Below are 72,089 nucleotides of genomic sequence, written 5' to 3' on the forward strand. Positions count from 1 at the left end.
CACTTTAGATCATGCCAAAAGAAAGAAGAAAGTGCCTTAACATACCTTAAACCTGTTGAGTCCTTAATACCTTCCAAGTAACTCTTCAAACAAGTCAACTCAATCTATCATAGTATAAGGAGATTCAAAATCAGTGTTCAACAAAGGCTAAGTCTGTAACATAAGCTAGTAGCTCATTTACGTAAATTCGAGCAGCATCTCCCCAACAACAAGGGCCTCCTCCAATACCGTATACCAACAATAACAACCAGAGAAATACACCAACATATAAATATCAATAACAAGACACCATATAACAACAACAAGTCACAACTACTTCACGACGAGCGACAAGCTCTGATTGGAATCCGTATAACTCATATCACCCCTTATAGACTTCTTACATTAATTTAACAGTATTATTAACAAGATAATGAAGTCATTCATCAATGATTCCATCATTATACCATATATTTATAATAAAGGAAACAATCCTCAACTCCAACTATCTTCAATTAGTAACTTTATTCACTAGTTCATGTGTACTCCATCCATTTAACTTAATCAATATCAAGATAACCTTAAGCACATGCAAGAACACAATACACATACCTCCTACAGTAACTTCAAGTCGTAATACAAGTTATATTCAGCTCACAACAACCCTCAATGGCAATAAAATACCATATAAGTGACTTAAGTTAATCCAAGTACTATCTTGTAGTTTATCATCCTAACAACTTAACCAACATACAAGCAAGCTTAAGCACAATTAGTAGGCTATTATACTCACCTTAGCAAGTAGAAACAACTAGTAATTTCAGCAAAACATAGCCCACAACAATCCTCAATGACAACACAACCTCAATAGTTCTTCACTAGAACTAAGTTTTGATGTTGAAATATGGTGTAATCACTTTGGAATCACTTCAAATCCATGTGGTATCTGTTTAGAAGGGTTAGGAGAAGTTTGGAGACAAAGTTGAGTTGAAAATGAGTTAAAAATAGGCGTCCAAATCATTTATAAAGTGAAGTAGGTCGACCACCGCCTAAGTGGGTCCCATTGGGAGCTACTTGCACGATCTTGCAAAAACGTGAATATCTCTCTACTCCGATGTCGTATCGATGAAGGGTTTAATGCGTTAGAAACTAGACTCATGAATATTCAATTTGGTAGGTAGATCACACCATAATTCCAAGTATATTTGGAGAAAAGCTCAGCTACATATGACCTAATTTTCAGCAAATTTATGAATGTAACTTGTGATGACCTTTGCCAACTCCTGTTCCACAACTTGCTTGCCTTCAAAATGTAGCAAATGACTATCATACGACTAAAATAACTCACAGCATAACCTCCTTATCATGTTAAGAACCCTAGTCTCACCCCAAAGTACATGTTATAGCATCCCAAACTTGTCGACTTTCGACAAAACTTATTTTCTTCAATTGGTTTAGCTTCTAAGCTTTCCAACCATCTAGGTACTCGTTATTTATAATATTTAATATTTTTAATCTCCAAGGTAACATGAATAACTTACTTTATTTGTTTCCAAATATAATCTTATTTTCGAGCTTACATCAATGTCTTACGACGTACTCTCACGTATGAAAATGTGGGACGTAACAAAAATATTACAAGATGGATTGTGGTTGTTGTATGGGTCCAAATTTGACCGACCACGACCGAAGACGAGTACGACGATTGACGAGGCCTCCTTAAAGTGACGCCCTAAAGAGGACAACCTTGAAATAGACCAGAGTCTGGACGACCCTTGTAACAATACATAGCCATTAGGGGACATCAGAAATATTCCTTAAAATATTCCTTGTATTTTGTTTTGTATAATTTAGTAGAGTTTCTTTACTAATATAAATAGAGGACTATAACCTCGGAAGAGGGAGAGGATTTTGGGGAAAAAACATTATTATAGGCGAATAAAAATAAATCTTGTAATATACTTTCTCTTTTTCTATCAATATTTCTAGAGATTATTAGTCTCAGCTAAGATTTACCCCTTCATCATTGATTGATTTGTTCAAAAAGGTTCTAATATCTTTTGAGTCAAACAATTTGGCGTCGTCTGTGGGGATTTCTATAGCCGAAATTGTAGTTTTCATCTAGATTCTTGAAAGTAATAATCATTTTTCTTCAGCTTCATAAAAACAAGTGTCACACCTCCTTTTTGCGCGGCCGCCCCGAAGGGTTAATTGCGCGAGGGAGTTTTTCCAATTTAAGTGACAATATTTGAAATGGGATTATTTATTTAATTCAGAGTCGCCACTTGGGAAAGGTTTGGTTTTTGGTGTCCCAAGTCACCGGTTTATCTTGAATCCCAAATCGAGGAAATTTTAGACTTTTCCAAATGAAGTCTGCGAACCAGAAATTCTAAGTAAGGAATTCTGTTGACCCGAGGGAAGGTGTTAGGCACCCTCGAATCCCGTGGTTCTAGCACGGTCGCTTAAATTGTTATAAAGGCTAAATATCTGATTTAAATACATGTTATGACTTACATGCTTTTATTAAGTTTAAACCGCTTTTATAATTATCATTTATTTTTATAGAATTGCAACGTCGTGAAAATGCATCTCGAACCACGTCACAATCAATGCACCCGTGGTCGTCGACACATTTTGACTCCGTTGAGATTTGGATTTGGGTCACATCAATGTGCACCCGTGTTTAAGAAGGTTAAATTATTAAAGGTGCGCCTAAAGCGACTAGCGTATTGTTATTTTGGGAAAGCCGTAAAATTCGCTAAACGGCCTGTCCCGAATTCTAAGTATTTTAATATATACATTTAGAGGGCCCCGCAACTTGTGCATTTTTGTTTGTCGAGGCTCGTCTCATTTTTATTTAAAAGGATAAACCTACAGTGACTATATTTTCTATTAAGTTCATCTCTAAAATAAAAGAAAATCTCTTAATTAATTACATGCTAAAACATAACTTATTAGTTACTAGTTTACGGCTAATGCGAATGGAAAGTTGCGACCGAGTTTGTACAAAGAAAAACTGCTTTCATTCTATATTCTATTATTCAATAATACTAAAACGTGAGATTGACACACCATAATATCAAAACAGATTAACTATTCTTTGATTAATTTGAACTAACGTTATTAGATGAAGAAGTTATACATATGCGACATCATTACTCATTTAATCAATCAACTACATCTTTATACAAAGAAAGGAAAATTATATTCAAACACAAATCTAAACAGGAGGGATTCAACAGGAACAAAGCCTGAGTAATATTTCATTTCTCTTCAATCCGAGAGTATACAAATGTGTACCTGAAAATGGCAGTACAAGAACAAAAGAAGGAGAAGTCAGCAGCAATAATAACACAGCAACAGCAGATTCAGCAACACCGCAAACCAGTAATAACCAGTAGAATAACCCAGCAACGGATTGAAAAAATCAGCAATACCAAAGTGCAATCACAGTCAAAGCAGAAGAGAGATGGATACAAGATGCAGTAGTTTACTGATTTTGAATAACACCCGAGAAAAGACAAACAGAATTTATTTAAGTAGAAGTTCAAGTTGTCTTTCTCTTCTTCAACACTCTACCACACTTCTTCAGATTTTCAGAAAGTATTACTCTCAAAAATATTCCCCCAAATAATAATCCTCTCCCTCTCTAAGTCTTTTTTTCTTCTTCTTAAGTCTAGTTTTTTTCCTCTCCAGTCTAGTCCTCCTTTAATGTCAAGAAATGACTCTATATATAGCAAGACAAGTCTTCAATTCCCAACCCCAAATTATTCCCTCAATGGCATGCTTTGCCCTACTTATTAATGTTTTCTATATTTTAAACCTTGTCCCCCATGCCTTCATTAAAATACCACATTCCCAACCCATTACCATATGTCCCCCATGCCTACATTAAACAAGTACAAGATTTCTCCCCATTATGTTTTGTCTTGTCCCCCATTATATTAAACAAATACATCAAAAATCCACCCCATTATATTTGTCCCCCATGCTTAACATAAAGAATCAAAATAATGTTCAATTACCAAACTACCCCTCCGACCTTATTGCAATTACCATTTTACCCCTGAACGGATTGCAATTTACCAAATTACCCCCATCAGCTCTAAACACTCAATTAATCATAACTCAACCAAAATATAGTCAAGATGACCAATTTCTCAACAATCTTCAACAACAAATCATATGAATACGATGAACAACACAACTCCAAATTGATGGAAATAAATTAACCATATCGGGAACCAATCCTGGTTAATTTAGACCATCAATGGATGAACAAAGAGACAACAATGCATGATTCCAATTAAATCAACAAATCACAAACAAACATAAACTCACATTAAATCACTAGATTTAAACGTGAACTTCAAACCAAGACGAACATGAATTAAATCTATTTTTAAGCAACAAACATGACGGATTCACATGACTCAAACAACATTATTAATTTCTGGAAAATACATAACAACATGAAACAAATTGAAGAAATAATTAATTAAATTTCAATTTGAATCCAACAAACATTAGAATAACGAATATTTATACAAACAATAATACAAACATGAAATAACATGAAAAACGATTAATTAATCTTTCATTTGAAATCTGAAAAAATTAATTTAACAAGAACACATGAACATGAACAAAACAAAAAATCATTTCTAACAATTTTAGATTCGAGAAATATCAAAACGAAATACGGACAAACATAAAACTCAAAATCTATTAACCGGATCGAAAGAAATATGTACGGACTTTTTTGACGAACCTCGAATGGGAATGAATCTGTTCGGACTCAACGACGAACTCAACGACGAGCTCGACCAAACGATGATGGCGACATCGACCAAAGCTCGTCCATGTGCGCGAGGCAGAAGTGAAGAAGACGAAGTGAGGCAGCAGCTGGACGGCGAGGTTGAAATAGAAGTAGCAGCAGCCGGGAGTGAAGAAGAAGGTGGAACGGGAAGCAGCAGCAGCACGTTTGGACGCCATGGACGCGAAGCAGAAGCAGCAGCTTGGAGACAGCTTCCATGGCGACGCTCAAGCTGAAGAAGACGAAGAAGAACAGCAACAGCTGAGGCTTGTTTTGGCCTCAAGCTGCTCGACGTGCACACTGTACAGTAAGGTCGTTTGGCTGGGAGCAGCTGTTTATCGAAGGAGGCGGAGCAGCGTCGACGAGCCATGGCGAGTTGTGCGATGAGGAAGACGAAGAAGCAGCAGCCATGGATGGGCTGCTGCGTGTGTGCGTGTTTTGTTGTGTATGGGGAGGCAGCCATGGGAGATGCTCGTGTGGAAGGGGAGGTAGCCATGGTTGGCTTGGGATGAAGGTTTTGGAGAGGAAGAAGATGGAGGGGGGCGGGTAAGCTTAGGTCTTTTTTAGGGTTTTTTGGTTTTTTTGTTTTGTTTTGTTTTGTTTTGTGTTGGATGAAAAATGAAGAGGGGTTGTTGGGTTAATGGGTTAATGGGGCGGACCGGGTCAACCCGGTCTGTAGTGGACTGGGTCATGGAGAAGATTGGGCAATTATTTGGGCCTGAGGTTGAAATTTGAAGAAGTGGCCCAATCCGATTTTTCTTTGTATTTTTGTTATTTTTTCTTCTTTTATTTTCTTAAACTAAATTATAAAAGTACTTAAATTATTATTAAGAACTAAATTAAGTTATAAAAGCGCAAATTAACTTCCAATAACAATTAACGCACAATTAAGTAATAATTAAGCATAAAATTGTATATTTGGACATTAAATGCTAAAAATGCAAAAGATGCCTATTTTTGTAATTTTCATTTTTTGTAAACAAACTCAATTACTAACAATTGTAGAATTAAATCCTACATGCAAAATGCGACATATTTTTGTATATTTTTATTAATTTAACAAATAAACATGCACAGAAAAATACAAATAATTATTCAAAATATCACAAAATATTACAAAATTGCACACCAAGAAAAATTATTTTATTTTGAATTTTTGGGAGTAATTCTCATATAGGGAAAAAATCACGTGCTTACAGCTGCCCCTCTTTGCCCGAAGACACGAAGGGTTTTCGCGCAAAGATAAAGTGAGCGATTTTTGCCTATCCGAGTACTCCGTGTGAAGCATTTTTTTTTGAAAAAGATTTAACCGAACCTCTGTTTCAAAGGTTTCCTACATATCCCTGGCTAAAGGGGAATCAGGTTAATGTAGTTCGGGAAACTTTGGGTAGCTGGGACTACCATGGGACTGCAATGCTTGCTGTTATTGCTGTTGCCGCTGCTGTTGCTGCTTACTGACTCCTTTATTACAAACAAAGGAAAATTGAAACTGAACTAACTACGTGTGCATGCCAAACGCTAGTTACAAGATTCCTATCTATGATTCTTTTGCGACTTGATCCTGGGTCTTAGCTGATTCTGCTTGTAGACTTCGATCTGAATCTTGATGCTTGTAAGTTGTAGGTGTCTGTTTATTTCCGGTACTGGGTAAGACGGGGTTGGTAGAATTCGGGACCTTGATCAAACCTTTGAGCGATCCGCCCTTCGTTTTTCCAAGCATCTCGGAACATCTTCTCTTTTTGATTCTGGGTTGAGGCTCATCTCGTGGGTCTTCTCGATCCATGCGCCTTGAGGTCAGACCTGCGGGAAAAAAACAAACGAACGAAATCTTCTGCCCCAGTTTCACTAGGAAATTTCGTGAGTTATTTGCCAGGAAGTTCATAGCATTGATGAAGGAATTGGATCAACGATATTGCCACAAGGTAAGAATACTCAGTTTAGGGTTGGAACCCTAAGGCTGGCGGAATGGAAATAGTTCAGTTCAGGGTTGGAGCCCTAATGCTGACTAGCTGGGGAGAAGCTCAGTTTAGAGTTGAAACTCTAATGTTGACCAAATGGGGAAAAGTTCAGTTTAGGGTTGGGGCCCTAATGCTGACTAAAGGGAAGAGTTCAGTTTAGGGTTTAAAACCCTAATGCTGACTAAGGGAAAAAGTTCAGTTTAGGGTTTAAAACCCTAATGCTGACTAAAGGAAAAAGTTCAGTTTAGGGTTTAAAACCCTAATGCTGACTAAATGGAAAAAGTTCAGTTTAGGGTTTAAAACCCTAATGCTGACTAAAGGGAAAAGTTCAGTTTAGGGTTTAAAACCCTAATGCTGACTAAAGGGAAAAGTTCAGTTTAGGGTTTAAAACCCTAATGCTGATTAAAGGGAAAAGTTCAGTTTAGGGTTTAAAACCCTAATCCTGATTAAAGGGAAAAGTTCAGTTTAGGGTTTAAAACCCTAATCCTGATTAAAGGGAAAAGTTCAGTTTAGGGTTTAAAACCCTAATCCTGATTAAAGGGAAAAGTTCAGTTTAGGGTTTAAAACCCTAATCCTGACTACATGGAAAAGAGTTCAGTTTAGGGTTTAAAACCCTAATGCTGACTAAATGGAAAGTTCGGTTTAGGGTTTAAAACCCTAATGCTGACTGAATGGAAAAGTTCAGTTTAGGGTTTAAAACCCTAACGCTGACCAAAGAAAAAAGTTCAGTTTAGGGTTTAAAACTCTAATGTTGTCTGAATGGAAAAAGTTCAATTTAGGGTTCAAAACCCTAATGCTGACTAAAGGAAAGAGTTCAGTTCAGGGTTTAAAACCCTGATGCTGACCGAATGGAAAAGAGTTCAGTTTAGGGTTTAAAACCCTAATGCTGACTAAAGGAAAAGTTCAGTTTAGGGTTTAAAACCCTAATGCTGACTGAATGGAAAAAGTTCAGTTTAGGGTTTAAAACCCTAATGCTGACTAAAGGAAAAATTCAGTTTAGGGTTTAAAACCCTAATGCTGACTAAAGGAAAGAGTTCAGTTCAGGGTTTAAAACCCTGATGCTGACCGAATGGAAAAGAGTTCAGTTTAGGGTTTAAAACCCTAATGCTGACTAAAGGAAAAATTCAGTTTAGGGTTTAAAACCCTAATGCTGACTAAAGGAAAAAGTTCAGTTCAGGTTTTAAAACCCTGATGCTGACCGAATGGAAAAGAGTTCAGTTTAGGGTTTAAAACCCTAATGCTGACTAAAGGAAAAGTTCAGTTTAGGTTTTAAAACCCTAATGCTGACTAAAGGAAAGAGTTCAGTTCAGGGTTTAAAACCCTGATGCTGACTAAATGAAAAAGTTAAGTTTAGGGTTTAAAACCCTAATGCTGACTGAATGGAAAAGTTCAGTTTAGGGTTTAAAACCCTAATGCTGACCAAAGGAAAAAGTTCAGTTTAGGGTTTAAAACCCTAATGCTGACTAAAGGAAAAAGTTCAGTTTAGGGTTTAAAACCCTAATGCTGACTAAATGAAAAGTTCAGTTTAGGGTTTAAAACCCTAATGCTGACTGACTGGAAAGAGTTCTCGGGTTATGCCGGGGGAATCATCGGGTCATGCCGGAAAGATTCGTCGGTTATGCCGGAGGGTTCATCGGGTTATGCGGGAAGATTCATCGGATCATGCCGGAAGATTCATCGGAACATGCCGGGAAGATTTATCGGGTTATGCCGAAAAGATTCATCGGGTTATGCCGAAGAGATTCATCGGGTTATGCCGGGAGGATTCATCGGGTTATGCAAGGAGGATTCATCGGGTTATGCCGGAAAATTCATCAGATCATGCCGGGAAGATTTATCGGGTTATGCCGAAAGATTCATCGGGTTATGCCGGGAGGATTCATCGGGTTATGCCGGGAGGATACATCGGGTTATGCCGAAAAGATTCATCGGGTTATGCCGAAGAGATTTATCGAGTTATGCCGGGAGGATTCATCGGGTTATGCCGGGAGGATTCATCGGGTTATGCCGGGAGGATTCATCGGGTTATGCCGGGAGGATTCATCGGGTTATGCCGGGAAGATTTATCGGGTTATGCCGAAAAGATTCATCGGGTTATGCCGGGAGGATTCATCGGGTTATGCCGAAGAGATTCATCGGGTTATGCCGAAGAGATTCATCGGGTTATGCCGGGAGGATTCATCGGATCATGCCGGGAGGGTCGAGGAATGAGGTCCTATGCTATCGTGATTTGTTTTTCTTTTGGGATATTCATTTTTATTCCTTGTCTTCTTTCTTTTCTTTGGTTTTCCTTTATATATATAATTTTTGTTTTTATTTAAAATGCATGAAAGAATTCCGGGGAAACTTACTTTTGGTCGTTTTCCCGCTGCAAAGCTGTTTCAACGCTCGCGCGCTTCATTTCTTTCGGGCTATACCTGCCTCTTGCATGGTTGCTTTGGGTTGCACCTGTCTAAACAAAGACAAATTGTCAGTTTGAAAACGGTGGTTGATTCGGTGGCCTTGATCGTTCCAATTGCTTGGTCTTGGGCTAATTCCTGTTTGAGAACTTCGCCATTGATTGGATTCACAGGCGACTTGTTTTAGACTGATCAGACTCGCATTTCCGGATTTGTGTAAGGCTTTGGTTCTTCCATCCCATTCTGCTCGGGGAATCTTTACGAAGCCAACTCAGTGGTGATTTTTTTTTATATATATATATTGGGGAGACTCTATGAGGGATTGTACAAGGGGAGACTTTGTGGGGATTTGTACAGAACGGACTTGCTGGGGATTTGTTGGGGCAAGCTTGCTGGGGAATTTTTACAAGGGGAGGCTTTGTGGGGATTGTTTTTTTTTTTGTGTCCGGGATTTTTGATCCTCAAACCTAAACTGCAGTGGCTAATCGCGTGGGACTTAACCTCTCCAACTTATCCTTACCTTTGTAGGACTTCTTTGGGGAATCGCGTTGGTTTTTTTTTTTAAAACTTCGTGGAGGCGATTAACCATGTGAAACTCAAACCTTTCAACTTCAATTGCCTTTATAGGCTGCCATGACCAGTCGAGGTCGTCTTGATGCCCCCTGCTGAGGCTGGGTGCCCTTTGCACATTAGCGTGTATCCAACGAAAGCCCTGTAAATCAGTCTTGCCATCCTTTCTTTGTCTTGGTTTTGGAACAGTGTTAGACCAAAAGGGATTCAAAGAGAAACAAATAATTGAATGGAGAGAGTTTAAAACTAGAAGTGTCCCTTTCGGGGAAAGGAGAGAAGGACTTATCCGGAGTACATGCGGACTTCAATGAACATGACATGCCTTTTGGACTGGATGCCTGATCTGTGTAAACTGTCTGACTCCCAAAAATTTATCACAACTTTGCTTTGAATATCGAGAAACCTTGCTAGGACTCTGTTGATGACAGTGGTTGTGAGGATCTCATTTTCGATCATGGGCGCCCTTTGCGGGTTTTCACGAGCTGGCATTTTCATTTCATTTCTTACCATCTCCTTATAGTGCTCGTGTGGGTGTTCACTAACAAGACTTCTCATTTGATTTTCTCTGATTACTGTCGTCTTACGGTGTCCGTGTGAGTTTTCACCAATAAGACTCTCTCATTTTATTCTTCTCATTTTGTTGTATCAGGTCCAAATAACTCCATCCTCCCATTTTGAACCGCTTTGCCGATTGATCAGAAGGACTTGAACAAGGTTTGGGGTAAAAAGAATTTGGATTGAACTACAATTTTGGAACCTTTTGGGCGGGATCATTGCCGAACCATTATAACTTCTGCCCCAGTTTCACTTTTGAGGGACTTCTTGGATTTTTGTTTTGGTGTGACTGAACCCCAAGGAGAGGTTGCCTACGTATCCTGTCGGAATCAAGTCAAACGTAGTTCAGGCAACTTTTGTTTTTGGATTTTTTTTTTTTTTTTTTTTTTGCTCTTTTTTTTTGTATATATATTTTCTTATTTTTCCAATTCTTTCTTCTTCTTTTTTTCATTTTTCTTTTCATTTCAATTTTTTTTTTCATTTTATTTTCAATAATATTTTCAGGTTCCAAAGAGGGTAATCAAAGAAGAGTAACCAACTCAAATGGGTTTTGCGAAGGGTTGATAGTGTTTGGGTAGCGAGAATGAAAGCCTTCATCATCTCAACCGGAAAAGATTTTATTATATAAAGGATCCAACATAGTACCTTTTGACTGCATTTGCATTGACAGTTATTTCAAGAACATTTCCTTCGATGTGTCCCAAGTACAACGCACTCTTTTTGGCAGTACTCTTGTTGTAATATATGGACCTTTCCAATTTCGGGAATCAATTTTCCTTCAGTTGTTCCAACTCTTTGTCTTGTTTCCTTAAGTTATTCTTCATTGCGACCCAATTCTTGATTCATTATTTCGAGGTCTGACAGAGTTTTAAGATCCGGGCATGAAGTCCGCAAGCATGTCATATTATTGAAATCTGCGTTTAATAGAACTAAAAGAGAATGAGAAGATTGACAAGATTTTAAGAAAAGAGACATTCCGGGAAAATGAAATATCAATTTCATTTGATTTTTTTTCATTTTTTTTTGATGATTTTTTTTTTGTTTTTATTTTTTGAAGATAGAAGGGTTTACGTTGGAAAGTAAGACAATAAAGTAAAACATCTGGATCACACCCTGAGACAATCCAGATGCAGAAAGGATAGCAAGACTGGCTACCGAGACTCCCATCTGATGGGGAATTTTCAGGCTTGACAATCGTTTTTTTTGGCTTTTCTTCTGTCTCGGCAATGGCTGCAATAGCCTTCACTGCCGGATCAAATTCCTCAGCTTCACAGATCATTCCATCTATTGGCCCATTTGTGAGAGTAGGCAGGGGAATGTTCATCATATTAGGAACCTTTTCGTCCCGGGGAACGATTCTTTCAGCTTCAATCAAGTCCTCAACTGCCATTTTGAGGGTCCAATGACCAACAGTCCTTTGTACCGTGCCCCACTGCTCCAGAGTGGCATTCACATCTAGTATCAGCTCGATGCAGGGAGGGGCGACTCGGTGTTTGGCCGTTTTGGGTCCACTGGCTGCAACAGACTTCGCCTGACTAGCTTTTGGAACAAGCCTGAGTATGATTCACCAATAGAGGTGAACTGATTCCTTTTGAAAGACTCTCTTGGGTGAGGATTGTACTGATGAACATTTGATAGAGGGACTATATGGAGCTTGGTAAGGATGGGCGTTTCTGGGAGGTGGAGCTCAGTTTTGTGTATAATGTTGTGGCCGCGTGCAAGGCTGCTTATCACTGCATACCAACAAAACCAATCACCTGAACAGAACCTGGCTAATTTACTCACACACACAACCTTGTTAGTTTTGAAGCATTTAACATATAGGAAATCGCACGATGGGATGCAATGCACCTAAACAGTTAAACGCTTTTACCATTTGTTTAAACGGGTTGCATGTTTCATCCCGACCCTAAACTAGCCCTCTTCATTATGTACCTCTTTTCTTTTATTCTTGCCTCTCTTTAATCACTCTTGATCTTGTTTTTGCCGCTCTTTTATTTTTGCACTCTCTTTTTTTCTTTTTTTTTCCTTTTTTTTTCACTCGACTTTCTTTTTCCTTTTCTTTCAGTTTTTTTTTTCAATTTATTTTATAGCTATGATCGAATCCGATGGAGATTGCCTACGTATCATGACCCCGCATGAATCAGATCTTGCGTAGTTCGGGCCGAATGAAAGGTAAAAGCAATGAAACATTTTTTTTTCTTGGTAATAAAAAAAATTGGGTTTCAACACTCACAAAATGCAACCGAACGGTTATTTTTTGCAAACGTGGCCCCTTCCAAATTTCACATGAATTTTGAGGCCGGGGAGGATCATTTTACAAACTTGTCCGTTCTTTTACGAAAATAACCTTTCGACAACTGAAAGATACTCTAAGGCTACTTCGGCAAGAACGGTTTAAGACGCGACCGAAGCTGGCTCGGCTTATTATGACAAAATTCGAACGGTATTCACCCGACCGCTGACTCTTTTTTTTTTTGTTTTTTTTTTCAAATTACAGTAAAAACCTGGTGTTGCAAACACGGCCCTTCAGCGCCTCGGGGCGAAGGTTTTTAAGGCTGTGTGGGTCAACTGGACAAAAAATACTAAACAAGACCCAAAGGTGGTTGTTTATGCAAAGTCAGCCTTCCGGCATCCCTTTCGGGAACATTCGGCTATTTATGACAAAACAGCATCACCTGACTTATTTATGACTCTTTTTATCGTTTTTTCAAATTAAAAAACTCAATATTGCCAACACGGACTTTCAACGCCTCGGTGACGAAGATTTTAAGGCTGTGTGGGTCAACTGGATCAAACCTTAAAAATGACCCAAAGGTGGCTGTTTATGCAAAGTCAGCCTTCCGGCGTCCCTTTCGGGAACATTCAGCTATTTATGACAAAACAACATCACCTGACTTATTTATGACAGATTTAAAATTTGACATATATTTTTGGCTATTTTTAGCGAAAGAGAAGGTTGGACACCATCCAACTTATTTATGGCAAAATTTAAAATTTGACAAGTTTTATTTATTTATTGATTTTTGGCTATTTTAGCGAAAGGTGGGGTTGAACCCGATGAGGGTTGCCTACGTATATCACATCTAGTGAGAATCAAACCCGCGTAGTTCGGGCATCGAAAATGGAGTAACTAAACTAACCCCCGTTTTTTGGAATTTTTTGAAAGAAAAGCTTTAAAAGAAGAAAGAATTTTTTTTTATTTTGATTTTTGTTTTATTTTTTAAAGAAAGACTTCTAAAAAAATTTATTTGCTTTTGACTTGAACCTTGGAATTTTTTTTTTGTTTTTATTATTTCTTTTTTAAAACAAAAGAAGAAAATATGTTTGGTTGATTTTTTTTTTATTTGTTTCACCTTTTCTACGGAAGAAAGAATGTATATTTTTTGATTTATGATGTTGCCTCTTGAATTTTTGAAAGAGGGACTTTTAAGAAAATGATGTGGAATTTCTGAGTTTTATTTATTTACAAAAGCACTTCTAAAGAAAAGCCCTAAAATTTTGGAATTCAAATTTTCAAATATTTTCTTTTTTTATGGACATTTACAAAAGAGAGACTAAAAGCAAAGAGTATTTTTTGGATTTTTGTTGCTGATTTTTAATTCTTATTTTTAAAGCAAAGAGAGACGGAAAGAAGGAAACTTTTTTATTTGAGTTTAAAGAAAACTTCTATATTATTTTTTATTTCTTTTTTTTTTTGTATTTTCTAAAGAAAGATTTATAAAGAAAGAACTAAAGGAAAATATATATTTTTTTTATTTTTGAAAATTGGGGCCGGAACCGATGAGGTTTGCCTACGTATCTCACATCCGGTGAGAATCAGACCCGCGTCGTTCGGTCAAATTAACCGAATTATTTTAGAACAAAATTCTTTCCTTTTCAACAAACAACTTTCCAAAAATAAAAGACTATATTTCTATATTTTTGTTTTTCTTTTTCTTAGTAAAGCAAATTTTTGAAAACAAAACATTTTCCCTTTTTATTATCGTAAAATTTTGGCAGAGTTCTGACAGTAATTGGGCATTGCTATTTTTCAAGTAGAAAATTAGCCCTATACACTGTTTTTTTTTGTTTATATTTTTCAAATACTCCAAAGTCAGGCAGCATGCATGTCCGAGACAAATAAATGCACGGAAACAAATAGGATGCAACAGGATGGTCTTTTCATTTCAGGTTGCTAATCCTAGACGGACCCAACCCCTGTGTTGAGTCCCCTAAGTCAAATGCAACATGATGCAAATAAGCGTTCCTACTAGGGATCCGGCATGAAGTCAAGTTATTCTAGGTTCGTAACCTGGGTATTTGTTCTAGACTGTGTACCCGAGCGGACAACTCGAGTCAAGGAGGGGCTACGTACCGGGGACCCGCGAGATCGTCCGGCTTTGTAACTTGTCCGACCTCTTTCTTATTTCAGGTATTGACACTAACAGAATAGGGAGTCTCGACCAGCGAGCTTCTCCCCGGAGGTAAGAAGAGAAGGGTTTCGGCACAGTTTATATACAGTTCAGATAATATCAAAGCGGTAAAAGACAACATTTAACACGTTATGCAAAAACATGTAATAAAGATCAGATAATAAAGCCAAATATAACAATTATTCTAAGCTCGAATTCTTGAACCCTGAACCAGTGGTTCTGGGTTAACATTTCCCCAGCAGAGTCGCCAGAGCTGTCACACCTCCTTTTTGCGCGCCCGCCCCGAAGGGTTAAATGCGCGAGGGAGTTTTTCCAATTTAAGTGACAATATTTAAAATGGGATTATTTATTTAATTCAGAGTCGCCACTTGGGAAAGGTTTGGTTTTTGGTGTCCCAAGTCACCGGTTTATCTTGAATCCCAAATCGAGGAAATTTTCGACTTTTCCAAATGAAGTCTGCGAACCAGAAATTGTAAGTAAGGAATCTGTTGACCCGAGGGAAGGTGTTAGGCACCCTCGAATCCCGTGGTTCTAGCACGGTCGCTTAAATTGTTATAAAGGCTAAATATCTGATTTAAATACATGTTATGACTTACATGCTTTTATTAAGTATAAACCGCTTTTATAATTATCATTTATTTTTATAGAATTGCAACGTCATGAAAATGCATCTCGAACCACGTCACAATCAATGCACCCGTGGTCGTCGACACATTTTGACTCCGTTGAGATTTGGATTTGGGTCACATCAATGTGCACCCGTGTTTAAGAAGGTTAAATTATTAAAGGTGCGCCTAAAGCGACTAGCGTATTGTTATTTTGGGAAAGCCGTAAAATTCGCTAAACGGCCTGTCCCGAATTCTAAGTATTTTAATATATACATTTAGAGGGCCCCGCAGCTTGTGCATTTTTGTTTGTCGAGGTTCGTCCCATTTTTATTTAAAAGGATAAACCTACAGTGACTATATTTTCTATTAAGTTCATCTCTAAAATAAAAGAAAATCTCTTAATTAGTTACATGCTAAAACGTAACTTATTAGTTACTAGTTTACGGCTAATGCGAATGGAAAGTTGCGACCGAGTTTGTACAAAGAAAAACTGCTTTCATTCTATATTCTATTATTCAATAATACTAAAACGTGAGATTGACACACCATAATATCAAAACAGATTAACTATTCTTTGATTAATTTGAACTAACGTTATTAGATGAAGAAGTTATACATATGCGACATCATTACTCATTTAATCAATCAACTACATCTTTATACAAAGAAAGGAAAATTATATTCAAACACAAATCTAAATAGGAGGGATTCAACAGGAACAAAGCCTGATTAATATTTCATTTCTCTTCAATCCGAGAGTATACAAATGTGTACCTGGAAATGGCAGTACAAGAACAAAAGAAGGAGAAGTCAGCATCAATAATAACACAACAACAGCAGGTTCAGCAACACCGCAAACCAGTAATAACCAGTAGAATAACCCAGCAACGGATTGAAAAAATCAGCAATACCAAAGTGCAATCACAGTCAAAGCAGAAGAGAGATGGATACAAGATGCAGTAGATTACTGATTTTGAATAACACCCGAGAAAAGACAAACAGAATTTATTTAAGTAGAAGTTCAAGTTGTCTTTCTCTTCTTCAACACTTTACCACACTTCTTCAGATTTTCAGAAAGTATTACTCTAAAAAATTATCCCCCAAATAATAATCCTCTCCCTCTCTAAGTCTTTTTTTTTCTTTTTTCTCAAGTCTAGTTTTTTTCCTCTCCAGTCTAGTCCTCCTTTAATGTCAAGAAATGACTCTATATATAGCAAGACAAGTCTTCAATTCCCAACCCCAAATTATTCCCGCAATGGCATGCTTTGCCCCACTTATTAATGTTTTCTATATTTTAAACCTTGTCCCCCATGCCTTCATTAAAATACCACATTCCCAACCCATTACCATATGTCCCTCATGCCTACATTAAACAAGTACAAGATTCATCCCCATTATGTTTTGTCTTGTCCCCCATTATATTAAACAAATACATCAAAAACCCACCCCATTATATTTGTCCCACATGCTTAACATAAAGAATCAAAATAATGTTCAATTACCAAACTACCCCTCCGACCTTATTGCAATTACCATTTTACCCCTGAACGGATTGCAATTTACCAAATTACCCCCATCAGCTCTAAACACTCAATTAATCATAACTCAACCAAAATATAGTCAAGATGACCAATTTCTCAACAATCTTCAACAACAAATCATATGAATACGATGAACAACACAACTCCAAATTGATGGAAATAAATTAACCATATCGGGAACCAATCCTGGTTAATTTAGACCATCAATGGATGAACAAAGAGACAACAATGCATGATTCCAATTAAATCAACAAATCACAAACAAACATAAACTCACATTAAATCACTGGATTTAAACATGAACTTCAAACCAAGACGAACATGAATTAAATCTATTTTTAAGCAACAAACATGACTGATTCACATGACTCAAACAACATTATTAATTTCTGGAAAATACATAACAACATGAAACAAATTGAAGAAATAATTAATTAAATTTCAATTTGAATCCAACAAACATTAGACTAACGAATATTTATACAAACAATAATACAAACATGAAATAACATGAAAAACAATTAATTAATCTTTCATTTGAAATCTGAAAAAATTAATTTAACAGGAACACATGAACATGAACAAAACAAAAAATCATTTCTAACGATTTTAGATTCGAGAAATATCAAAAAGAAATACGGACAAACATAAAACACAAAATCTATTAACCGGATCGAAAGAAATATGTACGGACTGTTTTGACGAACCTCGAATGGGAATGAATCTGTACGGACTCAACGACGAACTCAACGACGAGCTCGACCAAACGATGATGACGACATCGACCAAAGCTCGTCCATGTGCGCGAGGCAGAAGTGAAGAAGACGAAGTGAGGCAGCAGTTGGACGGCGAGGTTGAAACAAAAGTAGCAGCAGTCGGGAGTGAAGAAGAAGGTGGAACGGGAAGTAGCAGCAGCACGTTTGGACGCCATGGATGCGAAGCAGAAGTAGCAGCTCGGAGACAGCTTCCATGGCGACGCTCAAGCTGAAGAAGACGAAGAAGAACAGCAGCAGCTGAGGCTTGTTTTGGCCTCAAGCTGCTCGACGTGCACATTGTACAGTAGGGTCGTTTGGCTGGGAGCAGCTGTTCATCGAAGGAGGCGGAGCAGCGTCGACGAGCCATGGCGAGTTGTGCGACGAGGAAGACGAAGAAGCAGTAGCCATGGATGGGCTGCTGCGTGTGTGCGTGTTTTGTTGTGTATGGGGAGGCAGCCATGGGAGATGCTCGTGTGGAAGGGGAGGTAGCCATGGTTGGCTTGGGATGAAAGTTTTGGAGAGGAAGAAGATGGAGGGGGGCGGGTAAGCTTAGGTCTTTTTTAGGGTTTTTTGGTTTTTTTGTTTTGTTTTGTTTTGTGTTGGATGAAAAATGAAGAGGGGTTGTTGCGTTAATGGGGCGGACCGGGTCGACCCGGTCTGTAGTGGACTGGGTCATGGAGAAGATTGGGCAATTATTTGGGCCTGAGGTTGAAATTTGAAGAAGTGGCCCAATCCGATTTTTCTTTGTATTTTTGTTATTTTTTCTCCTTTTATTTTCTAAAACTAAATTATAAAAGTACTTAAAATTATTATTAAGAACTAAATTAAGTTATAAAAGCGCAAATTAACTCCCAATAACAATTAACGCACAATTAAGTAATAATTAAGCATAAAATTGTATATTTGGACATTAAATGCTAAAAATGCAAAAGATGTCTATTTTTGTAATTTTCATTTTTTGTAAACAAACTCAATTACTAACAATTGTAGAATTAAATCCTACATGCAAAATGCGACATATTTTTGTATATTTTTATTAATTTAACAAATAAACATGCACAAAAAAATACAAATAATTATTCAAAATATCACAAAATATCACAAAATTGCACACCAAGAAAAATCATTTTATTTTGAATTTTTGGGAGTAATTCTCATATAGGGCAAAAATCACGTGCTTACAACAAGCAATGGCGGGAAAGGGAGAAGCGAGGTTAAAGGCAGTAGTAGATGTCACGAACAACCTACTGAATTCCCTCAACAAAGCTAGTGAAGAAGACAATGAGAATGCAACACCAAGTGTTACACCGGAGGGGGAGATCTTGCCTTCTCCGCACAGAGATCTAATGATCTTGCGAGAGAGGGGAACCTCAACATCCGCGGCAGGAAAAATGCCGCCGGGCGTCAAAAAGCTACTAGAAGAATGGCTGACAAGTACCTTGAGCAACATGCTCGAGAAACATAGTCAGAGAGATATCGAAGATACCTCACCCGCAGAAACCGCAGTTGCTGCCGATGAGCCAGACGCCACACGAACAGGTAACACCCGTACTATTACCAATACGGGCAATGATACACTCATGACCATCTTAAAGAAAATGGAAGAGATGGAAAGTGAGAACAGAACACTCCGCGACCAGATGAAAGAACACCAGGAGAGGGTTGATAAAATACCAGGCGCTCTGAAGTTATTACCAAAACGCGATGTGGGTCGATTCGTCGAACAACCATATAGTGAAAGGGAAACTCCCCATTCTATTCCAAAGACCTTCAAAATGCCTCCCTACCTGAAAATATACGATGGGACTACGGACCCGGAGGATCACTTAATCCATTACGTTACCGCAGTGAAAGGTAATGGTCTATCAAAAGAACAGGTACCGTCTGTACTGCTGAAAAAGTTTGGAGAAACTCTGACAGGGGGAGCATTGACATGGTATTCCCAACTACCAGCACGATCGATATCGACGTTCAAGGAAATGGCATATAAATTCGCTACCACTCATGCGGGAGCGAAGAAGGCCGAGGCTAGGGTTGATGATATCTTCGTCGTCAGGCAAACAACATGCGAGCGACTTCGGGATTTCCTAGCCCGATTCAACAAGTAAGGATGAGCCTACCGAATGTGTCAGAAGGGTTGGCAGTAGCAGCCTTTCAAAATGGGCTAAACAAGAACGGATCAAAGGCAGCCAAAACACTACTCAGTAGACTCATGAATTACCCCCCACCACATGGGAAGATATCCACAACGCCTATTGCCCCGAAGTGAGGGCAGACGAGGATGACTTGAACAGCCCGCTTTAGCGATTAATGTTAGTACAGACCGAGCAAAGGAGAGATCGACGTAACGACGAGCGAAGGGATCAATTACCACGTTTCAATCGAGAAAGGCATCAACCCTATATCAATCCACCCCCTCCACGACACGCGTATGTCGCGCCCCGACACACTGCACCCCTTCACAACGAAAGAGGTATGCATTCACTACTATCTGCTAATAACTTTTGTGTTTCCCCCTTAGAGATAGTGTACGCACTGGAAAAACTAGGCACAAAGGTGCAATGGCCACAAAAGATGAAATCGAATCCAAGTACCAGGAGGTCGAACGTCCTGTGTGAATTCCACCAAGAGAGAGGACACAAGACCGAAGATTGCATAGGTATACGACAAGAAGTAGTGAGGATGTTAAACCAGGGGTATCTGAAAGAACTACTAAGCGATAAAGGACGGGCCAACTTCGCTCGAGGGCGCGATTAACCTCAAGGACCGCCAAAGCTACCATCACCGGCTCGTACCATACAAATGATCATTGGCAGCGGCGATGATGCAGTGATCAACCATGTAAAATTCACCACCACACATAAACTCAAACGGACAGTTGCACACAAACAGTATGACGACCTCGAAGACAGTATCATCTTCGATAAGTCGGATGCCGATGGTTTGTCTTTCCCTCACTATGATGCTTTGGTTATAACATTACACATCGCGGATACCGATGTAAAAAGAATAATGGTGGATGATGGAAGAGGCGCATGTATTATTCACCCGCGAGTTCTCATGCAGATGAGACTCGAGGATAAAATAATATCGCGCTGCATAACACTAACAGGTTTTAATAATGCAGTAGAGTGGACATCTGGGGAAATAGTGCTACTTGTCCTGGCAGGAGAGGTTACCCTGGAAACGACATTCCACGTCATGAACCAGGAAACGGCCTATAACGCCATCATAGGACGACCATGGATACAGGCTATGCGAACCGTCACTTCAAGCTTCTATCAAGTAATCAAATTTCCCACCCCATGGGGGATATTCAGCATCCGAGGTGAGCCACGTATCGCCAAAGAATTCTATCGGATCGCCCAAGATTTTACACACACCAAACAACTGAAGGGGGCAAGTACGGAAGCATAGCAATCGGCCATGTCGGGAACCAAACCCAACGTACAAGCAGAGGTCATCAAAGACCCGGACATTGTAGAGGCTTGCAAGGCAACCATAGAAGATCTCAATCCCTTCCAATTGGATAACACCAATAGCACAAAAAGGCTTATATTGGACACAACCTCTCGGAGCCCGGTAAGTATCGTGAGTTTTTAACTAAATACTCTGACTTGTTTTCTTTCTCCAACTCAAATATGCCAGGAATCCCAAGGGATATCGTCACACACAGGCTGAATGTCAATCCACTTCATCCGTCGGTACGGTAAATAAGGAGAAATTCAATGTCGCAATCAATGAGGCGGTCAGCGAGGAGGTTGACAAATTACTCGCCAACGATTCTATTAGAGAATCAAAATACCCCCAATGGGTCGCCAATATGGTCATGGTCAAAAAGAAGAACGAGAAATGGCAAATGTGTGTTGACTTCACCGATCTAAACAAAACATGCCCGAAGGACTCTTTTCCATTACCTCACATCGACCAACTTATCAATGCAACAGCGGGGCACGAACTGCTAGGCTTCTTAGACGCCTACTCCGGCTATAACCAAATTCTAATGGTCGAAGAAGATCAAGAAAAGACCACTTTCATCACTCATCAAGGAACGTACTGCTATAAGGTGATGCTGTTTAGGCTCAAGAATGTAGGGGCCACGTATCAAAGGTTAGTGACCAAAATGTTCAAAGAACAACTTGGTAAGACCATGGAGGTTTACATTGACGATATGATAGTGATGTCGACAAAGAAAGAGGATCACATCGGTCATCTTAAGGAATCCTTCGATATATTAAAGCCGTACGGGATGAAACTGAATCCCAAAAAATGCGCCTTCGGCATAACTTCAGGAAAGTTCCTTGGTTTCATGGTGTCACAAAGGGGAATCGAGGTCAACTCGAATCAAATCAGGGCCATCGATGAAATACCGAAGACACTGACCAGCAAAAAGCAGGTGCAGAAATTAACAGGGCGAATAGACGCCCTATCAAGATTCATTTCACGATCCTCGGACAGATGCCACAAATTCTTCAATGTACTAAGGAAGGATCATGGGTTTCAATGGAACAAAGTGTGCATTGACGCCCTGAGAAAACTAAAAACGTCCCTATCCTCGCCATCACTACTTGTCAAAGCGGACCCGGGTGAATGTTTGGTTGTGTATCTGGCAGTTTTCGAAGTTGCGGTGAGCGCATTCTTGGTCCGTGAAAATAAAGGTACGCATTCTTCGATTTACTATATCAGCAAAACCTTAATCGATGCTGAAACAAGGTACCCTCACCTTGAAAAACTAGCACTGGCATTGGTCGTAGCTTCACGGAAGTTTAGACTGTACTTTCAATGTCACCCCATAAAGGTGGTAACAACCTTCCCCCTAAGAGGTATCCTACACAAACCCGAACTATCGGGTAGACTAGCCAAGTGGGCCATAACTAAGCCAGCACGACATAACATACCAACCGCGAACTGCCATTAAGTCGTAGGTGCTCGCCGACTTCGTCGTTGATTTCAGCATGGAAATATTGCCCGAGGTAGAACAGGAAGAACTTCGCATACCAAACTCTGGGTCCTCTACACTGACGGTGGCTTTAATGCCTCGGTATCAGGACTGGGACTCGTCCTCGAATTCCCTACAGGCAAAGTTATTCGCTAGTCCATACGATGTCCCGACACGACTAACAACGAGACCGATTATGAAGCTGTGATTGCAGGTTTGAAGTTAGCCCTCAAATATGGCGCTCGACGACTCGTCCTCCATTGCGACTCTCAACTCGTGATGAACCAAGTCATCGGGACTTTCCAAATCAAAGAACAGAGACTACAAAAGTACCAGTCATAAATTCACAAACTACTACCAGAATTCGACGAATGCCGCCTTGACGAAATACCCAGGGCGCAGAATATCGAAGCAGATGGCCTCGCCAAACTAGCCGCGACTACCAAAAATATCAACAAAGAAAACATGGTCACTCTCCTCCATTCTGCAATTGACCACGTCGAGGTAATTTCTATAAATTTAACTTGGGACTGGCGTAACCACCTCGTAGCATATTTGCAGGATGGAATGCTCCCGCAAGATAAAAAAGAAGCAAAAAAACTCCGGGTATAGGCAGCCCGATACAGCCTCGTCAACGGTGACCTCTACAAAAGAACGATGGCCCCCTAGCCAAATTTCTTGGGCCAAATCAAACAAGGCCCGTACTGGAAGAAGTACACGAAGGGCATTGCGACACCCACACAGGGAACCGCACCCTCGTCCGATGTCTCATCCGTGCCGGATACTACTGGCTCACCATGAAAAAGAAGCCGCAGATTATGTCAGGAGATATAAACAGTGTAAAAAATACGCCCCTATGATACATCAAGCAGGGGAACTCCTTCATTTCGTCACTTCGCCATGGCCATTCATAAAGTGGGGAATGGACATAGTCGGCACGCTTCTAGTAGGATGAGGTAAGGTACGTTTCCTTTTGGTTTTAACTGATTACTTTTCTAAATGGGTGGAAGCAGGTGCATACACTCAGATACGTGAGCAAGAGGTCATCGCGTTCATATGGAAAAAACGTAACATGCCGTTTTGGCATCCCCAAAGAAATTAGCTGCGACAATGGGCCTCAGTTCGTCGGAAAGAGAACGACTGAATTCTTCGAGAAATGGCGTATCAAACGAATACTCTCCACGCCATATCACCCTGCCGCCAATGGTCAAGCCGAATCCTCCAATAAAGTAATACTGAATATATTGAAAAAGAAGCTTGAGGATGCTAAAGAGTTATGGCCTGAACTACTACCAGAAGTATTATGGGCATACCGCACTACGCCAAAAACCAGCACAGGTGAGACGCCATATTCACTGGTCTACTGACGTTGTTATACCCGTCGAAGTCGGAGAACCCAGTTTGAGATACTCCAACGAGAGCGGACCAAGCAACGACGAAAATAGGCTACAAGATCTAGATGAAGTTGAAGAACGGAGAGACATGGCCCACATAAGAATGGTAGCCCAGAAGCAGCAAGTGGAAAAGTACTATAACAAGAGTGCCAAGGTGCGACCGCTCAAAGTCGGAGATTACGTCCTCAAGGCCAAAACACAAGCAGCGAAAGACCCTAATGAGGGAAAACTAGGAACAAATTGGGACGGACCGTACAAAATCACAGCCACAACAAACAAAGGAGCATTCCAGTTAGAAACAATGGAAGGAATACTACTCCAAAACAACTGGAATGTCGTTCACCTCAAGTACTTCCACTTCTAAAAGAAGGCGTCACTTGAGTCGTACTCTTTTTCCCTCACCCGGGTTTTGTCCCAATCGGGTTTTCCCAGGGAGGTTTTTAATGAGGCGGCAAGGGAGGCGCCTCGAGGATCGGAGTTCTGTTCATTACCCCGACCTGTCGACATGGTCTTCGGGGCGAAGTAATGAAGGAACTAGATATAGATAATCGTCTTCGTTGTATGAACAGAATCAAATCTCCATTGCATGTGCAGAATCAAATCTCCATTGTGTGTAATCAAATCTCCATTGTGCGTACAGAATCGAATCTCCATTGTATGTATAGAATCAAATCTCCATTGTATGTGCAGAATCAAACCTCCATTAGTCGACATGCGATCCTTACAAGTATACAATTAAATATCTATTGCATGAACAAAATCAACACGTCTTCCTACGGGAACACGATTAAATCTCCAAGCAAAGGCCAAGTCCATCGACAAGGTCGAACTACGACGGGATCCTACTTCGACGACAGTACAAAGCAATATCCCAATGGCCAAGGCCATCGACAAAAAACATGTGTTCGACCTCGTTCGAACTACGACGGGATCCTACTTCGACGACAGTTTGAAGCAACATCCTAATGTCTAAGGCCATCGACAAAAAACACAAGTTCGACCTCGTTCGAACCACGACGGGATCCTACTTCAACGATAGGTCTAAGCAACATCCTAATGGCCAAGGCCATCGACAAAAAACATAAGTTCGACCTCGTTCGAACTACGACGGGATCCTACTTCGACGATAGTTCAAAGCAACATCCCAATGGCCAAGGCAATCGACAAAAAATATGAGTTCGACCTCATTCAAACTACGATGGGATCCTACTTCGATGACAGTTCGAAGCAACATCCCAATGGCCAAGGCCATCGACAAAAACATGAGTTCGACCTCGTTCGAACTACAACGGGATCCTACTTCGACGACAGTACGAAGCAACATCCCAATGGCCAAGGCCATCGACAAAAAATATAAGTTTGACCTCGTTTGAACTATGACGGGATCCTACTTCGATGACAGTATAAAGCAACATCCCAATGGCTAAGGCCATCGACAAAAAATATAAGTTCGACCTCGTTCGAACCACGATAGGATCCTACTTCGACGACAGTTCGATGCAACATCCCAATGGCCAAGGTCATCGACAAAAAACATAAGTTCGAACTCATTCGAACTACAACGGGATCCTACTTCGATGACAGTTCGAAGCAACATCCCAATGGCCAAGGCCATCGACAAAAAATATAAGTCCGACCTTGTTCAAACTACGACAGGATCCTACTTTGACGATAGTTCGAAGCAACATCCCAATGGCCAAGGCCATCGACAAAAAATATAAGTTCGACCTCGTTCGAACTACGACGGGATCCTACTTCGATGACAGTTCGAAGCAACATCTCAATGGCCAAGGCCATCGGTAGGTACCCCAGATATCATAAACATTGCAAAGAAGAGCAAATAGACAAAATATATTTTACATTACATCAAAATGTTATTTACAATATTCACAAACGGGCTCAAGTAAGCCCTCTGCAAAAATTCCAAAACAAAAACAAATGCAAGCAAAGACTACATATCATCCTCGGTGGGTAAGCATCTTCATACCACGAGTTCGAAGCAAGATGGTTCACATCATCAGAATTGATGTCACCCCCGTCAGGTGTAAGAGGGTCGTACCCGCAAGCCTCGCGAGCTTCGGTGTGCACGGCCTGAAGCTCCACTTCAGTCGCCCGTCCCTCGACGTGAAAAGTTGTGTACACATCAAGCCGAGCCTCAGTATGGACCCACAACTCATATAAACGGCGAGACACGACTGGATCGACTGAGGCACGAGACGTAGAAAGCTAAGAACGTCAGGTGGCATCCTTCGCCCTCAACGAGGCCACCTGCCCATTCAGTGCAGATAGCTCTGCCTCCAACTCTTTAACACGACCCTCAAGCCCTACAACCTTAAGCTTAGAGGCTTCCCTCTCCCTAGTCAGCTCCGACCTAGAAATAAGGAGGGCATCTTCCAAAGACACCATTTCAGAAATAGCTGTCGCCAGCTTATAAGCACTAACGTCCAGCTCGCCCTTAAGCCCCTCAATCTTCGCTGCCTTAGCGCTCAGCTCAGCGGTCAAGTCGGCCACCTTTGCCTGCAAGTCGGCATTCTCAGCCATCACCCCCTGCTCAACTCGAGCTCATCCTCCTTCGCTTTAAGGGAGGTCTTCAGCTCACTACTGCGAGCGACAGCCTTCACGAGCTCCTCATCCCTCTCCCTCAACTCTTCAACCTTGCACTCCAATTGGTCCCCCCATCGTTTGAGCCCCTCACGAAACAACTGAAACTCAGGGTCCTGATGATAAATGTTGGCCATCGCCCGATGCTTAGCACGATATTGCTGATATTTGGACGACATCTTCTTATAAAGGACCGTCCTTCGCCTCTCCCGACGATCTCACTCAAACTCCATGATGAGGGTCTGGCAAAAAATGGGGGAGAAGTTAGAAACAAAACGCAGAACGACGGATACCACACAAACCCAACGACGAAAAGGGAAGAAAATGCACCTACCTGCAGGGCTATACCGACAACTTTTTGAGACAACTCCACATCACTCATCGCCCTAAGCATCTCGTTTTTAGGAGCGGCACATAGAGGAGCTAGGGTAGACGCCACTTGCTCGTTGTTTAGAAGCAGGTTGTAGTCCCCCGGGACGACTATATGACGATCAGAGCCGTATGTTCTAACCTCTACATAGGTATAACGACCCACGAACTCATTGATATCCTCAGGGTGGACATTCGAACCTGAGTTGTCACCCTCAACACGACGTCCTCCGACGTTGGATGATTCACCACCTTTGGCAGAGTGCACTGAGCCAACCCCTGGGTAAACTCCTTCCACTTGGGTAGATCTCTCTAATAAAATGGCGTCGGCCATAAATATGGGCACAAGGGCTATCTGCGATGCCTTGCTTCTATCAGCGACCACGCCCTTCCCAAGCCCCAGCCTCCTTCTTTTTCTCGACAACGACTCGTCCCCGTTAGAGGATTCATCCAAAGGGTGTGAGGCCGGTACCGAAGAAGCCTCCTCTCTCATGACCATGAATCGAGGTCTTATAATTGAATAGGCTTAGGGCGACCCTCTCGAGTAGACTCACTCAAAATAAATTGTGTGTCTACGGTGGTAGTGACTTGTCGAAATGCAGGGACTGGCGCCCTTCGCCTGGAAGCTCCTCGACCTGTCATCATAAAAGGTCATATCATTAAATAAGGCTGCATGGCCAACAAAGTAGTAAGGAAGACATTTACCAGAGGAGACTTTAGGTTCGTAACGCTTTATGAAGGCAGGCCAGTCTCAAGTCTCTGCTGCATGAGGCAATAGATGGGCCACGCAATCCCTGATATCCGCAATAGGGAAAGGCGGACGTCCCATTGCTGCAAACGAGAAGAAAACAAACTTTATGATGAATATAGAGGAAAGGAGGATAAAAAGAGTGACGACACTTACGAGCCTCATTCCATCGCTTCGAAAACCTGACGGCGTCAGAAACGACATGGTCGGTTTTGACAAAGAAATATTTGTGCCAAAATTTGCGACTTGACCGGTCATCAGTCTCGACCACCAGCCCTTCGTACCACGGAACCTCAAGTGCACCATGGTACCTCTGTGAAAGCCGAGTGTGAACAAGTGCAAAAGATAGTGGATGGAAACGTTACACTCTGCCAACTCTGCATACTTGGTCAGCAGCAGAAGTGCCTTGAGTGTATACGATGAAAGCTGCGCCGGACAAACTTGGTAAAATCTACAGAACTCTTCCGCTAAAGAAAAAAAAGGGAAGGTATAACCGATCATGAAAGGGTACTCATAGAAGGCACATTACCTGGGTCTATGGACATCTACGTAGTCTTTCCCCGCCGGAACCATCTCTACTTGAGCAGGAATGTCGTACTTCAAACGAAGAGCATCGATATGAATTTGCTCCGTCTCAGAGAATACGGGGGTCAAAGTAGGGGGTATCTTTGAGGAAGTCGCTGCAAGACAAGGGATGCCTCGGCAGCAACTCCTCCACCGTATGAAGGTTGTCACCCTCCTCTACCACCGTATTTTCACCGTTAGAAGGAGGTGCCATGAACAATGGGGTGGCCTCAGTAACCTCTTCATGAGAACGACGAGACTTTGGCATAATATCATTCAAAGGGATATCAACACAAAAAGGAGAGGGAGAAAGCTTCGAATGAAGAACGTAAGAAGAAGTAGGAAGGTGTGAAAGAAAACTTAGAAGCATGTAGGAGGATATCAAGAGAAGAATAGCCGAAAACTTTTGAAAAAACAAACCCTTCATTTATTTATAAGGATTGGTGGCGCCAGAATCGAAGCGAAAAGTCATAAAGCAGCGCTAGAACCAAAACGTCAGGCCATCAACTTCTGCCTCGAAAACGTGCGTAATGATCACGCACGTAAGGATGACATCATTTCCCGGTAAAGTATATTACCAATATTTTGCTCAGTACGCTGACCTCTCTCCATTGGCCATTTCGTAACGTCACAACGACTCAAATTGCTCCATAAGAACGCATGGTGTCCGCCCGTTGAGGACGCGCCCAGACGCGACCCCAACAAGCGGAGGGACTAACTGTATGGGTCCAAATTTGACCGACCACGACCGACGACGAGTACGCGATTGACGAGGCCTCCTTAAAGTGACGCCCTAAAGAGGACGACCCTGAAACAGACCAGAGACTGGACGGCCCTTGTAACAATGCATAGCCATTAGGGGACATCAGGAATATTCCTTAAAATATTCCTTGTATTTTGTTTTGTACAGTTTAGTAGAGTTTCTCTACAAATATAAATATAGGACTATAACCTCGGAAGAGGGAGAGGATTTTGTGGAAAAAATATTATTATTGGCGAATAGAAATAAATCTTGTAATGTACTTTCTTTTTTTCTATCAATATTTTTAGAGATTATTACCCTTAGTTAAGATTTACCTATTTATCTTTGATTGATTTGTTTAAAAAGATTCTAATATCTTTTGAGTCAAATAATTGTGGTGATGGTGGTGGTGGTGGTTTGGGGGTGGACCGTTCAGGAGATTATGATAATAAATATATTGTCGAAAACATCATGTGTTTCAGCTTTAAGGCAGGATTTATTACTTTTTCAGTTTCATTTCCACACAAAAAGAAAAAAGAAAAAAATTACTACTCAAGAGCACAATGCTTTTCCGAGAAGTTTAACCTCTCACCTTTAATTCTTCAAAAAGCTAGGTCGTTTAGTTAACAGAATTAGAAAAATATCTTGATATAAAATTTAGAATTATTTCATCTCGCATTTGATTAAAATTTTATTTTGCAATGTCGAAACAATCTTATATCACAATTGTAATATTATTTTATACCATATTCAAAATAGGACCTTAATACCGAGATTAGCAATCCTTGGATAAAATACTTAAACACGTGCTATTCATTTCACTATAAATTTCATTTCCAATGCATTGAACCAAAATTCGTCCAAAAATGTATTAGGAAATTACACCTAATAAACTTGAAAATTCATTTACCATAGTAAATGATTTTATTAGGTGAAAACATATACTAATTAACTATGATTAAGTGATACGAGTCTATTTGTAAACGTATATCATACATCTATTGATTTGTTGCAAACACCTAGTGTCATACATCTATTAAGGTAAAAAGTGTCCATGGGATAAGCAAAGGGCAAGTTGAATTGTTGCTCCTGCGACAAGTAGGATAAAAAAATCAAGAGTGACACCTAAAATGTCATACTTGTGTAAATTACTCGAAAAGGTACATGCACTTAACAATTCAAGATTATTAATTTCAATATTACAATTCATGCATTATAATCCCAACATAATTTTGCCTATGAACCAAACAACTCAATTATAAAGAGTAGTCCATCCAGTGGCCTAATGTGACAAAAGAAGAGTATTCTCTCTCTAACAGGGAGTTGTCAACATCGTTCAATTGGATGCATGTTAATGCACGTGATTTAATTAGTGATGCGCATGATTTGTGGAGCCCAAAATCAATAGCCTCTAGTCTTAACTGTGGCATCATATCTATCAATTTTGAAAGAAACTTTAGCTCAACGGTAAAATTATCTCCTTGTAATTCATAGGTCACGGATCGAATCATAAAATCAGTCACTGATGTACATCATCTCAGGATGCTTATATCACATCCTTGGAGTGCAACCTTTTTCCGAATACTGCATGAATATGGAATACTTCGTGCACCGAGTTGTCCATATCTATCAATTTTCATAAGAGTACTGGCCAAACCTTCCAAAGGTTCCACATTCTTTCTTGTAAATCAACACAATTATCTCATCCTCAACAAACTCTATAAGACCATGCAAAATTGTACCAAGTTCAAATGTATCCCAAGAATATGATAATAATAGATAAAATACAAGTATCTAAACATTAATCTCTGAAGCAACTACCCATATACACCAGAAATGAAAAGAAATATTTGAGTATGAAGATCTCCAATGAAGAAACAAAAATTGGTGTATTCCAATTTTAGAATGCAGTCATTACAATGATAGTTCAAGCTAGGATATTCAATTTTCACCAACAATGAAGAGTTTCAATCACTCAATATGCATACCGATTACCAATCAAATCAAACAACGAGGGCTCCATAAAATTTGTGGCCTAAAGCGAAATTTAATAAAAGACCTTATACTTTTTTATTAGTATATATACACACAATACAAAAAAAAAAGATTGTATTGCCATTTTTTCATACTTGTTATTTATAGTATAACATGCTTAAATGATGAAACCTTTAACTTCACATAATAGTATTATCATTTAAAGTAGTAAGAGGTAACTTAAATAAATTGGATGTAAGACATGTATTTTCAATATGTTACCTTTGATTTTGTTGTAAAAAATATATTTACTAATATGAAGATCTAAGTAATTTAATTCAAAGTTCTAAATTTTTTTAATATTAAAGAGTAGACAGTCTTTCTTTCTTTCTTTTATCCAAGGTTTATTGTATTTTTTTTTTCCAAACTTTAATATTGTCTAACTTGAAATAAAATCATAAAATCCATTATTAAAAAAATTTTGGGGACCTAAATTAAAGCTTTACTAGTCTCCTAATCAAGCCACATGTCCATCCTCCTGCTATTCTCAATCAAATTTTATAGAGTCTCAATTAAGATAAGACAACAATCAGTGAATGTGTTATTTAGTTACCAAATGTGAATGGAGCTGTTGAATAACACGTTCATGGGCAGTGGTCTATAAATAAGTGATGATCATTAATGAGGGCGGCTCAACAAAACTGGTGACTTAAAACAAAAATATATTAAAAGACTCTGAAATTTCTTTCATAATATCCATATAATATTGAGACAAAAAAGTGGTGAGAGAACAACGTATAATATGTGGGTTAGGCGTAAGTCATATGGTATTGAACTCCCTATAAAAAAAATATAGCATTAAATAAAAATGGTAAAAGGATTGAACCTATCATCGATCTTGTTTTGAACCTTATGATACTTGTCTTGGGATTTCTTAGTTAAAAAAATGAGACACAAAAGAATTTGATTACTGATATGAGGATCTATCAAATGTGATAAAAAGGAATAGCTAATTTAGAGAATTTGATTTGAAATTAGAAAGTAAAATACTAAAAAATATGAAAAAACAAAGAAAGAAAAATAGAATTCATGAGAAGATAAATATATTATTTAATTTAGTGGAAGAAAAGTTTTATCTTATTAACTCATTCAATCCTATATCTACCAAATTTAAATAAATATTAAAATTTAAAATATTTTATCAATAATTGTATAAATATAAACTACATATATTATATAATGATATAGTAGTACTTTATATTTTTGGGGCATTAAATATTTGGGGGCCTAAGGTAAGAGCTTCACTCGCCTTACCCTAGAGCCGCCCTTGTAATCAAACAAGTCTCCACCGACGTACCCTGGGTGCTATACACTTGAATTTTTCTCACAGTATTGTGTAAGGGATCCAAATTTTGGGAATGATCCTTCATGGCAAGGAGTATCTAGGGATTTTCCTAAAGATTAACATATGATTTGTTCCTCATTTTCTTTGTTTGGTTATCTGCGAATTTTCTCACGAAAATGTACTTGCCGATTTATTTCTCTATTAATATATATTAAAGTTACTGACAAAATTAATAATGCTACTAATATATTTTGAAAATTAATGTTAAGAAAAAATTAAATATATTATTTTATTATAAAAATAATAAATAAAATACATAGTTAAAAATATATTATATAGTATAGTATAGAAGGTATTACATAAATATGAAGGTTTATATAACATCAAGGGCATAATAGATTTTTCAAGTAAAAATGTGACTTTTGTGATAACTAGAGCAAAGTAAAATGATTTTTGTGTAACAAAAAATAGAAAAGTAACTTTTGTGTAATGAACATAAAATTGAATAATTTTTATGTAACAAAAAAAAGAAAAATAACTTTTGGATAACAAACACAAAAGTTCAATGGCCATGAAATGGCAAGTCCAGCTTTCACAATCCCAAATAGGATTAGTCTTCTTGACTCGCCACTGACTGCACGATACATCCAGATCTACATGAAAGAACCAGTTTTTAGACACTAAATGTAGAAAGAGCAAGTGGCATTCAATCAATAGGTTCCAGCTCAATGAAGGAAAGTTCAAAATTGGAAGCTTTCAATAGCAACAAAAACCGCATATTTAAGTTATGTTGTTTTTTCTACTAATGCATTGACACATTGCATTCTGCGGTCCCATTTAAGAGGATATAGTTTCAATAAGATGATTGTGATGGTGAACATCTCAATCTATGCAGTTAATACTAAAAGCAAGTAGCTGCACTAACAGCTAAAAATGATTAAAGCTTTTCGATTAAGACAACTGATGGTAAGCAACCTCCACTTCCAACCAAGAGGTTGTGAGTTCGAGTCTCCCCAAGAGCAAGATGGGAAGTTCTTGGAGGGAAGGATGCCGGGGGTCTATTTGGAAACAGCCTCTCTACCCCAAGGTAGGGGTAAGGTCTGCGTACACACTACCCTCCCCAGACCCCACTAAAAGCTAAAAATGATTAAAGCCTTGTGATTAAGACGACTGACTCAATTTAAGCCAGACCACAGATGGATAATCTAATCAAGACCCCTATAAATCTCATCCCATTTGTGTTTTTTAAGGCATACAATCCATCTTATCCTCAAACACTACTACAATTCTACCTAGCATCTTGCACCTTTCCCTCAACTGTAGTCACTCCCAAAACCTACTAAAGAAGATGGCAAATGCTCGTATTGCTAGGTTTGTTACAGAGGTAGCACCACCACAGTTTGTAAATGTCATGAGACAAAGAGCCTCAAAGATGCTAGATACCATCAAAGAAGAGGAGAGAGAAGCTGGCACAAGCGAGTCACTTTATTTGAAGAGTTCATCGACTTCAGCTTCAAATGCAAAAAGTTCTAAATATTTTCTCAAAGAAGTTCAGAGGTCTCTTTCTGTATTTGGCAGCTAAAGGCTCAACTTAAGCTTGTCTATTGATATCTAGCTGTTCTCCTTCTGCAAATTTTCTTTCTCTTCCTTAGTTACAAAGTCCACAGAGCTTGGTCGAGTTCAAGCTTTGCTGAGACTAGATAAATATTGACTGTATCTGTAAGTAATCTGTGTGAGAAAATGAAAATTCCTCCATCCAACTATCAGTAAACTTCTATTGCTGCTACTTTTAATTTTCCATAAGTTACTTTCTATACATTTAAAAAATTGTTATGCACAGTATGTTTCTTTTATAAAGTATTTTGTTCCACAAAACAAGCACTCGGAAATGGGTTCCAAGCATACAATAAATGCTCTCTCTCTCTCTCTCCGTGAACTAAGCTACACCTATTTAGACCAGAATATGAGAATGTAAAAACATTTGTACTTGCTACAAACAGCTGAGCAACTTTACCTCGAAAAAACCCATTGATCCCCTTCCCTACACTAACTGATCTCGCGCCTGGCGCTTCTTCCTTTTGCTCTCAACTGGTGCTTTCCTCCAAAACAACAAGACCAAAGTTTCATGTCCGGTTCTGAAATAGAGACATTAAAAATGATGAATCGACAACGACTATAACCCCTAGCTTTCCAAGCTAACAATGTGGGTTCAATTTCCGCTACCCGCTCTATATCTATTTATTCTAAATATTTTAATCAATTCATTAAATCTAATTTAGTTTATTAGAATTAGTACATCATTGAATATACAATTCCCAAAATTCTTTCACAACCAATTCTTTCTCTGTTTCTTTTTTCCGAACAAAAAGCAAAAATACGAGGGAAAAAAAACAGAATGAAAAACGTCCATTGTCTAATGAACCTTAATTCTTAACGTGTGAGTGAGTTCTCCCTCCAACCTCAATCCTCTTTCATTGGTACTGTTGTCTGATTCATAAGATATCAGCACCATAACCCCCTTGTCCTTGTTCCTCCTCCTGGTATCATCCTCTTGACTCGCTGTAGTCACCCTTCATCCTTACAGCCACTTCCATAGCTGTCATTCATCCCACATAACTAAGGGACTGTTCAGATGTAATTGATCGACATTCTTAGCTTCCTTTTCCGTTGAACAAAATGGATAAAATGGAATCTGCTAGCTTCGTAAATGACTAGCTTATGTTAACTAACTGTCCATAGTAAAAGCCATAGCAGCTCGAGTAGAACTGTATAATTAAGGTTAAAAAGCCATTAACTAAAGGTATTCATTCTTCACACCATTAACTAAAGGTCCTTCAAACAAACAAGTTAAGGTGTGGGTGTTGACATTATGTTATAATGGTGATCATTAATATCTGATGAAATATAGTTTTTATAAATATTCTGCAGGAAATAAACAAGTCTCTAGCAGAAAACCCACATAGAGGGATTAGTAGATGCTTAATCAAGTTACCAACTACAATTCTAGAAAGCTACAAATGCATTTCCAGCGAGATGCCTTTTTTTAACATGCACACAATCAATCACAATAATTATGCATACACTGTGAATCACTAAATGCAGAAAGGACATGTGTCATTCAATCAGCAGGCTCCAGCTCGATGAGGAAAAGTTCAAAATTGGAAGCTTTCAATGGCAACAAATACCGCGTATTTAAGTTATGTGTATTTTATATCTCATCAAGAGGGTGACAGCAATGGGAAACATCTTTATATTTGCAATTAATATTAAAAGCAAGTGGCGGCACTAACAGCTAAAAATGATTAAAGCCTTTCGATTAAGATGACTTAGGCAATTTAAGCCAGACCATAGATGGATAATCTAATCCACACCCCTATAAATTTCATCCCTTTTGTGTTTTCTAAGTCATACAATCCACCTTCTCGAACACTACTACTACAATTCTACATAGTATTTTGCACCTTTCCCTCAACAGTCTCTCCCAAAACCTACTAAAGAAAATGGCAAATGCTCGTATTGCTAGGTTTGTTATAGAGGTAGCACCACCACAGTTTGTAAATGTCATGAGACACCGAACCTCGAAGATGCTAGATACCATCAATGAGGAGGAGAGGGAAGTTGGCACAAGCGAGTCACTTTCTCGGAAGAGTCCTTCACCTTCATCATCTTCAGCTTATTCTGCTTCATCTTCTAATGCAAAAAATTCAAAATATTATCTCAAAGAAGTTCAGAGGTCTTTTTCTGTATTTGGCAGCTGAAGTATCTACTTAGGCTTGCTGAGAGTTCTTTCAATTTTTTTTAAGTTCCGTACAAGTCTAATGATTTCTAAATGTTTTCCTTCTGCAATTTTCTCTCTTTCTTAGATACGAAGTCTACAAAGCTTGGATAGAGTCCAAGCTCTGCCGAGACTAGATAATATTGACCGTATGTAACCTGTGGGAGTAAAGGAAAATTCCTCCATCGAACTAGCAGCAAACTTCTATTGCTACTTCTTTAAATATTTCCAAAGTTATTTCTATACGGCTGAAGAAATTGTTATGCACAGTACTTTCTGTGTGTTTCTTTAATAAATAAGCAGAGCAATTTATTCCATAAAACAAGAACTAAGGAAGGAGTCACAAGCATATATTAACATGTTATAGCTCAGTGAACTCAGCTGCACTTAACTAGATCAGAATACGAGAATGTCGAAACGCCCATGCTTAATACAACCAATTAGCAACTTTACATCAAAAGAACCTACTGCTCCCCTTTCCTGCTATATAATACTAACTGGTCATTCCGCCCAGTGCTTCTTCCTTATGTTGTAAGCTAGTGTTTTCCTCCCAAACAAAAAGAAACCATAATTCTTAACATGTGAGTCAGTTTACCCTCCAACTTCATTATTCCGATACTCCCCCCTTCTTCCTCCTCTCTCCCTATCCCTACACTTCCTTTGTTAGTCTAGTTCCCTTGATTTTCAGTTTCCCGTTTCCTTCAGCTTCCTTTTCTCTTCTCCTTCCTTTGGTATCGTCCTCTCGACTTGCTGGAGTCACCCTCTCATCTTTACAGCCACTTCCACAGCTGTTGTTCTGCGTATTAGTGGTATTTCCGCATAAATAAGGGACAGTTCAGATGTAATTGACTGACATTCTTAGCTTCTTCTTCCATTGAATCAACATGGATCTAATGAAATCTGGCGCTTCAAATATTACCAGCTTATGTGTTAAGTGTCCATAGTAAAGACAGAGAGGGTTGAATTTAGCTGTATAATTACGGTTAAAATACCATCGTAAAAGGTTCTTCATACTAGACTTCTCTTCGGCTTTTCTTTTTTGATAAAGTAATAATTTTATTAATGTTTGAGCAAAACATGGTCACATACAAGAAGTATACCAAAAAGTAGAAAACCTACAAAACGAGATGGTTTTCTACAAATGACACCCATTCTTCATACATAAAGGAAACTTGTGGGTGCACCAAAAAGAAATAAGGGATAAAATACTACTCCTAAACTGATTTTTTTTTATCTCTACACCCTCAAAAGCTCTCCTATTCCGTTCCTTCCAAACTACCCACATGACAGCTAGCGGCGCAAACTTCCATGCACTTCGTCTCCTACTACAAGTTGACTGGTCGCCTATGTTCAATGGATCTAAAAATAATCAGAGAACTCAAGGTACTACAAGATTATTTGATTTTTCGTTTTCCTCTCCTTCAGCTAATCCAATACCAATATTAAAAGTTATGCAAGAATCATTTGTCCCTCTTCACACTTTAATCAATTGTTACTATAAGAGTGTAACTTTTTAAACATAAAGAAGAAATTTCAAGAATAGCACTAAGCCTGAATGTATTTACATTGTCTAGATGAAGATAACTGCAATAGAAAAGAGCTAAGTTGCGCGAACTCGTCGATTTTGGTGCCGTCCCCGTCCCAATACGAGGCGGGAGCGGGATACGTCCCGGATACAGTCAACTGACTTCGGACACTTTGACCGAAGTCTATCGACCAATTTGGGAGAAAAATTGAGATTTTTATTTTGAAACAGCTTTAGGAAAATGAAATAATAATGTCCATCTTGGAGAATCATTCATATAAGTTTTTCACAGAATATCTCTCATAATTTATAATATTTTTATAGTTCTATTTTTTATTAGCCGAATCCCCGCACTCGCACCCGTATCCATATCCGGATCCGCACCCCCGAATCTTAAAATATAGATTTTGCCGAATCCGATACTCGGATCCGTCCCCGTATTGGATACCTGCACCCGAGTCCGAGCAACTTAGGAAAAGAGATTAAAAAAAGTACAGGAAAACCCCTTACAAATTACCACTGTCAAAAAGAAACAACGGGAACACTTTCTTCTGTTAACTCTTTTGCACGGCATTCACCAAAAGAACCAAGACCAGTGGTGACAATCTATAGGCTAGCAGCAAGAAACATAATCTCATAAAAAATTAAAATCACATAATAACATCGAAAATGTAGATACTCACCTATGGTATAATCATACCGGGTTGGCAACTCAGTGCTACACCATCTAGGAAAATGGAAGTTATCCTCACGGCAGCTTTTCACTTCTCCTTTCTCACATTTGAAGACTTCAATCTAATCTTGCTCTTCTTAAACTTTTCTGATTCAACATTCTCTCTAAGTTTCTCCAAAGCTTGAGGATAAGGAAAAAAGAGGTTCAATTAAAAAGACAAAGAATATCAGAAGAGTAATTGCAGAACTTGAGCAAATATTTATTTTCACCGAAAAGGCTAATATGTGATCTCGAGTTGTGTTCTCTTCATAATTCTCAACTACATCCACATTGACCAAACAATTAGTCATGCAGAGTACTTCCAATATGTTGAAAATGAGAAAAGAAAAGTACCTGAGGTATATACAGAGTTGAGTGACTCTATTACTTCAGATGAAACAGAATATGTGGGGCAAGAGTCACAGTCAGCTTTTTGTAACAGCTTCTTGAACCGCTTAACCTGAAATAATTAGCATTGGAAACTCCATATTCAAACAATAAAGAACAAAGCTAGGAACATTTGCTGCAAAAAGCAAAAGAAAGTTTAGTGATTTGATGTCCCAAGTCAATGTCCTCCACCAAAAGTTATGTCTCGGAAATGGTTAAGAAACCTAGTGGTATATGTAGTTAATAGTCAGAGATTAGATCATATTTTTTGAAGTATGTTCATAAATCATACTTATTATCTCAATACAACACTGCAATTGCTGTGACAGTTAGGAGCATAATATGAAGACTGAAGGAGCAAACCGACAGTGGAGGACGTCTTAACTTTATGGAAGCTTATGAGCTTCAAGATCAGACTTCTTTTTTCAATTTTGTGACCATTTGATGGTTGGGAACCAGCTCAAGTAGTCATAATTCTAATGTTAGGGAATACCTCAGTTAATCCAAGATGAACCCCCCACCCCCCAAAAACAAAACCAAAAGAAAAAGTACTAATTGTCCTAATATCATGCAACAGTAAGATTTACTACATCAGGTAATTTACAAAATGTTAGTTCCCTTCAGGGCCGGAACTTTAAAATCATTTTACAAAAGCAGATCATTTAAAGTTAGAAGGCAACCAACTTTAAACCTTCACCTCATCATCACTAAAAATCATACCTCGTCTTTGCGTAATAAAGTAAAGCAACATCCACTTTGGCCTGCTCTTGCCGTTCGACCCGCCCGATGAATAAATGTTTTTATATACGCAGGCATATCATAGTTTACGACATTTCTAACTCCTTCAACATCCATTCCACGAGTCATAGCATCAGAGGAAATAAGAACCTGCACTTTTCCTGCCCGAAAGGCGTTCAATGTCTTGCTGCAGGACAAAAGTTCACGATATGAAATTGCACTATTGTACACTTGAATAAACAACAAGAAATACCACAACGTTTACATAGGTATTCTTGCACGACAACATGTTTCCTAAATAAACATAACACCACCTTTATACAACATCAAGCATGATGACCAAAAAGTTTCTTTATTCTCTACTTCTTTTTCATCTTTTTAGAAAAGTTCTCCATTTAACCCAGTTCCCAGAGTTCAAAGCCACAATAAACTCAGATTGCGACCGAGACAGAACAACACCAAACATGCCCTCTTTCTAAACCTATAAAAATTGACAGCGGTTAATAGTCACTTGAATTAGGGTAGATAGGATTTCTTGTGAGATGCAGACATTCTCATATGGCCACACAAGATTGTCTTGTGATACATCTTTTGAGAAAACTGTCTCTGATGCATAATTTTGGGAGTAGGGAAAACTATCCCTTTTGTCAAAAACCTAAGATTTTTACACTTCTAAAATATTACCTTGGAAACCGATAAGCAAAATAGAACTTATAACAGTACAATAGTACATCAAAATTTTCCAGCAACCTAGGTGCTCCTTGCATCACTACCTTCAGTTAGCTTCAGTAACATGTGTGCTCATGCAAAGCATCTTTAGTACATCTGACTACAAAGAGCAGTCACTTGAATTAGGGTAGATAGGATTTCTTGTGAGATGCAGACATTCTCATATGGCCACACAAGATTGTCTTGTGATACATCTTTTGAGAAAACTGTCTCTGATGCATAATTTTGGGAGTAGGGAAAACTATCCCTTTTGTCAAAAACCTAAGATTTTTACACTTCTAAAATATTACCTTGGAAACCGATAAGCAAAATAGAACTTATAACAGTACAATAGTACATCAAAATTTTCCAGCAACCTAGGTGCTCCTTGCATCACTACCTTCAGTTAGCTTCAGTAACATGTGTGCTCATGCAAAACATCTTTAGTACATCTGACTACAAAGAGCAGTCACTTGAATTAGGGTAGATAGGATTTCTTGTGAGATGCAGACATTCTCATATGGCCACACAAGATTGTCTTGTGATACATCTTTTGAGAAAACTGTCTCTGATGCATAATTTTGGGAGTAGGGAAAACTATCCCTTTTGTCAAAAACCTAAGATTTTTACACTTCTAAAATATTACCTTGGAAACCGATAAGCAAAATAGAACTTATAACAGTACAATAGTACATCAAAATTTTCCAGCAACCTAGGTGCTCCTTGCATCACTACCTTCAGTTAGCTTCAGTAACATGTGTGCTCATGCAAGCATCTTTAGTACATCTGACTACAAACTTGTCTAGCAAATCAAATAATGTAAAAGCTCAGAGCTAAATTAAAGTTGTTTAGAGAATACATCTACAGTACCTTCTTACAGATTGACGTTGAAGACGAGAATATTCCTTGAACTCAATTTGCAAATTGTCGAAAAACTTAAGCAAGGTGCATAATCTATGAGTGGACTCCACAGATGATGTGAAAACAATTGATTTCTCCCCTTGCAGACTTTGAAGAAGGGAAACTAGATAAAGTGGCTTGAGCTTCGATTGACATATCTACTCAGAAAGAAGGTAAATTCACCAATATCAATCATCTTCTAGTGAAGAACAGTGTCTTCAAAAGCAAAGGATGCAAAAATAGCAGCAATTCCAATGGGAGCGAAAAGTGATAAGTGAGGTGTACACTTTTCAAATTGAACACATACCTGATATACTTGAATATAGTACTTCAAACACTAAATTGCAATTGAAATTGCTAACATCAGCATCCAGTATCCGACAATGAAAATATTTATCCAACAGCTCAAATTAAACATCATTAAAATGTAATTTGGAGAGGAATCCTAACACTCAAAGAGCAAAAAACCCTTATTCTTTATTTCTTTTCCTCCCTTTTTTTAACTGGGGGAAAAAAGAACGGCTTTTTTCTTTTTCATCTTTCAATGTCAATCGAATTGCTTCTCACTGGATAAATTACTTTCTGAAGCACATTGCTTCCTCATAAGGCGATAACCCTCACATCGCATTGCTCCGTTGCTTTAAGCAATGGAGTGATGTTTTTAGATAAACCCTCAGCATTACTTCGTCCCACTAAGCAACGAAGTGATGGTTTTTAGATAAACCCTCACTTTGTATCACGCTGTCGCTTTAATGGTGTGGAGAAGTAGGGAAGACATTCATGTATGAGTGTTTAAAGACAATCCATGAGGTAAATACACAAAACAGTTTAAGCCAATGCTTTTAGAGAAAATAAGGTGTTGCAAAACAGAGATTTAATGAAAGACTACACTGGAGCAGTAACTTCTGCTATGTGAGCATATCTTTAGAACACAAAACAAAGTTCCCCGCAAAATAACATAGCTAAATTAGTAAATGCCTTAAGAGTTAGGAGCCAACAAACTGTATGATTTTTTTTTCTTTTGATAGGTTAGGCAAACATGAGTTCTAATACTCATTAAGATAAATTATATGCAATAGTAAACACATTTCAGGCACATCAGGAAAGAGCTGATAATGTATAAATAGAGATTATTTCATTCAAGTAGCATAGTCCCACCACTTTAAATGATTTGAGTTCTTCAGGCAGCTTGTAACGTCTTTCTCCAGTCGTCAAAAGAAGAGGGTGATGTAAATCAAGCTGAGCAAGTTTACTTGGGTCTTGTGTTAGTGTGGCTGATAAAACCATCTTTGCAAGCCTTGGATAGGCTTTGCCCTTGAACCCTCTTTCTGTGCCCCTGCATTTGTTTTAAAGCAATGCTTAAAATAATCCCATACTTGAAATGGACAAAAAGAAAACAAGACAGTGAAATGCCTATGTGCACTTCGATCCCAAGGAGCAAACTCAATGAACCATCACTTGATCAAAGGTCCAAACCTTCTAGCAAACTTGCATCCACTAACGCAAACACTTAGGCAGCCTTAGTTTCAGATAAAAAGTGGATACATTTTCATGATCACAAGAACCAGCAGCTCCATAATGAAATGGTTTGACAGTCAAAGGTATAGTGCAATTGTCATAAAGCAATGAACCAGACTTGAATAATCAGATATTCACTTCTAGTATGATTAGAAAATTGTCATATCACGACTGAGAGAAGATGTGCATCTAACAGGAATTCCACATTTAAGCAATTCACAAGGGGGAGGATAGGAATAGAACATACACTCTCCTGATTGTCTTCAATGAACCATAACTGCAAGGAAGAAGATCATCAGCAGAAGGGAAGTTCCCATCAATTGAAAAGCTGGTCAGCTGGATGACAGTAGGCAGCCAGGACTGATAAGCTTCCCTTAATAACCTATCTGTTTCATCAACAACCTACATGATACCATGTAAGTCAACCATTAGGATCTCTTCCTTGTTTGTTCTTCAACTTTCTTTTCAAAAAAAATGTAAGTCAAATGGTTCAACAAAGCATAAAGAAGAATAAACGAGCAATATCAAAGTGTGTGCCCCACACTCACAAGACCTACTACTACCACTTGAAGTTTAATGATTAAGCTGAAATAAATTTTAATTGTTTGAGTCGCTAGCATTCTATGTTTCCCTTTTCAAATAGGAAGGAGGCATTGAAGCAAATAGAATAACAAATACATTATTATTTTTAAATTGAGAAAATATAACTTTATTGCTAATGAGAAAGCTCCCATATACAAAAGGTATACCAAAAAGTAGAGAGTCTACCGATAGATATGATTCTCTGCAAAAGACACCTCACGGGTGCACCAAAAAGACATTAAAACGGCAAAATATTTCTCAGATGTACGAAATCCAGCTCTTTTGCTTAAAAAGCTCTCCTATTTCTTTCATGTACAGTTATTACTGATTGATCAATTTATTGATATAAATGAAGATGGTGGAAAAATATCAAGTTCAGTGGTTATGGTGCCATTACAAAGCTACTAATGTAAAGACATTAACCAGCACATGTGCTGCTAAAGCATGCACTTTTGTGGTCTGTTGTATTTAAATTGGCATCACCCTATTTCTAGAAAAATCCTTCCAAATTATCAAAAGGTACTTCTCACTTCCCAGTGCCTGGTTTTGCTAGTGGCCTTATAGACTAATGAGATACCAGACTCTAAGGAAAAGCAAAAAGTTAGCTGGGACACCTAGCTTCTTAAGATGAGCAAGATACTCCCAGACAGAAATGCGTTATGCCACGATAGTTTAATACGGACATACTTATATCAATATGGTAGGACTCAATAAATGGCAACAAAAAGATAAGACTTGGGGTCTCGTGTAAATATACATCCTAAGAAATTCTAAGCAACTAAATATGCAGCTTACAAGATAACATAGATGCTCAAGGGTAAAACCATCAGTGTTATTGATGTGGTCCATCAGTCTTCCAGGTGTTGCCACTAATATGTCTACTGCACTTTGTAACTCGTATGAGAATTCTTCAGGATCATAACATCTGCCATACTCAACACTGGGTTTCTTGATGAGCTCAGAAATTTCATCCGAAATTGATGACTGACCAACTGCCAAGCCGACAGACAAACCTACTGCAGGTGCAAGAGCAGAGAAGACCTCTTTGACCTGAAAACAGAAACAAATGATAACAACATAACCTTCTTCCGAGAAGTTAGTTATCTGTATTTGCATGTTAAAGTGCAAATATAGAGTCTATATATATATATATAATGTGCAAGTGGAAATGTAGATACGTCTATTTTTAAAGCCTTTGAGGTACAAAGAAAAAATTCCAACAAATTATTAGATTGCTAGTAAAAGGACTTTCAGGAAAAGCATAAACTTTTAGTTTTTCGGTTTTGGGTGATCGGTAGCATAAAGTCATAGTTCTAAGGCGGAAAAAACCTAGGATCATCGACATACCTATCAAAAAAGAGAGCCAAAGTTAGAAATGGGGCAAAGATTTACAGGTAATTGAGAATTTGAGTAATTATGCACTGCACATTTTCCAAAACTAAAACTAAAAAATCAATGTGAATAACCTGCAAAGCGAGGTCTCTAGTAGGCAAGACCACTAGTGCACGAAGACATTTTACAGCACGTGTAGACAGCATCTGAACAATTGGTAACGCGTAAGCAAGAGTTTTTCCGCTCCCAGTAGGTGAATTTATACAAAGGTCTCGTTCAAATGAGCCAGGTCCAATTGTCTCTTGCCAGACAGCAAGTTGCACGGGAAAGAGTGAAGTGATGCCCATATTCTTCAAAGCCACCACTAACCTAGTGAAGAAACATGCAGGGTAAGAACAAGTTGAAGTGGAAGTGTAAGAAATCCAGTATGAAGTGTCACGGAAGCAAAAGGTATAAGTGCAACTATGTTTCAACTGCAGAATTTATAAACAATAAAGCTTCGAAAGTACTAAACTGATGATATCTGGGATAAAAAATGAAATTTTAACTTCAAAAGTGAGATGAAAGGTTAACTATAATTTCATTCTGCTCATTTCCTTTTCACGAAGGAATGAAACACCTTTTTCTTTCGCGAAGGGATTAGGGAGCATTATTTAGGTCAGCTAGCAATTTTCACCAACAAGGAAAGCATGAAATTCAAAAGGATGATCAAATTGACGGCGAGGAAGTATACTCCTATTTTGTAACCTAATTTGATCAGGTCAGTCAAATCAAATTTTACGAATACTTTGCCTGTATGCTTGTGTAGCATTCCCTAATATTTCTTTCCGCGACTTTGTAAGAAATAAGTAATTCGCGCCAGTAGATTGAAACTTGTTATGATCTACACCGGTCCTATAGCTTGAATAGGATGTACATTAGGTACGCGACCAAACAGCTTCATCCACCGGAAACTAAGCACTTCGTTTTGATCGTGCATTCCCGGTGTCTAGTTTACAGTGTTAGAGATGTATATAGGTGCCTGGGACAGTGGAAAGTAAATAAATCAATTCGGAAACTTTGGCAGATGATACCAGCATGCTTTTTTTGGTCCATATGGAATGAGATGAACCATAGATGTTTTGAAGGAGTCTCAATCCTTCTCATCTGCTTAAAACAAGATGTGTCTTGAACCTTTTTTCTTGGAGTAATCTTCACTCTGTAAATAGTTTTAATGAGTTTTTTTTTTTTTTACTCTGTTAATTCCTTTGAATGCATATAGGAGATCCACTGAAAAGGAGCTAACCAATCTTTTGCCCACTGTTCTAATTTTGGCATCTACTGGATGCATTTCTAATATTAACCTCTAATTTGCACCGGGCTGCCCTTTTTTTAAATTTTATTGGTAGCAAAAAATAGTCAAGTACTACGCTAGTACTGAACTTCACAAGGTGAAAGGCCTCCTGCAAAAAACAAAAAGGATAGGCTCCTCTATACTAAGTCATTTCTGTAGTGAGCTAATAAAGTCAGTCATGCCTATTCCCTATTTCATTATATATATATATATATATATCCTGTAAATTACATGAAGCTGTCAGTGCGCCTAAACACCATAATTTCTGGGTCTGAATTGAGCTATTATTTCTATCAAAACACTTTGCTTTCCTCTATAAAAAAAATGCTGAAAAAAAACCCTCACAGCTGTCTCGCTGTCGGTTGCAGACAGAGGCGGATCTAGGATTTAGAGGCTCTGGGTGCCAAAATTTTTGAACGTAGTCATATTACAATTTACTAAATAGGGTATAAATTTAATCGGTTCGGTCTATTTGGATTTCGGTTCGGATTATTCGTCTTTGGAGTTAATATAAACAAATCGATCGAGCAAAAAGATTACGTAATAATTATGATAACATGGAAAACAAGTAAAAAAATTCAACTGCATTATGAATTTTGTACAAGAAAAAAGGCTCGTTATCATTTTAGCTACTTAAGGCAAAAACTAATACTAATACGCACTCTAAAGATTAAGGAAGTCTACAGATATATTTCAATTTATATTTTTTATGAAAATTAATTCACTAGATATTATATACAATTGTCCTACTTTAGAGCAATCTGACGACAAAATAAATCCTGGAGAAAACAATTAATTTTTTATTATCTATTGATAAATCACGGAGGAGTTAGGAAAGTGCAACAAGGGGGATTTCTTTGAATAGATTTGTGAAAGAATTTTTTTTCTTATATTTTCTGTTAAATGTTTAAGGAAAAAAAAAGGAGAAAAAAAATCAAAATAAATTAATAAGTTCAAAGAAAAATCAATAGGACCTACTAATAAACAAAAAAGAGCAATTAAGTAAAGAGAAAGAAGAGACAAAAGGATCCTCATGTAATGGTCTTAAATGCACCAAACAAAAGTTTTTAAAACAATGAGCTGGGCAGGATTCGAACCCCCACCATTCGGGTGAAAATGGTGGTGCCTTACCAGTGGCACCTTGAGCCATTTTGTTACTGAGGGTGCCACTTAAAATATTTGTATACATTCCTTCTATATATACATGTATGTATACATACTATTGCATAATCTCGGTCAAAGCTTGCGGGTGGCGTACCACCCCGTCCCTTACACGTAGATCTGTCCCTGGTTGCAGAGCCAGAAATTTCACTAGGGTATCAATATAATGAACTATATACACACAAAGACGCTAAGGGGATTCCAACATATAGTATATACTATACAATTAAAAAATTGACCTAGCTATGCAGGCGAAGGGGTATAAATTGACACCTGTTTACTTTTATTTTTGCTTCTTTTGGAGGTAACTTCAGCACTTTCTTAGTGCTAGCTTTTGGCATCAGTAATACTTACCTTTTTTCAAATAATAAAATAGAACCAAAACATTTTTATACATCCCAAAATAAATAGAATGTCATATAGATTGTGAGACATGATTAGTTAAAAAAAAATCAAATTCAATAATTTTAAAAGACAGCACCTATATGCAGTTTCTCAAGATTAAAGTGTACCCTGGATCAAGAAAAGGCACAAAATCGAGAGAGCATTGATCAAAGGTAGTAATATCAATTGGATTTCTCATCCATGGCACTACAGGGATGTTTTTCTTCTCTTTTTTCATCTCCTTTTCTTCCTCCATTATCAAGCTCCCCCTTTTCAGCTGAAATCCTGAAAAAACAAAAGGAGAACACCAAAATTAAGCTCTTTTTTTTAAAATTTATTCAATAAAAATCCAATTATAAACATAACGACCAACCAGAAACAGATACAATTACTCAATTAGTACAGTTGAGGTCACTTTTTGTTGCAGAAAATATCTTATGGACAGTAAACATACATAAAAATCTATACCTTTAAAGGGTTTTGAACGCGAGATAGTGAATACAGAGAAAGAGAGGAAGTGAGGAGCTTGCTGCAGAAAGAGATGGAAACTGAGCAAAGTTAACGGCGGGAAGTTGAGGGCTGATAGTTCAATTTGGGTCAACTGTTTTACGGTTTGGGTTGGATCCGGCCCGTTTGAAGGAATTTGGATTTTAATTAATTTTCTTTCTTAAATTTCAGTTTCGTCAAAGCAATATCAATGATGGTAACTAGAGGCGTTTTCCTATATATATCATATATGAAATTATATTACCAAATATATTCATAGTTTGCTTATTACCCTTCATGTTAATAGTATTTCTACCTAATATATACAATGCATTAAATAAGGAATCACTATAGCTTTATGATTCCTTATTTTGCGCGCTAAAAAAGGGGAATTAAATATTTTCCAGATCTCCCCCAATGCAAATCACGCACATTCCATAATTATCGTCGGCTTCACTTTGACCTTCCACAACGCAGAACAAGATTTTCCATACTCTGTTTTTGCGATACACTCTGTTTCCAGAAATTATCTCTACATCTCTCTATTTCTCAATCGCAAATTTCAGTAATACAAAGCAAATGAAAAGAGAGCAGTAATTCCACCATTGACATCCATTAAAAAGCTTGAAAGCTTTGAATTCAAATTTGGGTTTTCAAAAGTCATTATTTGTTTGGATTGGGTGTTGTTGAAAATAATCAGGAATATGGTTTGGAGTTTATATCTCAATTTTGAGGGATTTTGGTGAAGATTAGACTTGGTTTTGACTGAATTTCGGATTGAAACTCGACGACGACAACGACGAAGAAGAAGAAGAAGAAGAAGAAGAAGAAGAAGAAGAAGAAGAAGAAGAAGAAGAAGAAGAAGAAGAAGAAGAAGAAGAAGAAGAAGACATATTGCAGAAATTGTGGATAAATTGTAGATTATTTGTATTCTGATTGTATATGCTTTATTTTCTGTTTTCACAAATAAAAACTTCTACAAATCTTCTGAAAAAAATGAAATTATGTCAAAAATCCCAATTATGCTACAATTGAATGGGAATTGGGATATAAAAAATTAATGTACCCAGTTTGTAGATATTTTGTAGATAAATTGTAGATTATTTGTATTCTAATTGTAGATATTTTATTTTCTGTTTTCACAAATCCAAAATGACTAAAACTTCTACAAAATCTTCTGCAAAAAATGCAGTTATGTCGAAAATACCAATTAAGCTACAATTGAATGGTAATTGGGATATTAAAATTTAATGTACCCAGTTTGTAGATATTTTGTAGATAAATTATAGATTATTTGTATTCTGATTGTAGATGCTTTGTTTTCTGTTTTCACAAATCAAAAACGACTAAAACTTCTACAAATCTTCTGCAAAAAATAGTCTACAATTTAGTATAAATATAGTAATTATGTAGATACCCTTATAAATAATACTGCTTTATACATACTTAAACTGATTTGTTGTATATTTGTAAATTTTTTTTTTAGAAAATATACTGAAAGATATGTTCTTTCAGTATATATCTAGCATATTCTCTGTTGCTAGTTGATTCTGTTTTCATCTTATCTCTAACTGGAATGGTTCTGATGGGTGTTTGAATTGGGAAATGTTAAGGTAAGATTTCCGGTTAATATTACTGAACATTCCCAAGAAATGCAGTATTTATTCACCAAAAGTTGCTACTGATTTTCCATCACAACTAATAACATCATCTGGAATATATGGAAGAACTAAAAACAATATTTTGAATTAGGCTTCAACTAGAAACTTATTGCATCGAAGAATGAATATTTGAGGAATCTGCATCCAAGAATGCCTGGATTAAGCACTTCAAATTCTGTTCTCATATAAACAAAGAAGAATTTTCAGATTCCTTTAATTAAGGAGTAAAAACGTACAATTAATTATACCTTTAATTAATTATGGTATAGAATTGGTAATTTTGGTATACTAAGTGTAATTAAATCAAACCTTAAATATTAAGGGTAATAAGGTTTCTTATGTGGCATAGGAATGTAAAAATTCCTAGAAAAAATGGCATGGTATGACAATAGATAAAGAGAATTGGTAATTTTAGCCTTATATTAGGTTTGGCAAAGGTAACCCAAAAAAATTGGCATTATATAGCGAAATCCTAAATAACCCTAGTTTCTTATTTATTCTTGTCACACCTCCTTTTTCCGTCCCCGCAAGGGGTGAAAGAGTTTTTCCAATTAAAGGACAACCGAAACAGAATTTATTTATTTATTTCAGAGTCGCCACTTGGGAGATTTATGGTGTCCTAAGTCATCGGTTGAATCCCGAATCGAGGAAAAGAATGACTCTGTTTAACAGTCTGCGCACCAGAAATCCGGATAAGGAATTCTGTTAACCCGGGAGAAGGTGTTAGGCATTCCCGAGTTCCTTGGTTCTAGCAGGGTCGCTCAACTGTCATATTCGGCTTGTTTATCTGATTTTATACAAATATGAACTTATGTGCAGATTTTAACTCTTTACCGCTTTCATTATTATTATTATTATTTTACAGGGAATTGCAACGTTGTGAAAATGTATCTTGAACCGCGTCACAATCAATGTACACGTGGTCGTCGACACACTTTGACTCCGTTGAGATTTGGATTTAGGTCACATAAATGCGCACCCGAGTTTAAGAAAATTAAATTATTAAAGGCGCGCCTAAAGCGACTAGCGTATCATTTACTTTGGGTAGGGCCGTGAAATTTTGCTAAACGATCTATCCCGAAGTCTAAGCAATTTTAAAGCAAATATTTACTGAGGGCCCCGCAATTTTGTATTTTTATTCGGCGGGGCTCATCTCATTCTTATTTTTTAAAAGGAATTTGCAACGTCATGGACACGCATCTCGAACCACGTCACAATCAATGTACCGGTGATTAGAGACACCTTTCGACTCCGCTAAAATTTGGATTTGGGTCACATAAATGTGCACCCGTGTTTAAGAAAGTAATTTAATTAAATCGCGTCTAAAGAGGCTAACACGTTATTATCTTTGGGGAGGGTAGTGAAATTCACTAAATAGTCCATCCCAAATTCTAAGTATTTATTATGACCAATTATTGAGGGCCCCGCAATTTACATTTTTTCTTTGGCGAGGCTCGTCTCATTATTTTTAAAAGGATAATCTTAGCATGACTACATTTTTCTATTTTTCGTTTTCTAAAATAAATGAAGAAAAAGTCCTACTTGATTTACATACTTTCGAATTTATTATAGTCGGGTTCCGAATATGATTTGCAAAATCCGAAACATGAACGCGTATATAGGCCGTTGCTTAGATATTACGGGCCCAGGCCCAATGTGCATAACGTGAAATTCGGCCTGGGCCTTCCTTATTCCAATTGGGCTTGTTTAACTTATTCGGTATATGTTTGACATTTAAAGGGGGGGGCTGAAATATAATGTGCTGCTTGTCTTAATCAAGCCATATTCCTACCAACTAAAAAAAACAGGCTATTTGTTTAAGGAAGTAACTATTGAGTACCTAACATGCTTCTTGACAAATAATAATGCACTAATAGAACATAGCTACTACAACATTAGTCCCTTTTAATTATAAGCAACTCGTAGAGTTTTTCAACTAAATGATATGTGTAAAGGTTCAGTTACATCATAGCTGACTACATAGTTCTATTAGAGAAAACGAACTATCATACATTCAACTAATGTTCAGTATATTTCTAAAGTGAATCCAAAATAACTTCAACTCTTCATTTCTTTGTATTCATGATTCGAATTTAGCCTACATTGATACGTGTATCAGTGGTGTACCTGGTATTTGGGAAAGTAAAAGAAGAAGAGGAATGATCAGTGCAGCAGTAGCACACACACACACACAACAACAGCAACAACAGAAAGGCAGCACTCAGCAGCAAACAACCCAGCGGTCAGATTTTTTGAAGCCAAAACAAACTCAGCAAGAAAATCCAATAATAACCAATGGGAAACCAGCGACAGATTTAAACCAAGCAGAAGACCAGTGAACTTTCAGACCACACAGAAAACCAAGACACTCAGCTAAAGCAGTGTTCAACGAGTAAAGAAACCAGGGGAACTAAACTGAAATCCAACAGTGTCCCAACACAACAGACTGGTGCACTAAAAGCAGTAATTTTTTATTTTGTCAAACACCCCAGGAAAAACAGCCTCAAACTCCTTAATGTGGAGTTTCAGCTTTAACACTCTATTTTTCTCTCAATTTCTGACGTCCAACCCCTAAACTTAACTCTCTAGCCCTCAAACTCAACTGTCCAAACTTGATTTCTAATCTCCAACCCTTTATTCTACCCTAAATGAGCCTATTTATAGGCAAAATACAGGCAAGCCCCAGGCTGCCTCGTCTCCCCCAGCCCTCAACTCTGCCCATACCCCTTTATTTCCCATTAACATGTGTTTGTGCCTCAAATGGTATGGGCAGCTGACAATCCCCAACTAATCCCCCATCAATTCATTTTATTATTACCAAATGTTATGGGCCTATTATAATACTCAATTAACTACCCATGCTATCAAGTTTTGTTCCCTACTATTGTATTAGTTTAATCCTATTTCAGTACCTTATGTCAGCCCACTTAAACTAACTATTTCTGCTCTTTTCACACCCCTAAACTACCCCTGTTAGCCCCTGGTTATTACTGCTTTACCCTGCTTTAACATCCTGAAATTTGAACTTCTGGAAGTTCAAACTCAAACTATCCTAAACTGAGTTCCAGCTATTGTACTGCAGCTACAAACTATTCACAAATAGTTTCAAACAAACAGCTAAACGATAATGGTTCGATCAATCATATGAAGCTTATCAGAATCAGGATATTTGAACATTCAGTCCTTTAAAACTAATCGACGACGTTTATCTAATCGACTATACTAATTATAACATAGAACAATCAGTCGATCAAACAAACAACACGAACATGGCATCAACTGCCTTCAACAACTTTGCCCGAAACAGGGAATCTATATGTATTATCTGTTCGACGATATTAATCAAATCGAATATGTATCTCAGCATACGTATTTAACAAATAAGCAGAAGAATAATCGACCAAACAAAAAGGTCTTACGAAGACGGAGGAAATTGGAAGAACACATCAGAAATAGCAAGCAAACTGACTAAACATGTTAACAAACTCAAACAACACTCAAACAAAATAGAAAAGAACAAAGGAAAACTTACTGTGGAAGCTCAACAACAAACGACCCAGGCCTGAACTGGATTTGACCATTTGGGGTCGAACAGACTTTAATCGAGGTGTTCTCAATCGAGAACACTTTGATTAAGGTCTATTAGACCCCAACCCTCCGTTTAAACTGGCCGGATTCCAAAAGTTCTTGTGTTCTAGGGTTCGAACAGTCCGATTTGGGGCTTGAGGATTTGTGGGTAGATTCGGACCAAACCAAGCTTGGTTTGGTCACGAGTGAGGGCAGGGTAATGGCTGGTATGAATCCGGGGTGGGTTGGTGTAGATCGGGGTTTTGCTCAAATCTTCAAACAAAGATTCGAGACGATGAGGAATGATTCGAGGCAAGGGGGTAACAGATCTGTGTTCAGGGTGGTTGGGTGCATCAGGGGTGTTACTTTGGTGGTCACCGGCATCGTTGCCGCCGGGTTTACGATGAGGGTGTATGGTGGCGGCTAGGGTTTGGAACGGGGTGTTAGGTTTGTCTCTTGAGAGAGACAATGGAAGGGGGGGTGTTCGGATAGGGGGCTGGGTAAAGGTTTAGGCTTATATACGTAATGGGCGGTTAGATCCTGGTTGTTGGATGAAGTGAGATCGATGGCCAGGATCTTTCACTTAATGTGGAACAGCGCCGTTTGGCCTTGGTTGGGGGTCGGTTTGAACCGGTTACTGGGTCGGGTTTGTAAACGGGTTGCTGAAAGGGATCTTGGACCGTTGGATTGGACTGGATGGATGGATCAGATCAAATGCCCTATGCGGCATCGTTTGGGAGCGTGCCTGGAAGGCCTGGTTTTGGACTGGGTCGTGGTATTGGTTTGGGCCTGATTTTAATTGAATTTTTGGCCCAAATCCGATACTTTCCTTCTTATAATTAAACAAAAATTCCTAAAAACCAAAATTAAACCACACAAATATTAATTAACACCTAACAACAGTTATCACATGAATTAAAACATTTAATAAAATTACCATGACAACAAAATAGAATAAAATGCCTATTTTTTGTGATTTTCGCTTTTAAAAACCAAATAATGGTTAATTAATTCCCAAAATGTACCATTTTTCCTAAATGCATGCAACATGTATTTTTTAACTATGGCAAGGCGAGCATTTACGGACAAAACAATTATTAAAATGTCACACAAATCCTCAAAAATTGTACCCGAAGGTAACTTGTTTTATTTCTTTTCCGATTTCTTTTGGAGTAGTTTCCGTGAAGCAAAAATCACGTGCTCACAGCTGCCCCTCTTTGTCCGAAAGCACAAGGAGCTTTCGTGCAAAGATAAAGTGAGCAGACACGAGCGACTTTGCTCGTTGGAAGACTCCGTGTGAAGCATTTTGTTTTGAAAAAGATTTAACCGAACCTTTGCTTCAAAGGTTTCCTACATATCCCTGGCTAGAAGGGAATCAGGTTAATGTAGTTCGGGAAGTTTTGGTAGCTGGGACTACCATGGAATTGTGATTTTGCTGTTACTGCTGCTGTATGTTGTTACCATTGCTTTACCAATCTCCTTGCTACACCGTGTTTAAAAGTAAAATCAAGAAGCTAGGATAGACTACGGATCATGAGATCTCATCTATCTTCAACTTGTTCTTGTTGCCTTGCTTTCTTGTCGGCTTGTGCTTCTTCCAGTGCTTTTCTTCCGAGAACTTGGGGATGACACTGGCCTTTTGCTTTTCTGAATACCAGTTTTCATCATTTTGTTCGGTACACTGGGGATATGGCTTCCTTCATTAAACTTTTTGGCAATTCCACTGGGGATACGACTTTCTTCATCAAAATCTGTTATGCTGGGCATAATTTAATGTTCACAGACCGCTTCTTTCAAGATGCGTCTTTTCTTCCTTTTGACTCATGCACTTGAATTTGTGCTGGGACCTCTTGTTGCAACCTTCTACCTTCCGGCGCTGGGGATTTTTATTGTTTCCTGCTGGGGATTCCTGTTGTAACCTTCTGCCCTCCGGCGGGTTACTGATTTCAAGATCTGCAGTATAAGATTGAAAAGTATTCCTCTCGTTGTACAGGTGGGCGCCTGAATGCAAAAATATGAAATGTATTCCCTCGTTATACTGGTGGGCGACCTAGGACATGAAATGAAAAACAAAAATGTATTCCTGCATTATACTGGTGGGCGACCTAGAACATGAAATGAAAAACAGAAATGTATTCCCGCATTATACTGGTGGGCGACCTAGAACATGAAATAAAAAACAGAAATGCATTCCTGCATTATACTGGTGGGCGCCTAGAACATGAACTGAAAACAGAAATGTATGCCCGCATTATACTGGTGGGCAACCTAGGACATGAAATGTAAAGACTGAAATGTATTCCCACATTATACTGGTGGGCGCCTAGGACATGAAACGAAAACAGAAATGTATGCCCGCATTATACTGGTGGGCGGCCTAGAACATGAAATGAAAAACAGAAATGTATGGCCGCATTATACTGGTAGGCGACCTAGAACATGAAATGAAAAACAGAAATGTATGCACGCATTATATTGGTGGGCGACCTAGAACATGAAATGAAAAACAGAAATGTATGTCCGCATTATACTGGTGGGCGGCCTAGAACATGAAATGAAAAACATAAATGTATTCCCTCATTATACTGGTGGGCGCCTAGGACACGAAATGAAAAACAGAAATGTATGCCCTCATTATACTGGTGGGCGACCTAGGACACGAAATGAAAAACAGAAATGTATGCCCTCATTATACTGGTAGGCGACCTAGGACATGAAATGAAAACAGAAATGTATTCCCTCATTATACTGGTTGGCAACCTAGGACATGAAATGAAAAACAGAAATGTATTCCCGCATTATACTGGTGGGCGCCTAGGACATGAAATGAAAAACAGAAATGTATGCCCTCATTATACTGGTGGGCGACCTAGGACATAAAATGAAAAGATTGAAAAGTATTCCTCTCGTTATACAGGTGGGTGCCTGTTCAACTAAGCCATAAAAATATTTGAATTTGTTTCCTCGTTCCTCCAAGAAATTTTTTGACAACGACAGAAAATTTTCTGCCCCGATTTTGGTGACCTTCCCTGTGGCGCGTCTTTCTGCCATCATCAACCTTTATTTTCCTGTAGAAATCAAAGAGAGTTTTGTTAGTTTTAACATGGTGAGTGATCGTGTCACTCCTGTTAGGGGATGATTTTCCTTTCCCTTTCCCTTGCTCTGTGCTCCCAAAACTGGTTGGGGATAAAGTTGCTTGCTGGGGATGATATGTCTCCTGGGGATGGTATTTCTGCTGGGGATGGTTTTCCATTTATCCCTTCCCTGTTCTTTTGTTTCAAAACATGTTGTGGGAGTCCTCTTCAACTTCAAAACTACTCCCTTAAAAGTTTATTTTCTCCCCAGCCCTGCAGGGCATAACATGTTATCACCTGAGGATAACGTTATTGAGGATAGGACTGTTAGGGTTATCTTGCTGCGGATTAATTCTCTCTTCCTCCTTCCCCCTTTCTGTGGTGTCTGACCACCTTGGACCTTGGTCCGTGATCTATCGAAGTTCTTGCTGGGGATCTTATTGGAACTTGGTCCACAAGTCCTTCAACCGTCGTTTTTCACTTTTCTTCATGTTCCCCTCAACTTTTTAGGCCAGTTTGTCATTTGGTTTTGCAACAAACGCCTTTTGTCTTATTGCCTTGGCTTTGGTATGTCCCCTTCGCATTTTGCTTTGTACCATTTTGGCCCCTGGTAGTATAATCTGAAAAATCCTTCTCAAAACAAATTTCTGGAAAAAGTCCTTTAGACAAAGAAATGAAAAAGATAGAAAAGAGAAAAACCTTTCTGAACAAATGTTGGGAGAGAAGAAAAAGAAAGAACTTATCTGGACGGTATGACTGGTCCCAACGATCATGTCATGCATTACGGATTAATCGACCCAGTCTATTTGTACCAATCAATCTTCCTGATGGCCTCCCTTGCTGGGGATAAATAGGTGCCCGCCTCTTCGCAAATGTGGATCCTTTTGCCAATCTATCTTGTCGCCTTATAGTGCCCTTCGAGGGGTTTTCACTAATAAGACTCTCTCCTTTCTCTCAGCTCCTGTCGCCTTACGGTGCCTGTGAAGGTTTTCACCGATAAGACCCTCTCGTTTTATTTCTCTCATATTTTGTCGCCTTATGGTGACTGTGAAGGTTTTCACTGAGAAGACTCTCTCATTTTATTTTCCATCGGGGGATTGGAGTGCTGCCGATATGACTCTCTCTTCCGGGAATTCTTTTCAGCTATCAATTCATTTCCAGTTTATGATCCTCTTCTTTGATGAGGATCAGTGTATTATTCTCGGTTTTCATTTGCCTGACTTGGCACCTCTCGGACATTGATCGGGAGGTCTTTTTTTGGACATTGATGTTGGTTTTGTATGGGTTTAAAGAAGGCTAGCAAAACTTCGACGGGTGAAACGCTACAACTCTTGGAATCATCCCTTTTTGAAACTTCAACACATAAACCCTGCCCCAGTTTTCCTGCTTGGGGATTTTTATATTTACAATATGTGGAGCTATGCACACTATGCTCACTATGCATACTATGATGCACTATGACCGAGCCGTGAGGCGCCTACGTATCCTCTTTGAGGAATCAGGTCAAACGTAGTTCCCACGGGTCCTTTGCTTTTTTATGATCTTTATTTCGTTTTCATTTTTCTTTTCTTTTCTTTTTTTTCCATATATTTTTTCATTAGTGATTCCAAAAGAGGGGTATGAAAGAATAAATAAGGCTCAAAGGGGGAAGCGAAGGTTAAAAATGTTTGGATAGAAGAAAGAATTGTCTCCGTCATTTCATTATCCAATAAATACCAAGTACAAACAAACGAACCAATAACTATCATAATCAAAGAAATTACGCATAATATCTTTTGACTGCATCAGAATTGATAGCCATGTCGACGCATCTTCCTTCGATATCTGTTAGACATAAAGCACTGTTGGACAACACTCTGGTCACGATATAAGGCCCTTGCCAATTTGGGGCGAACTTGCCTTTTGCTTCGATCTGATGTGGGAGGATCCGTTTCAATACTTGCTGCCCTACTTCGAATTTTCTGGGGCGCACCTTCTTATTGTATTCCCTTGCCATTCTCTTCTGATACAACTGGCCATGACACACTGCTGCCAATCTTTTTTCATCTATTAAGTTCAACTGCTCCAGTCGAGCTTTGACCCATTCATCATCGTCAATCCCGGCTTCAGCGACAATCCGGAGGGACGGAATTTCGACCTCTACTGGTATCACTACTTCAGTTCCGTATACCAACAAATAAGGAGTTGCACCTACGGAAGTCCGGACTGTAGTGCGATAACCCAACAAGGCAAAGGGTAATTTCTCATGCCATTGTCTAGATCCTTCTACCATCTTCCTCAGTATCTTCTTGATGTTCTTATTGGCTGCTTCAACTGCTCCATTCGCCTTGGGACGATATGGGGTGGAATTGCGGTGTGTAATCTTAAACTGTTGGCATACCTCCCTCATCAAATTGCTGTTAAGATTTGCACCATTATCCGTGATGATCACTTTTGGGACCCCAAATCTGCAGATGATATGGGAGTGAACAAAATCCACCACTGCCTTCTTGGTTACCGACTTGAAAGTTTTAGCTTCAACCCACTTGGTGAAGTAGTCGATGGTCACCAGAATGAACCTATGGCCGTTGGTCGCTGCCGGCTCAATAGGCCCAATGACATCCATGCTTCATGCGACAAATGGCCACGACGCTGACATTATATGCAACTCCGTTGGCGGAGAATGAATCAGATCTCTGTGTATCTGACATTGATGGCATTTCTTCACGAAATTGATACAATCATGCTCCATAATGAGCCAATAGTACCCTGCTCGAAGAATCTTCTTTGCCAATACATATTCGCTCATATGTGGCCCACAAACTCCAACATACACCTCCGCCATAACCATCGTGGCTTGACCGGCGTCTATACATCTTAGCAATCCCAAGTCTGGGGTTCTTCTGTACAACACTCCTACACTAAGGAAGAATCCATTTGACAAATGCTAAATGGCTCTTTTTGGGTCTCCGGTGGCCTGCTCCGGATATATTCCCATTTTGAGGTACTCCTTTATGTCATAAAACCATGGCTCTCCATCCATTTCCTCCTCTACCACGTTGCAATAAGAATGCTGATCACGAACCTGAATGTGCAACGGGTCAACATACATTTTGTCGGGGTGGTGTAACATTGATGCTAAGGTGGCCAATGCATCGACAACCTCATTATGAACTCTCGGGATGTGTCTGAATTTCACTAATTGAAATCTCTTGCTTAGATCGTGCAAACATTGCCGATATGGTATGAGTTTCAAATCTCGTGTTTCCCACTCATCCTGAATCTGATGCACCAGGAGGTCCGAGTCTCCCAAGACCAAAACGTCCTAGACATCCATGTCTGCAGCTAGTCGCAAACCCAAAATACATGCTTCATACTCGACCATGTTGTTGGTACAATAGAAACGTAGCTGAGCTGTAACAGGATAGTGACGTCCTGTTTCCGAAATGAGTACCGCTCCTATTCCAACCCCTTTCGCGTTTGCGGATCCATCAAAGAAAAGCTTCCAGCTTGGTTCCTCGGGTAATTCCAGCTCACCAGTATGCATTACTTCCTCGTCTGGAAAATACGTCCTTAAAGGCTCGTATTCTTCATCAACGGGATTCTCAGCCAAGTGTTCGGCCAACGCTTGGGCTTTCATGGCCGTCCTCGTCACATAGACGATATCAAACTCTGTGAGCAAAATTTGCCATTTTGCTAACCTCCCTGTAGGCATAGGTTTATGGAAAATGTACTTTAATAGATCCAAACGGGAAATGAGATAAGTAGTATACGAGGACAAGTAGTGCTTCAACTTCTGAGCCACCCAAGTTAGGGCGCAACATGTCCTCTCGAGTTAGGTATACTTGACCTCATACACTATAAACTTCTTGCTAAGATAATAAATGGCCCGCTCCTTCCTTCCTGTAGTGTTGTGTTGCCCTAACACGCAGCCAAATGAATTCTCCAAGACCGTCAGATAAAGAATTAATGGTCTCCCCGGCTCAGGTGGAACCAACACAGGTGGATTTGACAGATACCCTTTGATCTGGTCGAAGGCTTCTTGACACTCCGTCGTCCAGTCCACCGCAGCATCTTTCTTTAGCAGCCGAAATATGGGTTCACAAGTCGTTGTGAGTTAAGCGATGAACCTGCTGATATAGTTTAGTCTTCCCAACAGACTCATTACCTCCGTTTTATTCTTTGGTGGTGGCAAATCTTGGATGGATTTGATCTTGGATGGGTCCAGCTCAATACCCCGTCGACTGACGATGAATCCTAACAGCTTTCCTGATGGAACCCCGAAGGCGCATTTGGCCGGGTTGAGCTTAATATCATACCTTTGCAGTCTTTGAAAGAACTTCCTTAAGTCTGCTACATGGTCTTCCTGACGCCAAGACTTTATGATCACATCATTTACGTACACTTCAATTTCTTTGTGTATCATGTCGTGAAACACATTAGCCATTGCTCGCATGTACGTTTCCCCAGCATTCTTCAATTCGAATGGCATTACCCGGTAGCAGTAAGTTCCCCATGGCATAATAAAAGTCGTATTTTTCGTATCTTCTTCGTCCATTAAGATCTGATGATATCCTGCATAGCAGTCCACAAAGGATCCGATCTCGCGCCCAGTGCAATTATCGATCAAGATATGGATGTTGGGAAATGGAAAATTATCCTTAGGACTTGCCTTGTTGAGATTGCGGTAGTCGACACATACCCTGATTTTCCCATCCTTCTTCGGCACTGGTACCACATTGGCCAACCAATCGGGATATCGAGTGACCCGAATAACTTTTGCCTGCAGCTGCTTGGTCACTTCTTCTTTGATCTTCACACTCATATCCGTCTTAAACTTCCTCAGTTTTTGCTTGACCGGAAGGTATGCCGGGTCAGTGGGCAACTTGTGAACTACTAGATCGGTGCTTAATCCTGGCATATCATCATATGACCATGCAAAAATATCTTTGAACTCGATGAGGGCTTTGATCAATTCCTCCCTGATGTTTGGCTCAATGTGGATGCTGATTTTGGTTTCTCTGACATTATCTACATTCCCTATATTTACAGCCTCGGTGTCATTCAAATTAGGCTTGGGTTTCTCTTCGAACTGGCACAATTCTGGGTTTATTTCTTCGAAGGCTTCATCCTCGTCATATTCGGACTCATCATCATAACCAATCTCTTGTATAATTAAGTCGGAGTCAGATTGATTTATTAGACTAGGTCGAAGATCCGTTGTGCATGCCATGTCATTAGAACCAGTAAAAAAGGAACTATTCAGAAAGAGAAAAGAACAAAACAAAATTAAAATGAGACAAGAAAAGAAAATTTTATTAAAAATGCGGGATAACAGGGTTCACACTTTACAAAATAAAATGAGATTTGGATTACACCCTGGAATAATCCGAAAAGCAAGAAAGAAAATCAAAGCCTACTACCAGGACTCCCCCCGGGTAGGAAGAAGAGTAACCGTCCAATTGTTGGTATTGGCCTTAGGCCCCACAAACTATATGCCTGCTCTGCTGGAGTCCTCTCCAACTTCTATCACATGGACATCAACAAACAGCCTTTCGAAGCTCTGATTCAAATCCCCGTTCGTCCCCATCAATGGTCCGAGAATTTTCGGGACTGGTGACCCCTTGACACTTGCTCTAATAAAGGATCTGGAGAGACGCAGAATTGGTTTGGGAAGAACCCAAACTTTCTTCTTCATTTTCCGTGCTCGCTTTACATCTGCCGCAGTCGGTTTGAACCCCAATCCAAAGGTCTCTAAATTCTTGGGCAAGGAGACAGGTTGAACAATCCCCTGAAGCTCAGCCCCCAGGCCTTTTCCTGGCACAAACCCATTACCCAGCATCTCTGAAACCATCATGATAGTTGCGGAAGCTACCCTGGGGTGTGGAATGCTTTCACCCTCGGGAATCTTGTTTGCTGACACTGCATCGAAAATCTGGTAAACCCAGGGACCTTTGTCATTATTGGTTTCTATGAAGGGCACAATGGCGTCTCCCATGGTGCACGCAGTGTCTTCCCCATGCAGCACGACATCTTGTCTGTCCCATTCGAATTTGACCATTTGATGCAAGGTGGATGGCACCACTTCGGCCGTGTGGATCCACGGTTGTCCCAACAACAGGTTATAAGACATGCGACATCCAATACCTGGAACTCTATAGTAAACTTGACCGGGCCGATGGTCAACTCAAGTATAATATCCCCCACGGTGGCCGTTCCACTTCCATCAAATCCTCGGACGCAAATGCTGTTCTTATAGATTCTACCATGGTCAATCTTCAACTGGTTCAGGGTGGATAATGGACAAATATTGGCACTTGAGCCGTTATCCACCAATGCCCAAGTAACTGCCGAATCTTCACATTTGACAGTCAAGTAGAGAGCTTTATTATATTCCGTGCCTTCCACTGGCAAATCATCATCAGAGAACGTTACCCTATTTACCTCAAAAATTTTGTTGGCAATCGTTTCAAGGTGGTTTACTGAAATTTCATTGGGCACATAAACTTCATTCAGTATCTTCATCAGGGCCCGATGATGTTCATCCGAATTGATCAATAATGATAATAACGAGGTCTGGGCCGGTGTTTTCTTCAATTGTTCAACCACGGAGTAATCCTGCACTTTCATCTTTTTCAAGAACTCCTCTACCTCTTCTTCTGACACGGGTTTCTTTGTTACTGCTGGGTTAGACCTTCTCAACTCCACGGGAGCAAAACACCGTCCCGACCGAGTCAGTCCCTGCGCCTAACAACTATCCTCCTCTACTTGCTTTCCTTTGTACATTACCACCGCCTTTTCATACTTCCAAGGCACGACCTTGCTATCAATCACTGACAATTGGACTACCGGCTGTATGGTGACCAGTTCCCTGCAGACTCCTTTCACAACGACTATGGGTGTGGATGATGTTCCTGATACCACCAATTTGGCTGGCTCTAGTTTCTTTGTTGCGGTGGATGGATTCTTCCCTAGTATCACCACTGGCTTGACATCTTCCCTCTTCAACTGTACCCCTGCTTCCCCACCGGCCGATTCTTCTTTCGGAGCGGCATGGATCATTATCACCGTCAGTGAGGGTTTCCTCGGCTCTCCTCCTTTGTACACCAACTCGATCATGTGAGTTTCGTGGTGTACTGACAATGGGTTCTGGTCGATGTTGGGTGCCTCCGGCGTCTGGACCTCGATCTTGTTGGCATAAATAAGATCTTGTATTGCATGCCTCAACCTCTAACATTTTTCGGTATCATGCCCAAACATTCCTGAGCAGTACTCACAGCTTATCGATCGGTCCAAATTTTGGGGTGGGGGGTTTGTCCCCCTAGGCTCAACAGGACTCACCAAACCTAGCTGCCTCAATTTGTGGAACAAGGCGGTATAGGTCTCTCCCAAATCAGTAAAAGCTCTCTATCTCTGTAGCCTGTCATTTCTAGCCGCTTGATTTCCTCGAAAGCCCGCCCCTGGGGGGTTCTTGTATGCCCTTGGTGAAGGATAAGCATTTTGTGGTGGAGGGTATGTGTTCTGTGGAGGTGCATATGTGTTTTGGGGAGCCGACGCGCGCCATTGCGGGCGAACCAGAGGCTGAGTGTATGTTTGAGCTTGGTGCACGGAGAAGTGTGGTTCTTGAGGTGGATAGTAGTGTTGTGGCGAGATGTATGGATAATTTGGCATATGGGGTCTGGGTTGGTTGTAGTATAGTTTGCCGGACCTGGACCAACCGCCTATCTCAACCGTGGCGACTTCTTCTTTCTTCTTCCTTCCCAGCGCACCTCCCGTGCCGCTCTGAATAGCCTGGGTCGTTGCCTTGAGCGCTGAGTAATTCAGGATTTATCGGACCTCAGTCCCTCCTCTATCACGACCCCTATCTTTACTACTTCATTGAAGGATTTTCCAACCATCGTCACCAAGTGACCAAAGTAAGTTGGATCCAGCGTTTGCAGGAAGTAGTCCACCATTTCTCCCTCTCTCATGGGAGGATCAACCCTGACTGCCCGTTCTCTCCAGCGGAAACCAAACTCGCGAAAGCTTTCCCCAGGCTTCTTTCCGGTCCTCAGTAATGTGAGACGGTCAGGGACTATCTCGAGATTGTATTGAAAGTGACCCGCGAAAGCCTGCTCTAGATCATCCCAAGTGTACCATCTGCTGGGATCTTGCCTGGTGTACCATTCCAATGCCGATCCACTCAAGCTTTGACCAAAATAAGCTATCAGTAGATCATCTTTGCCGCCTGCTCCTCTCATTTTGCTACAAAAGCCCCGCAAATGTGTCATAGGATCACTGTGCCCTTCATATAAGTCAAACTTAGGCATCTTGAATCCTGCCGGGAGTTGGACGTCCGGAAAAGGGCATAGATCCTTGTAGGCCACGCTGACCTAGTTACCCAATCCATGCATGCTCCTGAAGGACTGCTCCAGGCTTTTGAACTTCCTCATTACCTCATCTTGCTCTAGGACCTTAACCGACTTTTCAATCTCCGTCGGTACCTCCAAGTGTGGATTATAGGTATGGGGTTCTGGTGCATTGAATGTGGGTTCAGGGGGATAGTATTGCGCATCGTGAGCCTGAAACAACGGCTCACTAGTTGATCTTTGCAGTGTGGCTGGTGTGGGTCCCATAAAGGTGGGAACATTTGGTGGTGGGAAAGGTTGATGGGGTGGTGGAGCTTGGGAATCATAGGGGCTTCTCTCCTGATAATAGCGGTGATTCGGGAGGCTTGTTGAAGGGCCAGAGTGAGGGTATTCCAGCATATGCCCTGGTGTAAGAGCAGCGGGTGGTTTAGGGCTCTTTTGTACTTTAGCCAAGGCTAACTGCATCGTATTCATCTCTAATCCCATCCTCTCTATCTTCTCCATCGCTTCTTTCAACAACTGGCTTACTGGCCTTTCTTCCTCGGTACTGTTTTCTGAAGTAGTCATGATTATTGGTACATGTCTCTTGGATCTGGTCTGATAAGGGTGTGTTGCCAGAACGCTTTAACGATTAACTGTCTGGTATTTGTGGAAAACAAAAAACTTGTTAGCGTTAGAGTTTAACAGATTTGGTAATAGCACATTGGGGATGCAATGCTTCCTAAACAGTTAACAATTTCTAACATGTTTTGTTTCAACCGCATGCGGCATCCCGGCTTGCTTTATTTGTGCTTTTAAAGTGTTTCGGGAACCCCCCATTTTCCCTTTATTCTTTTCTTTCCACCTTCTCTCTTTGTCTTTTTCTTTCTTTCTTTCTTTTTTTCTTTTTTTTTTCTCTTTTTTTTTCTCTTCTTTTAGTGGCAGTCGAATCTTATGTGGATTGCCTACGTATCACGTCCCCGCTGTCACACCTCCTTTTTTTTTCGCCCCCGCGGGAGGCGTAGGGAGTTTTCTCCAATTAAAGGACAGTCGAAACGGGATTTGTTTGTTTATTTCAGAGTCGCCACCTGAGAATTTTAAGGTGTCCCAAGTCACCGGTTTTAATCCCAAATCGAGGAGAATATGACTCTATTTGTCATTCTGCGAACCAGAAAATCCGAGTAAGGAATTCTGTTAATTCGGGAGAAGGTGTTAGGCATTCCCGAATTTCGTGGTTCTAGCATGGTCGCTTAACCGTTATTATATTTGGCTTAATTATCTTAATTTGTTAAATACATTTTTATTGCATGATTTTTGTTACCGCTCCTGTTTAGATTGTTTAAAAAATTAAAGATTTTCTTGAAACGAATCACGCGTACGTATATTCGCCTTATATATTTTTATAAACGTAAAGAATCGTGCCATGCATACGTGTACACAATAAGATTGATAATATTATTTTTTATACATTTTTATTATAAAAAAGGACTTATGTTTGAAATTGTGCTTAAAATAAAATTAAGAACGTTCGTCGCTCTTGTATAATTAAGTAGTGAACTGCACATCTCGGGTTTTTGTGAAATTAATTTAAGATCCTCCGACGAATCTCTTTTTATTAAAATTTTGACTCAAAGTTGCGCGAACGCATAATCCGTACTGCCTTTAAAAAGAATGTAATTTAGGTCACGCGAACGTATCCCTAATTTCACAAAATATTCTTGATAAAATTCTCTACAAATTGTTTATTGCGTCCACTTATTTTAATATGAAAGCCATAGAGAAACACTGATTTAGACGTCTCCAAATTTTCTCAAAAGTTATTATGTGTTGACCGCAAGTCTTTTTTTTACGTATATGAATTATATATATACCTTAAAACTATTCAAATCTTAAAGAATTAATGATATGAAAAAGAAACAAACAATATGTAACTAAAAAAAAACTACCATTTTTATCGTGGATGCAACATTAGTATATCCAAAATCGAGTCGCATATAAAACGGGGAAAAGAATTAATTTGATAAACAAATTAATAGTTTTTGAAGAATTTTCATTGTTATATTTAATGCGAACTCTATTTCTACATATCTTTGACATAAAATATTGCAATTCGTACTTATAAATCCCATATCCTTTTCATATACTTGGTTTTAGTCCAAAGTTATGATTGTTTGGTTAATTTGTTTACAATGATGGATAAAATCAAGTTGGTGAGAAAAAGAACTATTATACAAATTGACTCAATAAAATGGCATCACATGCAACGTAGTGGTACGTCCGAACCATTCATCATATTCCAACATCATAAACGGGACGGATTATATCAATTCACATTTCCACCATGGCTATTCACATAACCTGTTATTATGCCATATATGAACGAAATACAATTAACATTATCTAGCCTTAAACAAAATCGGATATTTGACAAAATAGGCTAATAATATAGTTTTTTGATATTTCTACACTATTCTTTACTTAGCTAACAATATCACAAGATCGAATTATTGGCCAACTTTCTGCCATGTTCCCTATCTTGACAATTCGAACATAACTTATACTTAATGAAATTCTGAAATAGATGACATTATTACAACGTTTATACGAACTTCAAAAGGGAATGATTAACTAGTAGCGATCATGTTAAGCATACTACCATGTTAACTAACTGAAACGAAACTGAAATTTAAATTAATAGATTTAAACGAGTAAAAGACATAATTATAATTCCACACTTCATTTAGCTGGTAATGTTGAAGTTTTCCACAACATGAGTCTAAAATATATACCTGGAAATGAGGGTAAAAGAGGCAATATTTCAGCAGTAGCAGCAGTAATTAAACCAACAGAATATACCAATGTTTCAACAGATTTCAACAACAAACAACAAGACCCACGAAGCCCAGACGTATAGTGGCAGGAATTTTAGGAAATTTCAGATTTAACCCAAGCAATATCAACAAACAGACCCGGACAGATTCAAGAAGCAATGTTTCAGATTTTCTTTCTTTCTCTTCTATTTTTCTGTTCCAGATTCTTTCTTCTTTTATTTTTCTTAGTTCTGTTTTCTTTTTTTCTTCTTTTCTTAATCTCTCTTTCAGATTCCTCTTTATATTTCTCTATCTGTGTGTTCTGTTTTGTGTTCAAGACTTCCTATATATAATCCCAACCCTTTAATCAATTAAAATCAATCCCTTTCCCCTACCAAACCCATTATCTTCCCACTCATCCCCATTACATTAAATAAATATATCATCACCACCCCATTATATTTTGTCCCCCATGCTTCACTAAATAAATACAAGATTCCTCCCCACTAAATTTTGTCTTGTCCCCTCTTTATATTAAACAACTATATCACAACCCACCCCAATACATTTTGTCCTCCATGCTTCACATAAAAAATTAAAAAATATACAATTCCTAAACTACCCCTCCGTCCTTACTGAAATTACCAAATTACCCCTGAACGTACTGCAAATTACCAAACTACCCCATCAGCTATAACAAATCAATTAATCACACTCAACCAAAATATAGCCAATATGACCAATTTCTACACAAATTTAAACAACAAATCACATGAACATGATTTCTTCAACATTTCAACAACAAATCACATGAACACAAATTGAACAACAAAGAATAACTAAAATTTGATTGAACAATATTTTTTAGCAACAAACAATCCTATTTGCAGATTCAACAACAACAATCAAACAAGTATATTTAGATTTCCAAATTCAATAATATTGAACTTAAAATCAACTCTAACAACATTACAACAAACAATTCCTATATTAAACTTTAAATAAGATTATGATACAAATTCAAGAAATAATCATAAATGATAAACAATAAAACAAGAAATCAAACTATACAAATTTCGGATTCAAGAACAATTAAACAAAGTATGGACATGAATTAATCTATTTTCTTTTTAAAACAACAAACATGACGGATTTAAATGACTCAAACAACATTAATAATTTCTGGAAAATATATAACAACATGAAACAAATTGAAGAAATAATCAATTAAATTTCAATTTGAATCTAACAAACATCAAACTAACAAATTCTTACTTAAACAATAAAACAAACATGAAATAAACATGAAAAACCATTAATTAACTTTCCATTTGAAATCTGAAAATTAATTCAATCAAAACACATGAACACACTAGAAAATTATTTCAACGATGAACAACGAACAAAACAAGAATCAAATATTTAACGATTTTAACTTCGAGAAATATAAAACGAAATATGGACAAAAATAAAACTCAAAAACAACTAACCGGAGATGAATCAACGACGAACTCGATTGTAAACAAATTTGTCCGGGCAACGACTCAACGAAAGACCTTCGACAAAACGAAGAAGACGGAGGGAAAGGATGCAGCAGCCCACAGCTGGCCATGGCAACATCAATGCTTGCTCGTCCATGGCGGAAACGTGAGCAGCCAGCAGCGACGACGAAACAACCACGGCAACGAGCGGAGGAACTGGAAGATAAAAGCCACTCGATGAAGAACCAGCCGTTTGGACTGGAAGCTGAAGGAACTCGATGAAGAACCAGTCGTTTGGACTGGAAGATGAAGAGCTCGGGCAGCAGCTGTTTGGACGACGCAGCAGTAGGGGAAAGCAGCTGGAGCTTCGACGAGTAGCAGTAGAAGAAGACTGAAGCAGAAGCATCGGGGAGCAGAAATGGCTGCGTCAATGGCGGATGCGGGCAGCAACTGCGACGGAGAAGCAGCAGCGTGGTCTGCTTGGTCGACGATGAAGCAGTGGCGACGGGGAAGATGAAAGCAGATATAGCAGCAGCATGAAGTGAGGAAGAAAAAGCAGTAGGGTCAGCCATGACTGGTCGTTTGGACTTGAGGTTGAAGGCAACCATGGACGTCGAGCTCAAGCTTGAGCTCGACGAGCTTCATCAATGGCGGATAGGGCTGGGGTCGTTTAGTCGAGCCGGGGTCGTGAGGGTGACGTGCATGGCTGCTTGAGGTTGAAGGCAAAGGGAAGCCATGGGAGGTGGGGTTTGGAGGTTGGAGAAGATGAAGCAAAGTGAGGGGGGCGGGTAGTTTAGTGTTTAGGTTAGGGTTTTTTGATTTTTTTTTCTTTTTCTTTTTGTTTTAGTTTTGAAATGCAAGATAATAAGGGTGTTGGGTTATGGACTGGGTCGACCCAGTTCGAAATGGACTGGGTCGTTTGGGAAGATTGGGCCATTTTTTGGGCCTGTGACTTGAAATCGAAGAAGAGACCCAATTCCGACTTTCTTTATATTTTTGCTCTCTTTTCTTCTTTTATTTTTCTAAAACTAAATTATAAAAATACTTAAACTATTATTAAGAACTAAATTAAGTTATAAAAGCGCAAATTAACTCCCAATAACAATTAACGCACAATTAAGTAATAATTAAGCATAAAATTGTATATTTGGACATTAAATGCTAAAAATGCAAACGATGCCTATTTTTGTAATTTTTAATTTTTGTAAGACACATTTAATTACTAACAATTATAGAATTAAATCCTACATGCAAAATGCGACATATTTTTGTATTTTTAATAATTTAACAAATAAACACGCACAGACAAATACAAATAATTCTTCAAAATATCACAAAAATTGCACACCAAAGAAAAATCATTTTATTTTTGAATTTTTTGGGAGTAATTCTCATATTGGGCAAAAATCACGTGCTTACAGCTGCCCCTCTTTGCCCGAAGACACGAAGGGTTTTCGTGCAAAGATAAAGCGAGCGATTTTTTGCCCATCCGAGTACTCCGTGTGAAGCATTTTTTTGAAAAAGATTTGACCGAACCTTTGCTTCAAAGGTTTCCTACATATCCTGGGCTAAACAGGAATCAGGTCAATGTAGTTCGGGAAGTTTTGGGTAGCTGGGACTACCATGGGACTGTGATGCTACTGCTGTTTCGTGCTGCTTTTACTACTTGCTGACCTCCTTATTATACCCTGCTTTAAAGGTAAAACAAAAAGCTAAACTAGACTATGGTATATGAATTACAAAATCTTATCTAAATCCTGCCCTTGCGTTTCTTGTTGTCTTGATGTCTTGGTGACTTTTGGGCATCCTTTGCTTCTGACTTATTCCGCATTTCCTTTCATTGTGTCTCGTATTTCCTTTATCTGTTTGGGACTCTTGTTGTTTCCTGCTGGGGATTTGGTTGGACTCTTCTGCTTTATTGACTTTACGTGTGCTCCTTTCTCATATGGGCGGGCTTTTGACTTCAACCTGTAATGTCAAAATACATTGTCATTCTGTTCTTCAGGGGGCGCCTGATTGCTGATACTTCAATTGCATTCCCTTATTCTCTAGGTGGGCTCCTGACTGCTGATACTTCAACTGTATTCCTTTATTCTCCAGGTGGGCGCCTGACTGCTAATACTTCAATTGTATTCCCTTATTCTCCAGGTGGGCGCCTGATTGCTGATACTTCAATTGTATTCCCTTATTCTCCAGGTGGGCTCTTGACTGCTGATACTTCAACTGTATTCCCTTATTCTCCAGGTGGGCGCCTGACTGCTGATACTTCAATTGTGTTCCCTTATTCTCCAGGTGGGCGCCTGACTGCTGATACTTCAATTGTATTCCCTTATTCTCCATGTGGGCGCCTGACTGCTGATACTTCAATTGTATTCCCTTATTCTCCAGGTGGGCGCCTGACTGCTGATCCTTCAATTGTATTCCCTTATTTTCCAGGTGGGCGCCTGACTGCTGATCCTTCAATTGTATTCCCTTATTCTCCAGGTGGGCGCCTGACTGCTGATACTTCAATTGTGCTCCCTTATTCTCCAGGTGGGCGCCTGACTGCTGATACTTCAATTGTATTCCCTTATTCTCCAGGTGGGCGCCTGACTGCTGATACTTCAATTGTGTTCCCTTATTCTCCAGGTGGGCGCCTGACTGCTGATACTTCAATTGTATTCCCTTATTCTCCAGGTGGGCGCCTGACTGTTGATACTTCAATTGTATTCCCTTATTCTCCAGGTGGGCGCCTGACTGCTGATACTTCAATTGTATTCCCTTATTCTCCAGGTGGGCGCCTGACTGCTGATACTTCAATCGTATTCCCTTATTCTCCAGGTGGGCGCCTAACTGCTAACATTTCAACTCTTCATCTTTGTTCTCCAGGTGGACGCCTGATTGCCTTTTCGATTCTTCATCCTTGTTCTCCAGGTGGACGCCTGATTGCCATTTCAATTCTTCATCCTTGTTCTCCAGGTGGACGCCTGATTTCTTCTTCAATTCTTCATCCTTGTTCTCCAGGTGGACGCCTGATTTCTTCTTCAATTCTTCATCCTCATTCTCCAAGTGGACGCCTGATTTCTTCTACTTCTTCATCCTCGTTCTCCAGGTGGACGCCTGATTTCTTCTTCAATTCTTCATCCTCATTCTCCAGGTGGACGCCTAATTTCTGATATTTCAACTGTTCATCCTCATTCTCCAGGTGGACGCCTGATTTCTAATACTTCAACTGCTCATCCTTATTCTTCAGGTGGACGCCTGATTTCTAATACTTCATTGCTCTTCCTTATTCTTCAGGTGGATGCCTGACTTCTAATACTTCCATTGCTCTTCCTTATTCTTCAGTTGGACGCCTGATTTCTTGTATTTCCTTCACCGGCTGTTTCCTGACACAA

General features: G+C 39.1%; 1 protein-coding gene across 5 annotated transcripts; it reads right to left on the reverse strand.

The window, feature by feature from the left end:
• Positions 1-32,671: 32,671 nt before the first annotated feature.
• Positions 32,672-47,949, reverse strand: LOC107785921 (DEAD-box ATP-dependent RNA helicase 1). 5 transcript variants are annotated; one of them, XM_016607343.2, is made up of 12 exons: positions 47,796-47,949; positions 47,456-47,612; positions 44,584-44,818; positions 43,913-44,167; positions 42,783-42,937; positions 42,176-42,353; positions 40,988-41,175; positions 39,392-39,596; positions 38,639-38,744; positions 38,256-38,425; positions 34,287-34,407; positions 32,819-32,925 (listed from the first exon to the last, which is right to left on the reverse strand). In XM_016607343.2, exons 2-10 carry the CDS (start codon positions 47,581-47,583, stop codon positions 38,334-38,336), a joined length of 1,542 nt encoding a protein of 513 aa, XP_016462829.2. In that variant the 5' UTR covers positions 47,584-47,612; positions 47,796-47,949; the 3' UTR covers positions 32,819-32,925; positions 34,287-34,407; positions 38,256-38,333. The 5 variants fall into 5 exon arrangements, with proteins under 5 accessions (XP_016462830.2, XP_016462829.2, XP_075077503.1 ...); XM_016607344.2 differs by lacking the exon at positions 34,287-34,407 and having other exon boundaries at positions 32,672-32,925; XM_075221402.1 differs by lacking the exon at positions 47,796-47,949 and having other exon boundaries at positions 47,425-47,563.
• Positions 47,950-72,089: the final 24,140 nt, after the last annotated feature.

The sequence above is a fragment of the Nicotiana tabacum genome, chromosome 9 (genome assembly GCF_000715075.1).
Source record: "Nicotiana tabacum cultivar K326 chromosome 9, ASM71507v2, whole genome shotgun sequence".
NCBI lineage: Eukaryota > Viridiplantae > Streptophyta > Magnoliopsida > Solanales > Solanaceae > Nicotiana > Nicotiana tabacum.

What these genes read in the sequence shown, in the direction of transcription:
- LOC107785921 (XM_016607344.2), bottom strand. Translation starts at nt 47,583, where the DNA reads ATGGAGGAAGAAAAGGAGATGAAAAAAGAGAAGAAAAACATCCCTGTA. An exon ending in TTGAGCATCTATGTTATCTT is followed by an intron (nt 42,938 to 43,912) that starts GTAAGCTGCATA and finishes GGTATCATGTAG; the next exon opens with GTTGTTGATGAAACAGATAG. An exon ending in TTGAAGACAATCAGGAGAGT is followed by an intron (nt 42,354 to 42,782) that starts GTATGTTCTATT and finishes AAACAAATGCAG; the next exon opens with GGGCACAGAAAGAGGGTTCA.